A 60,948-nucleotide genomic window follows, 5' to 3' on the forward strand; every position below is an offset into this window, starting at 1 on the left:
GTCGTACATAGTGGCTTGTTGAGCTATAAAACCGTTGCTCATTGTTTGTGTTACACTAATGACACTTTGCTGTTCAAACCGTTCTGATAACGGAGAGATTTCAACATCACTTGATTAGTGTAGAGCATCACCTCTTTCTTCCCACATACATTAATGACTTACGAGAACCCGTGTAAATGCTTCAGTTCCTTTTGAACATAACTGTCTGTTTTGTTTTGTTTTTAGTACGCAAATGTATTTGATATCAGGAGCAGCAGCCATCTGCTACACCAATGTAACATTGCTGACACACCTCTGCTGCCTGTCAGATAAATACCTTGTCTACTCTAAATGTATAATTCTCTAGAAAATATACATTTTCTAGCTGCTGTAATAAATAACCTTTCACTTCGTTGAATCGAAGCCCTTTAATTTAGATTGCTGAGATTCAAAAATCTCAAGTTAGAACAATTTAAATATAATTGTAACCCACATACACTAAATAATGTTGTTAATAATGAACTAAAAAAAAGTCCACTTATGGATGTCAACCAACAAACTAACACTTAACATAGAAAAAAACCTACTACATCTTATTTGGAAGCAAATCTACAAATGCAATTCAGCTTCAGATAGACAATGTAAACATTAGCAATAAAAATGATGGAAAGTTTCTCGGCCTATTCCTAGACAAGAGACTCAACTTCAGTACCCACATACAACACATAACTAAGAAAGTCTCTAAAACAGTTGGTATACTCTCCAAAATCAGATATTATGTACCTAACTCTGCTCTCATCTCTCTATATTATGCACTAATCTATCCCTATCTTAATTATGGTATCTGTGCATGGGGTTCAACTACTGCAAACCACCTCAAGTCCATCATCACCCACCAAAAATCTGCTATCAGAATAATAACAAATTCTGCTTTCAGACAACACTCAGCCCCCTTGTTTAACTCCCTAAACATGCTAAACATAATCTCACTCCACAAATTCTCTTGTGTCAACTACATTTATAAAACTCTGTTCTTAAATGCAACGCTGCTCTGAAACTCTCCCTGGACAGATGTAATAGGACCCATTATCACCACACCAGAAATAAATATCTCTTTGATATCCCCAGAGTCAAACTTAATCTGTGTAAACACTCTATGCAAATAAAGGGACCCAGTCTATGGAACTCACTCCCGATTGAATTGAAAAGCTGTCCAACTTTTGCGTCATTCAAAAACAATACTAAAAAGTACCTAATTTCATCTTCATTATTATTAAGGTATCTGTTTGATTAAGGACCTGCCCGAAACGCTGCGCGTACTAGTGGCTTTACAAGATTGTAAATACTATGCTATGTGTTCTCACAAACCCAATGTACCTTCTTGTATATTAATAAATAAATTAAATAAATAAATAAATAAATATGTGTGTGTGTGTGTGTGTGTGTTACATATAGTAAAAGAAAACGGGAGGCCTTGTGATATTAGAGAAGACGAGGGCGTCCACTCGGAAGATAAGCGACCTTACCATTCATGATGTTGGACAGTTGCATCAACAACAGCAGTTAATTTGTAGAAGAACTGGTGTGATATTATCACCCGAGGATTATTTCGTGCTACAGGAGGTAACCAGGAGGTAGAAACGCTGAGCGGTGCCAAGTTGTCCCTAGAATTTAAATTGTTCTCAGTAAACTTGAGATTTTTGAATCTCAGCAATCTAAATTAAAGGGCTTCGATTCAACGAAGTGAAAGGTTATTTATTACAGCAGCTAGAAAATGTATATTTTCTAGAGAATTATACATTTAGAGTAGACAAGGTATTTATCTGACAGGCAGCAGAGGTGTGTCAGCAATGTTACATTGGTGTAGCAGATGGCTGCTGCTCCTGATATCAAATACATTTGCGTACTAAAAACAAAACAAAACAGACAGTTATGTTCAAAAGGAACTGAAGCATTTACACGGGTTCTCGTAAGTCATTAATGTATGTGGGAAGAAAGAGGTGATGCTCTACACTAATCAAGTGATGTTGAAATCTCTCCGTTATCAGAACGGTTTGAACAGCAAAGTGTCATTATAATTTTAACCGAGTTCAAATGCTGTGGCACCTCCATGGACACAGCAGGATTCAAAACCTGTATGGGCATTAAAATTACAATATCGTTGTGATGTCACACACTTCGTGCACATCACATCAAGCACAACATTTTGATCTCTTATTTTTGTTAGATTAGATTAGGTTAGGTTGGGTTGGGTTTGTTTAAAGAGCAGTGATGACATAGGGGTTCCATACATTTCCCAGGTCTCAGACCCTGCATCATAAATCAGCATCCAACACATTCCCCAGACTCAAATCCTGCAGGTTAGGTAACAGATTCAATGTTCAGAAAATTCAGAATTTGGCCGAGATTCAGATATTTCAAATATATTTATTTTTGCATTTTCATTCAATTATTCTTTAAGATTAATAACATATTCAACTCGGGTTCACATAGACATTCTTTCGTATGCTTTGTGTATTTTTTACCATGTACTAAATTTGGTATGTTGCAAAAGTACAATATTCATGATTTTTTTTTTTTTCATGGCAAATGTATGGTATTTAGCTATTGCTAGGTTAATTAGCATAATCCTAGGCAATGTTATTTCCTCATTGTCTTTGCAAAATTACTTCCATTACATAGGCCTTTTGAACTCGACATTTTGTATTTATTTACAAATTTCCTGTGTCACTTTTATGACCAAATTTATTATATAATTATTGTTGCAAATAATAGATCTCACTTTTGTGAATGTTTGAAACAAAAATGACTAATTTTTTTATTTTTGTTATTTTGGCACTTCATATCATGTCTCAAGGATGAACTCCTGCATTTCTTAAATTGTTATGCAGTACCAAAATGTGGCAAGGCACACCAAGTAACATCAAACTGAAGTCTTTAACACTGCTTCCAAAGAGGCACTAGGATGGTTACCCACTACCCTTTGATCAAGAGATGGGACAATTGGAAGAGAGCTCTTATCTCCAGTAAATTTAAGTCGGCAGAGTTTTGCTAGGTTCCCAGCCATGTTGGTATCTTTAAATGAGCGTGCGAATGCTGCTGCTAAGGAAGCTATCCACACTTGTCCCATCTCCCGTAAAGGTATTCCTTATTCCGACTTTTACTCAGTTATTCATTCCTCCATCCTTGCCCGTTGGCAGGGTTGTTGATCTTCTGTTACTGGTAACAAACTGCGTACTCTTAAGCGTAGTGTGTCCCCGTGGCCTTCCTCTTGCCACCGTAACCGGCGGTGGAAAACAGCTCTGGCAAGGTTATGTATTGGCCATACTGTACTTGCTTAACTCACGGTCACTTAATGGAGCGCCGCTGTGCTCCGTATTGTCCAAATTGCATTGTCCCTCTTACAGTCATGCATATATTTGTTGAATGTCCTGACTTCTAGGACGTGCGTGTGTCTTGCTTTCCGACCGTCCCTCGCGGTCACTTGTCCCTCGGTAGAATTCTTGGTGAATCGGATACTTTTGATATTGTTCACCTTATGTGTTTGTTCTCATATTGGCATCTTTGGTGATATTTTGCGCCCTCTAATTATTCCGCACATTTGATGGTGCTACATAGCCTTCCCGGTTTGGTGCCTTCTTTTGATAATTACCTTACCTTTGAATGAATGAGAAAGATCTGGCTGCTGATTGGCAAGAAGTGGAGCTCTGGAAAGGCCACTTTACAAGGGCAGTTGGATCAAAAGATGTTTTACTTGGGAAGTCCATTTCCAACAATTTTTGTACCACAACCAACATAAATTGAATTTTCACACACTATAATTAGTGTGTGGGTCTAGGTGAGTGGTTACCTGCCTGGCGGGTAGGTGGGCAGGGCAAGTGGGCAGGCAGCCTGTATGGGTGGATGGCAGGCAGATGGGCTTGGTAGTTAGCAGGTTAGTGGGCAGTCAGGTGGGTGGATGGCATGCAGATGGTGGACCTGGTAGTTGGCAGGTGAGTAGGCAGGCAGACCTTTGGCAGTGCAGTGGCCATGATAGAATGGACATAAATTTATTTTTAAAGCATTTGTGAGGTGGAAAAAACTCTATCCCAGGCATTTGGAACCTCCCACATAAAGAGATTAAAAAATTTAATTTATGCTTCAAAAACATAGAGTCAAGGGGACCTAACTGAAATTTAGTACCTGTATATAAATGTATTAAAGGGTATAACAAGGTGTATATTAATAATGTGCTAAATTTATCAACACAACTAGAGCATAAAATAATAGATACATATTGGATGTTTATGTTCAGGAATGACCCAAGTAAATACAGTACTGGTTTGAAGGTAGGATTGTTGATTAATGGAATGGATTGCACAGTAACATAATAGATGTCCTTGGATGATTTCAAGCATTGGTTAGATAAGTATACGAGTTATTATTGGATGTAAAAAGAAGTGGCACTGCATGAGTCAATAGGCATTCTTCAGTTTCCTTTTTCTTGTGCTTTTACATAAGCCTAGAGACCCCCCTGTGCACTACTATTTTGGTATTGTGCATTCAGTGCTACCCACTTTGAGGCTCCGTTGTGTGGGTAGATTGGGATATTTAAGGCATTTATTCCAAGAGAATTAGCTGTTAATAGAATTTTTATAAAGATAGGGATTGTATTTTTGTTTCCTGAACTATTTTCATATGTTTACAGGTTGGAGAAGCTGTGAATTGTTATTTGTTATCTTCACTGCTAAACTGAATATTTGAAAATGATTAAAAGAAATGTTGCTATCAAGGATCAGCTAGACTCGAATCAAGTTATGTCCCTATAATACACTTATCATGGATGGTTATAAGTATGTCCACTGAACGTGTAAAGGACAAATTTAGAAGGGGTATGAAGTGATGTTCATTGAGATTTATATAATGAAGTATACACAAGATGATTTTATAAGGGATGGTGTGAAAATGGAGTGGAATCCGTAGAAGGAAAGTGCTGCTACTTGATAGAAAACAGCCCAAGTCAAATCTTCATCATTGATTGGTACGGGTGCAGCAGTTTTAACAACACCATCAGGGATCGAGGTATGTTTGTTATGTTGATTTAACTAATCTTAAGATTTATCAGTATTTTGAGTTTAATGATGTTTATAGTTATTGTTCTAATTTGTCTGCATCTTGCAGATAATTTTTACTGAAAATTAAGGTACAATTATCAAATTCTATAATGGAAACCTTAAAGTTAAAGTAATGAACTTGATGATGATGTCAAATGTGAATGCTAAATGCGACTAGAATCATCACGGTGGAAGTATTTCAAGTATTTTGTCAATGTGTTCACCTCAGGAACTCTTCTGGAAGGTGACAACTCTAGCAGGAAAGCTTCTTGGCATCCATGTTTAGTATAATCTTTCATCATTTAACATAAATCTTACTTCATGAGATTTATCTCGAGCACAATTTTCCAATTTCCCTCTCCATGATGTTGTTTATATATGCATCACTTTAATTCTTTATACTTTACTTTTGTATATTTTCTGTGCCTCTATCCATCACGATCTCCATATACTGTATTGAAATCTCTTGATTATCTCGTTTCTCTTACGTCTGCCACTCAACATCTTCACACTTTATCCTCAACATCTTCACAATTTATCCTCACTACTTAGGAATATCATGGGAATTCCTTTTATAGTTAATCACAATAGACTTAAATTTTGATCTTTGTTATAATTACTTTCTATATCCAGGATTTTTCTCCCATAGTTGTGTGCTTGATTGATTGGCCATACAGTACTGTTATCTAATACTTTCTTCACATCCACAGTTTTTAAGGAGGCTGACTGCCTCCCAAAGATATAACTTTATTGTTTTTAATGACATTGAGTTTTTTTGTTGATTTTATTAGGAATTGTATACTCCCGCTCAAATAGACTAATTGGGAATATTGACATACTAAGCAATTAAATAGTAGAATTTGGCACCACTGTATTCACTTTATAGTTTGAAAAAAATAAAGCTAAAAACAAACTTAAATATTTTTAGGCCTAGTATAGCACACATATGTACAGTACTACATATTAGGCCTTGAATATTGTGTATTAGGCTTAGGAAGGTTAGGTTAGGTTAGTTTAGGTTGTTTGTCCAAATTTTTTGGGAGAATTCAAAATCCAAATTAGTTTCGGTTGTTTGTCCAGTTTGTCCAAATTCAGTTATTCAGATTTATACTTTCTAATTGTGTTGTACGCTGATATAAGTGGAACCTCGACTTACGAATGCCCCTGCTTATGATTTTGTTTAGTTACGACCCCAGTTTTGTCAGAAAATTCGACTTGACTTATGACCTTTGCCTCGATTTGCAACTTTGTTGATACACGTATGGGTTCCTGGTGGCACGGACAACCCTGCTTCAGTTTACCAGACCGCCCGCTTAGTGACGATCATGCTTGAATTCTTGTGGAACTGAATTGTGTGGAACGGATTAATTCAATTTACATTATTATGGAATAATTTGTTTCAAGTTAGAAATTTTCGAGTTATGGCCTGTCTCTGGAAACAGATTAAATTCGTAAATGGAGGAACCACTGTATGTACTATGGTCCTCATCATTACCATAAGTACGTTCTACCAAGACAGGAGAATGGGCTGGAATTTGGTATCAAGGGCATCCTTAAGTTTCATAACTTTTTTTTTTTTTTTTTTAATTAAAAGTAAAATTTTATCTTAACTACTACAGCTTTACTAATGGTGCTACTAGACACAGTGTGTTTCCTATTTAATGATAGTACAATGTAATTAAAAATAAAAAAAATGGCGGGCCGCTCCAAGCAACAGCCTGGTGGACCAGACTCTCACAAGTCAAGCTTGCCCTCGGGCCGGGCTTGGGGAGTAGAAGAACTCCCAGAACCCCATCAACCAGGTATCAACCAGGTATCAGAAGGCCTTCAGAGTCCACAGGAATGCCAAACTGTAACATTCAGCCTAAATAAATTATGACAGGCACACTTTATAAACACGATCAAGTCTAGTAGGTATTTCTAAAAAAAAAAAAAAAGTAAGTTACATTAAATATGTCTTACATATTACAGTACTGTAATTTTGAGCAACAGCTATATTATATTTTATAATAATAACAATAATAATTGCTCATACGTTTTAACAATACAGTAGTTTAGTGTACGATAACTGGGGCATAACTGGCCGACCCCTCACAGTGTTCAAGAGAGAACTGGATAAGCACCTCCAAAGGATACCTGATCAACCAGGCTGTGACTCATACGTCAGGCTGCGAGCAGCCGCGTCCAACAGCCTGGTTGATCAGTCCGGCAACCAGGAGGCCTGGTCGACGACCGGGCCGCGGGGACGCTAAGCCCCGGAAGCACCTCAAGGTAACCTCAAGGTAAGGTAACGATACCTTTATTCTAGTACTGTACAGTATATTTCATCCATGCCAATCTCATTGAGTTATGGTCCGAGATAATGCCCACTAGTTTGGGTAGGAATTTGACAAAAATGTCTGATGCACCTGATGTTGCCCCACAACATTTTGGAGTAGAAAAGATAGCTTCTGGTCCAACTGGAGTTACAAAGGAATGAGTTCTGCTTGAGCGGGAGTACAGTACAAAATAATATATATATATACTGTGTGTATATATAATTATTTATTAATTTATTTATTTATTTGTGTTAAATAGGTAAGGGGGGGATGGTAGATGATGAGAATATAACCTGCATTATTTGGAACTTACGAGATTCTCTCAGAGGTTTTGTTCTTTTTTCCTAGGTTATTAGTTCCCATTTTAATAATAAATAACATTAATGTTATTTTATTGTGATATATATTTTTGGGAGTGTAAATTTGGCTCGCCTTGAATTTGGAAACAAAATTCAAAGAAATTGATTAACATGGTTTAATGCTCACCAGGTGGAGTAATTTTGAAAAATACTAATAGTCATGTCATTTTCAGTAAATTGCTTGCCTGGATTGTTGCTGTAGAATTTTCTCTAACTCGTATTGACTAGGTTTTTAACTGGAATGTGTTGGTGGCGGTGGCATTTCAGGCTACACATAATATACTGTAATGCCATTCATCTGGTCTGTGTACCTGGTCAAGCCAAGGGGATCAGGTTGATTTTAAAGTACTGTACAGTACAGTAATATTTAAACCTCGTGAATTTTTATGTACATTATCTTAACAAGTTGCACCACAACATTCTCCAGATGCTTGTGTAGCAGGACACAATTTTAAGATTAACATTTGATACATATTACTTACGTTTTGCATGAGAGTCTAAGCTAACCCCTAGTGCTAAGTGTAAATATATTACTATGCAGAAATGTGTTGAAAATGATATAATATTGTTGTGTATCTGATCAAATGAAAGTATACTGTGCAGTATTGTGCTTTGAGAGTTGGGTATTTGTACAAAAAATAAGTTTTATGTTTAGAAAATGAATTATCATGCATCACTGTAACTAATTTTATAAGATTGTTTTTTTTTAATTAATGTATGTATTGTGTAAATAAGCTACATTAAATTTATTTAGAAAAAAACACTTTAGGTTGATAGAGATCTTTTTCGTGATCTCTTCAGCAATACTGTACTTAAACTTCCTTGTACAGTACGGGTACTGTATTATTGAAACACTTCCGTCAGCTATATTCATTTCTGACATTCAATTACAGAGCTGTGTTTACGATAATTATAACATCCAAAAATACTATAAATGAAAAAGCAGGTTAACTGGTGTAGTGTGTAGACTGTAAATATAAGTACATGTGCAAGAAGCAGTGTATGCAGACCAAGTAACAGCCACTTAACTGCTGTGGCAAACTGTTGAACACGCTTGCATTCCAGTTATGTGCTAATAGGTCATCTGCTACATGATGATGCCTTAGTGTCGTACAGTCCAAAATATCTTAAAATTGTTTCATGAATCATCTGGATGCAACTCAAGTACTCAACATTGGTTATTATTATTTATAGACTATACATAAAGATCTTTTCTCAAGACCATTCATTTCCAAACATTTGAATACTCAAATACATATTCTAAGCAGATAAATGGTTTGGAAATAAAATTAGTATTAACTGCTTAATGTATTGCACTGCCTGCAGTATATGACTGCTCATGAATTATATTGTCTAACTTTATAAACATTAATTAGCTAAATATCATTCAGGCAATTTGTTCTATCTACAGTGATATTTCAATCATTCACACATTCACATGTAAATTGAAAAATATTATCTGTAGTGTGGTAGTTAGTGCAGTCAGCTAACTACTCATTGGTCCTGGAATTGATCCCAAGTAGGGTTAGATGCATAGGCACGTATCTTGGAGTTGGTCATCTGTTGTGGGCTGCCATTGGCAGTCATTGATTAGGAGGACTTCATTAACTCTAACTTGTCCTGTCTCTGACAACTGGAAACCAAATTTGATTCTTACTAGAAATATTTGACTTTTTGTTTAATCTTGGTTTTGTCTCGCTCACCTAATATTGGTTATCTATTTTTTTTCCAATTGGTTTCCTATTCACCTGATCGTGTCCATCCAATTTTGTTCATCTATAATCAGTAATACTAATATTGATTTACAGACATTTTCATTCCCTAATCAATGCTCAAACCCTGTAAATAGTTTGTAAATACAATTACAGTAATATAAACATTTGATAGTTTTCTGAGCAATTGACTGAAGAGATTACTGTACCCCAGCAAATATGTACTTAGCCCTGGAAAGCAAATATTGATACTATATTTAATGTTTTAGTTTTTTAAATTTAACTTAAAATATCGATATTATAAAATAAGACACAAGACTTGTAAAGCCCTGCAGAGGTTCTAGTTGTTGGTTTATGGTATATAATTTCTTTACTCTGTGGTATTTTGAACATTTTAAAAGTGTTGTACGTAAATTTATTCTGGTTATTGTTCAATGTTCTATGCAAAAATGATTTTACTTAGCAAATTTTTATTTTAAGATACGCTACTGTACTGTGTTGCATAAAGCATTTACTTGATTAATGAGGAAACAAGCTTATTTCATAAAATTTAATATGTCTCCTGTTATTTTCTTATTTAACCCCATAAGATGCAGCAGTGCACTGGAGTGACGGATTGAGCAATTGATGCAGCTCACTACACTGGCCACAGTCAGCTTAGATGTTATTAGGATATTATGATGAAAATAGCTGAATAAATATATTCATCAAGAGTAACATTCTGTATTCACTATGTTGTCTGCCACACCTGTGCCTTGCTCCATAATTTGGGGTTAAAGCGGATTTTTAGTTTAACGTCTTTCAAGGCAGCTGCTTTATCTAGGTTAGAATGAGTGTAGATAACTTTTACTGTTAATAAAGAATATGAAATATTTGAACTAATGTGATCACCTTAAAGAACTGGGGTTGTTCTCTTTGGAATCTATAAAAGAAAATGATCTCAAAATTTATATATGGAAAAGACTGTACTTGAAAATATATTCTGCACACAAAGTATGAAACAGTTTAGTTTATTGGAGTCAAGAAATGCAGTAGGTGGTGTGGAATTTACCAATTAAAAATGCATTCATGCCATAAATACAATTATTACAACAAATGTAAGATATATTGATGGAGTAAATAAAGTAATTGCCAAGATGGAACTTGACATGATCATGCTGAACCAGATCTTATAATTGCTATTAGGGTTGCATGCTGCAGGTAACGTTACTGAAGCTGATACCACAAGGATTTGTCCTCGGTATAATGCCCTGTATTATTTTTCATTTACAATAATGATCTAAACGTGAGGTTTAATGATACAAATTTTGAAATTCACTGATGATGTGAAACTTGGATGATGAGTTGCTTTAAGAAGAGGCCTACATTGATACCCAGAAAGACCTGAACAAGGTATCAAGATTGGTTGAATTTTGGCAAGTGAATTTCAATGTGGAGAAACTCATAGATATCTATATTGAAAATGGCAACAGAAGAAATACATTGAAGGAAGTAATGGGGGGCGAATGATCTTGAGCTAGAATCGGTGATGATTTCAAGTTACTAAGCCACAGTGCAGCTGCAAGTCAGTGAGAAGATAAAAAGTTCCTTTACATTATTGTAAGAAACTTGAAGATGCAAAAGCATACTCAGATGTTTACTCTTCACTTATTAGATCACACCAAGGGGAAATAGTGTAATTTTGATCAAACTACATTGAAGAAGATAGACTTGTGAGCTTATTAATGAAGTATAACTTAAGCTTGCAATGTTTGATAAGTAAACCATCTTAAGGAAATCTCTTGTCACATTCCTTAAACAATTTTATTAATGAAAAGTGTTTTCACCATCTTGAAGAAATTTTATATTATGGATAGTAGGTATTTTTGTTCCTAAGGAGAGATGATGCTCAGCCAGAAATACAAAAAATAAATTGATTACTATAAGCAGTCAAACAGACGAGTAAATTTGGATTTAGAAATATGATTATTAAACATGATTAAATTGTCGGTGAATGCAGGAAATTTGAGCTCATTTACATTTCTATATAGATTGGGCACTTTTCTTCCAATCAATAAATCTTTTTAAGAGAAGGCAAAATAGAAAATCTCCCTTAATTTGTATTGTAATTTGACATCAGAAAAGCTAGGCTGCAATAGGACAACTCTTTACCCTTAGACTGTGATTATCGTCATATGATTCATGGGGGTCATACAGTTATCATCATATGATGATTAAAACAATTCTTGTCTAACATCTATGATGTAAATAAGGATTTAATAGTTCTCTGTGGATGTAATAGAGTTTACCTTGACCCATGAAAAAATTGTTATCTTTTCATTGTTATGTTACTATGTTAATGTGGTTATCTCAGGAATGTTACTTGGTGAATGCGGTAAATTTGCCTGTCCAAATGTCAGTCTATTGCTTTCAAGTTGAAGTCCTTCAGTACTAACAATCGTGATTATCTTTATTTACTTTTACTATAATCTCTCTCGTGCCCATTATGAGACCCTCTCGTTTGTCATCTAGGTCCTCATTTGTCCATGTGTTGCTTGCTGGTGGGCGGTAGGCATTTACGATTATCAGTTTATCATCCTGATTCCAGACCTGCAATGCCATTATGTCCACTTCTCGAGGGTTTTCGATTATTAACTCTTACCTTCATATGTTCTTTCACTAGCATAGCCTCTCCTCCGCCCTTGTGTGGTAGCATATGATAGGCACTCATAGCAGTCTTTGTGGTACCATTTGGATTAATTGTTGTTTCTGTCAACATGTTTACCTGATTTACCCGAGGGCCACTAACTCTAATGGCCTCGATGAGGATAGGAAGCTGGCAGCTTGTCGAAGGCCCTGCATTTGCCTTGATGATCTTTGCAGGTATATTTTGAAATTCTGCACAGTTTTGGCAGTTATGGCTGTGGCGGGTAGGCGGTTCCATGAGTTAATAACCATGTGGGGTGAAAAAGCATCTCCTGTTCTCAGTCCTACATTGTGGCTTGTTGAGCTTGAAACTGTTGCTCCTTGTTTGTGTTACATCTGACCTTTTGAAGAAAATATCCGGATCAACGTCCTCTAACGTGTTCAGAATTTTAATAATTTCAATGAGATCTGCCCTGTTATGCCGGGTTTGTAGTGTTGTTAGCCTTGTGGCCTTCAATCGTTCTTGATACAATAGATGACTTAGCTCTGGGATGACTTGTTGCCCAGTATTGCATCTTCTCCAGAGCAGCTATGTCCTTCTGAAAATGAGGTCTCCATGTATGGATACTGTAATCTAAGTGATCTAAATGACCAGAGATTTATACAGTTGAACCATTACCTTCTTTTCCTTATTGTCAAAAGTATGCCTGATTATCCCAAGAGTTTGGTTAGCTTTTCTGACTGCTGCACACCCCTGTTGCACAACTTTTATTGAGTGTGCATCTAGTTGTGCTTGCGAGGGTTGAGTTCTGCTCTTTTGGCCCGCCTCTCGACTGTCAATCAACTACTGTATTACTAACTACTAAGTTTTTTCTAAGTTGAGTGGTTGATCTTGACTCCAAGGGCTCTTTCGTCATCAATTTGATGTAATGTAATGCTATTAATATGGTAGTCATGGCATGGGTTGTTATGCCCCACATGCATGGTCTTGCATTTGTCGATAATAAAAAGCATTTGCCAGTTTTCTGACCATTTGTGGAGTTCATGTAAACCTCTTTGTAAGGCATTAATATTGTTATCATTTCCCACTTTACAATAAATCTTTGTATCATCTGGAAATTTGATGATGTGGTTTGTAATATTCTTGTCTATGTCATTGATGTATATGACAAAAAAAGATAGGTCCCAAAATGGACCCATGTGGCACCCCACTTACCACATTTCTCCATTCAGATTCGTTTCCATTTAGCACAACCCAACCCTAGTGTATTCTAATATATGTAGAGTACTTCAATATGTGTAGCGCATATTGGGTCGAAGATACAGTTGAACATCTTGGAATTGATAAAAGTTTTTGTAGGCACCTGACGTAAAATTAAAAATCTCAGTGGAGATCCGCGTTTGTTTCCTGAATTTACCTCAGGGCCACTAATACTCTAGTGGCTTCAATAAGGATAGGAAGCCGGCGGCTTATCAAAGGTTCCCCCATATGCCCTGATGATCTTTACCAGGTGGATTTAACAATTGTACAGAATATATTTCATTTATGGCTTTGGCAGGTAGGTGGTTCCATAGGTTTATAACCCTGTGGATGAAAAAGCATCTCCTGTTCTCAGTCCTACATTGTGGCTTGTTGAGCTTGAATATTTTATTATTTCTCATTAATATTGTAATATTAACTCATCGCTGGTGTAAATATTTTACCAGAAGAGTTGAATAAGACTTGGAATATGTACTGTACATTTACTTTACATTTTACTTTTTCATGTCATTGTGGTATTAAAGTGTGATATGACAAAATAAATACAGTACTGAATGTGGAATAAAAATTATGGAATAAAAAGTAAATTTTATTATGTTTTTATTTTTTTTCATTCTAGTTTTTATTCCATTCTAACTACCACCTGGTAGTTTTATTCCATACCACTCACCTCGTAGAGTTTTATCCCGTACCACTACCTCGTTGAGTTTATTCCAGTCGTCTACCACACTGTATATGAATAAGCATGTAATTCATATACACGACCTAAGGTAAATTAGTTCTGAAATATTTGACAATTACTGTACTATAATTACCAATGGAGGATAACTAGACATTAATTAATTTAGTTTTAACAGATCTTTAATGTATTTACCACATTAAATGAAAAATAGATAAAATAAAACTTAAGTTTTGAGAACTGCCTGGTGTTATAAGTGAAGGATGTGCTACACAGGAAATCTTTATCAGGTGGCAGGTCTCGTGATAATGCTGATGACATTACAAAATTGTGTTTTGTAATGTAAGGTTCATAATTGTATACCAGAAACATGTGAACCTAGCCTTACCTACTTTATTGTTGCTGCATTATATAATATGGCATCACATGTGTTGACGTTGTTATTGTATTAGTTTAGGTGGAGTTGTTGTTGTTTCAAGAGCTCTCCATGACCTAACGATCAGAATGTGATATCAGTAAAATATTTTGTAGGATGCAAGTGTGGCATTGTGTTCTCATCGCTTTGATAGAACTGGAAACTTTATTGAAAAATCTGAAATTAGTTTACATTATCATGGAAAATATGTGGAAAACTGAACGTTATTATAGATTGAAAACATTTATGCAAGTGATGAGTTTTAAGTGACAATAATGGTTACTGTACATCATTTTTATTATGCATAAACTAAGAAATAATTATTATAATTTTTGTCTGCAAGATGCAATAAGATTGTAGAACATGTGACATTGATTTTCTGTTTAGAATAACTAAAAGGCTCTGTATCAGTTGATGAGCATAAGGCTTAAGTTATACAGCGCACTCTGTAATTTGTTTTTTATTACTTCATGATGAGTGATGAAACTACAGTACTAAAGACACAGGGACCTTACTTCAGAGGCTTGTGATGTTTCTTGTTCTCAGTACTACAAATAGTACTCCTGAGTACTTCGGTGGAATATAAAGAATGAGGGAAATGTCAGCAACAGTACTTTCTTTCTTTGGAAAAAAATTAGATTTTTGTGTTAGAAGGACCATTTCTGTGAATTAAACTTTTATATAGAATGTTAGTACTATACTGTACTGTAAGAGCTCAAGAATCCAAATTCCAGTAATCCTTTGGGTAACCTGAATAAATACGAGTAAAAGTTTTTGACTGCTCAACTTGAATAAAAAAAATTGGGTTACTGTACCAAGATTTCTTGTGAATGAAGAAGTTCAATTTTGTTATTTTTGTACTTTCCAGATAAAAATTCAGCTACCTTGAATGTCCTGATAACTTGAATGGGGTGGGCCCTGTATAATTTGGATTATCGAGCAGAAACAGTATTGGAGTTTTTGACAAATTTATATATCAGTTAATTGTATTCTATGTAAAATATAGCATTTCAAAAGCATAGGTAGTAGCATCATTCACAAGGGCATTACAATCATTATTTTGAATTGTAGTTATGGCAATGTTCTATAACTATGCTTGGGTTGGAATAACCAGTATGTCATCCTGCTTGACTGTTATGATAACTAACAATATTCCGAGACTATAACTCTTACCTTAGGGAGCAACTAAACAAGATAGATAAGAAATGGCTAAGAACTTTAAATATAAGAAGAAAAAAGAATGTGATAGAGCATAACATGTAATTTAATTAATTACTGTATATAACATATAATTCCTCTAGTATAAGAAGTAAAGAATCAATGGCATAATAAAAAGAAAATTATTATTATGGAAATAGAATGAGTAAAAAATGGTGAACAAAAACCATGACATGGTGAGAGAAAAGGGGTGAATGATAGTAGAGAATGTATGGCGTGTAGAATGTCACTTAAAGATAAGGATAGTATCTTTTACAAGAAGATAAAAAGGACATTGACTGGTAAATAGGAATGAAGGTATCAATAGGAGGAAAAATTAGCATGAAACTATACAACAGTTGAATGTATGTGGATTGTATGCTTGGTAAGTGGGCAATATTTGAGTGTTGAAGATGTTGGACAAACCCGTTAGTGTTCCACTTTACTACAACAATAGGAGGAGCTGTTAGTTCAGATCTAGATAAACAAACATGTAGGATATCCCTAGCAAAATGTATCATAACAGTATGAAACTATACAAAAATTCCTTGTAAGGGAGAAAGGAAACATTAAGGTAGATACATTATTAATTGTTACATTGATATGCATATTATGTGATATATACAACAGTAGAATTTCATTATTTATAAATGTTATATTATTATGTATTATTACATGTTTGCTGCTTACTGCTGGCCTCATCATTATTTTTTTTATTTTTTTAAGCTGTATTCCTATTTAAAGATTTTTAGGAATTTTATTTACTAACATCAGTGTGCGGTTGCAAGTAGCATACCCATCACGGCACATGATGGGTCACTGTGGCATGCTTAGACATTTTAGAACTGTAGGCATATTTACCAGTAATAGTACTGTAATAAATTGTACTGTAGACTCAATGGATTCCTGCTTGAATGGAATGATTAGTCTCAGAACTCCTCGGTTCAGGCTGTCTGATTACCGCTGAGCACTGCCCCTTTTGTCCACAATCGGTATGTCTTTATTAGGGCTAATAATATAGTAGTATTCGTATAAAGAGTATTTGGATGCCAGCAAATGCTTCGGGAAAAATATACTTAATAAATAAAATACGTAATTAATTTTTTTAATTTTTGTGAATGTAAGTTCTCTAGATTTATCTTAATTATCACGTTTAGAATCCTTTTGTGCTTCAAAAATGCTTCAAAATCCATTCATCTGCTTGTTCATTGGACTAGGTTCCATTAGAGTTGGGATCCACTATTATTCTTCGTGCTGTAGATATTGTTGCTTGTCTGCAATGTGAAGGTTGAATCAAATTTACCTCCAAGTAAATTTTAATATAGATTTTAGATTGGACAGATCTTGTACAATGAAAACAAATATTTTTTTAACATTTCTGGACATAAAAAGTTTAATAAATAATAATGGATGATGAACAGATCTGCTAAGCTGAAGATAACACAAAATGGGCTGATATAAACTTAAAATTTTATGCATTGGTAATAGTAAAGGGAATTATTATGTGAGCCTGTTTAGTCAGAAATAGTTTTAAATGATTTACTGGGGTATACAGTATATTGGCATATTATTGTACTGTATCTGTCTTCTGTCCATATCTGTCTTCAGTGTCATCATTTTTTAATTACATTACAGTAATGAATAAAAGGCATACAGTATATTTAAACAAATATTGATTGCAATGTATGCATTGACTGTTTTAGAGGGTTGCTGGAGTTCAGTGAACTTTGTGATTACTGTACAGTACTTATAAAACTGCATACAGACTATGTAAAATTTTGTACTGTTTGTACAATGGTGGTTCCTTGTACGTGATAATTATTGTTTTGTTCTACGCAAAGATGAGGAAGACAAGTTTACACGAGGCTTTCAGTAGGGAAGAGTACTTGCCTGGAGAAAGGTCTGTACGGAGACACACTGTCAGTGTCCCCAGCCGTATTGATGGTAAGTTGGTGTGATATATAAGCTGGTGTAATGCTTTTTGTAGAATAGTAAAGCTCTTGAAAGAATCTAAATGCTCTAATGTAAATACAAAAAATTCTTCGGTTTACTTCTTGGTGTTGGTGTGTGTGTATGCGCGCGTGTGTATGTATGTATGTATAGAGTAAATTTGTGTGTGAGTATGTGTATATTTGTGTGTACAACCTTCAAGTGAATTGCTGTATTTGGGACCCATAGGCACAAAGAAGAAAGAAAGAAAGGCAGTCCCTGTGGTGTAGTGGTTAAGACATTCGCCTGGTGTTTCGCAAGCGCTTTGTCCTGGGTTCGTATCCTGGCCGGGGGGTGAGGATTTACTGGGTGCAAATCCTTAACTGTAGCCTCTGTTTAATTCAACAGTAAAATGGGCATTTAGTTGTAAAATGATTTTTCGTGGGGTCCCATTCCAGGGAACATAGGATTAAGGACTTGCTTGAAATGCTACACGTACTAGTGACTATACAAGAATGTAAGAACTCTTGTATATATAAATAAATAAATAAATAAAATAAATAAAATAAAATATAGATAAGCACCATTTAAAAGCACATTAAAGGTTCTCATTGACTGTATGAGAATATTGGTTCTACCACTCCAGTTATATTTGATTTAACTCTTTATATAGTGAAGTACTGTATAGTCAGAAATCAAAATGAAAAGGTAAAGGTTGTGATTTTTATTTTTCAATTTTTTTTACAAGATTCTTGAATGTGGGGTTGGAATTGACCAGGAAGCTGGCAGCCCTTTGGTTTTTAGTTGTTTCAGTGAGCTTTGAACTACGATCATTGAAAAAACCTAGAGCTTTTGCCCCAGATTCCAAGGATATGTGATCCTATTGATAAAAAGGGCCATTTTGGTGCATTCCAATTTAAAGGGGGATCCCTGACTTACAGGCATCCAATCTTACAAATGCAATCTTAATTGTATGATTTAATAAACATTGTTTGACTTTCGTACTCGAATATGTGAAAGTTGTAGATCAATATGTGTTGAAATGAAGTCGAGAAAAAATAACCCCCAAAAAACACAAAATATAGGGAAAATTCTAATAATTATAATGATTTAGGGGATATATTTAAGGTATACTTTATATAAGTGAAAAAGCCCTAATATGGTCCCTAATCATCAAAACAACCTAAAGAGACAAAGAAAATAGAGTTTGAAATCAGAGAAAAAATCGGCCAAAAAAAATTAAAAGTCCCAAGTTTAGCGAGTTGTAACCGATTTATTTGTTGACCAATTTCATTCTATCTTAACATAGTTAGGGAAACATGTGCACTCTCCAAGATGTGAAGGTTAAAACAAAATCAGATAATAAACAAAGGAAAAAAACTAAAATCTTAAAAAAAGTTTTCTCTAAAAATTTTTTTGTGGGGACATTGATGAAAGTAACATATATTAACATTTTACAATGTATTTATATGATATATAACAAAATAGAGCATGATAACATAGTTACTCATTATTATTTGTGTTATTATGTATTACTCAGCAATGATATAAAGGCACCAGCTGCATATCCACTTTGTGGACACTTCTTACTACTATTCTTCTTTGAGCGTCGGACAGGTGCTTGCATCTCTTTATTATTGCATTATCCTTCAGTTCCAGTTAATAGGAGCTGTTCTCCTTATCAACAAAACGTTCTTATCTGTTAAAAATTTGTCTAAAATAATTTTCTGAAAATATTTTGATGAAAGTTTCATGACACTGAAGCCAATAAGTTGGAGATTTGTTTAACATTTTTAAGTAATTTTTACATAATTTGAATATTTTTCGCTTCTGGGCCCCCAATATGCGTGGTAATGTGCCCGGTTTAAGGGTTAAAGTATACAATAGTACCGTACTGAAACACTGTAAACAGAGTACATATATATACACTATACATAGAAACATTATCCTTGTTAGTTAATAATGTACTCGGTCTTAGTTTTTGTGAATTATGTGCTCATAAATCAAGTTAATTTTCACACATACTAGAGTAAATACATAAAAACAAGTGATTAATGATCAAAGAAACACCCAAGGTGAACACTGAAGTCGTGTCTCTCATTCCTCAGTGCTAGCAAAGTTTGCATTGGGTGTTAACAAATGCCATCAAAGATTGCCATCACCCAATCTTTCACAGCTTGTGCAATCAGTAAAAAGATACACATCTATATTTTTCAGTTGTTCTTGCATTTTGCATGCAAATTAATAATTCTATATGGAAAAAATATCTTTTTATTTTTAAATTTTTTGTGCATTTATGGGATGACCATATTTCAATAGATGCACATTGAGGATTAACCATTGCCTTAGCTTAGGGAAGAATATGAGGATACTTAAAGGCTGCTAACTCCTTATCTAGAGCCGTGACAAATTTGTTGCATAAGGACCAATTTAATGTGCAGTGATGGCATCAGCACCTTCCAGAGGTCCATTAGTCGCTCCCACTCGACTTTGTTCCTCGTCACAGAGGATATCAGTAAAAAAGATGCCTGTGGTGGCGCGTATGTATTATACTTGCTCTCCCAAAGGCAAAGATAGCATTAAAACTTGGTAATGCTGCCATTAAGACCCATCAGGAATGCCACCATTTTGAAGACTGATGACCTCCCAGCCTTACTCGTTATACTTAAGGTGTCCCAGCAAGGTCCTGATGATGTTGTAATCCTCCTTGAGGAGCATTTAGTGGGCCAGAGGAAGAGACAGGTACTTGTTCCCATCATGGAGCAGCACAGCTTTGAAGCTCTTGGATTCACTGTCTAAGAGGAGGCAACACTCATTCAGGTTACAGGCAATTCCGATTACCATAAACAGGCACTAAAACAAAATTTATAAGGAATAAGAGACATTTTATAAACTTGGAAAAATAAGCTACTGTATTGGGAAAAATTTATCCAGGAAAAATATATAATTTGCTACACAGAGTTATAGGCTGATAAGAAGAGGATGGGATGGTGATACATCAGTGCCAAGGAAGAGTTACCCATGAAACAAGCTGGAGATCGTCAAACATACTGCATGCTTTCCAGTAGCTGGTGTATGAATATACTGTATATAATCTATTTTGTATACCTGAAACTCGTCTTTGAATCTACTATCTAATTGCCACTTACGTCAAGATACGTACGATGATCCTCATTGTTACTATAAATACTGCTTAAACTGGAGGATGGGCTGGAATATTAAATCTAGTATTGAGAGAACATCCCCTTCCCTCATTCTCGTTGCCTGCTTAATATGTTGAAACATAATGTCTCCAGGATGACATTTACAAAGCTGCCTGTCCAAATGTCCTCAGTTCTTGCCTTGTAGGCCTTCCAAACTATTGCTTTCAAGTTGAAGTCCCTTAGTACCAACAATCGTGATTGCCTTTCTCTGCTCTTACTATAATGCAAAATATTATCATGACCATTATGAGGCTCTCGTGTTTGTTATCTAGTTCCTCCTTTGTACATATGTTGCTTGCTGGTGGGCTGTAGGCATTTACAACTATCAGTTTATCATCCAGATTCCAAACCTGCAGTGTCATTATGTCATCTGTTTTAATTAGTATTAGTACTGGGAACAAAAGCACCAAGTTTTCATCATGGATGGCATAAACTCCTACATTCACTGCTTGGTATTTATACAATTATTTAATATTTATAACTTCAGTACTTGCCTTAAGCTTTACTGTGGATGATTTGTTTTCTAAATAACATGCTATTTATGACCTCCCAGAAATAACTGGGATCCATAAATCTCAGAAATATTATGGCCCTGATCAACGTTGAACGTCTCTAGCTTGGGCTGTGTATTTTGCTGGCTGAGCACTCAAGTACAGTATTGAGAGATGGGACTAGGCTGCCACAATTGCCTTGTGGTCAATTTGTTTAGTGCACAAAACAGGCTACACTGTAGATATTCTGTTTATTTCCCCTTTTCTGTACATTTTACATCCAAATTAGTCATTCTATAAGGGCAAAATATTTTATTTATTTATTTACTGGTATTTATTTATTTTTTCTTCAAGGCAGACATGTATCTAAATTGATTGCATTTTGTTAGGGGTTAGGCATGTTTGATCTTCAACACTTGGTATCCTGCTTCAGCTGACTTCTGCCTCTGGTGGTGGACCTCTGGTTTGGCTGGCTTCAGGTTGCTTGGCATCTCATTCTCAGCTGTTTCGATCTGCAGGCCCCAGATGGTGTATCCTCTAGGGATACTCCCTTTGGGCATGTGATGGAGGCTATGGTGGGTCTAATGTCTCTTTTAATGTCTTCGTCTCTCTCTCTCTGGAATGGGTCTAGGGATTTGGCCTTTTGTGGGGTTCATGGCTTTCCAGGTTGATGCCCTGTCTGTTCCGTCTGGAGACCTGTCTCTGATGATAATGCAGGCTCTCATTCTGGTTCTTCCTCCTCTGCAGTGGGAAAAGATTATAGGGTTCTTGAGATTCCAGAGGAGTGTCTGTGTGATTGCAGTTTCTCCTCTTTGGAGTTTTAGTTCCTGGTTCTGAGAGTTTGTTGTTTCCCATCTTCCCTGAATCCCCCTCTCCTTCCATAAACATACATGTACATGTGTTTTCTTATCCCTAGTCCTGTTCTGAGCTTGATACCACCTCTGCGGCTGCTGTGGGTGAGTTTCTAGGTCCCAGTTCATGGCCTGGAGTTCACTCCTTTCCTCTTCAGCTTCACCGCTTTCCACTAAATTCCCACGAGTGTGACCTGACTGGAGTTGCTTTGGCACCTGCTATGATGCCGGGACTGTATGTTTCACTACTCAAGATGATTCAAACTACTACTAGACTATATAAATTCACAAATTTATAGTAATAAGTACAGTACTGTACTCAGTACAATAGTTAGGAACTCTGATAATTACTTGGGCAACACAGCAACGACACAGTACTGTACATGCAGGAGAGAAAGAGAATGTAGTAGATGGTGAAAGTGATAAATAAGAGATGCATATGTTTGAGCAAGTGATGATAGTCATTAAGTATTGGGGAATACAGTATGTGCAATGCATTTGCAGTGATTTTCTGCACAAGGTAATGTGTTGAGAATATTTTCATCAAACTGCCTGCATTTAATTTGCATCAGATGGCTGTTTAATTAATGCAGATTTGGTGTTTTTGTTTACTGTAAATTGAAAGAAGAAACAACCCTTTAAATTTTATAGCAATTTAATGCAATGCCTATTTTTCTTATAGATGTTACCCTTAATTTGTTTATGAATGTACTCTGTTGTGAATCACTCATATATATTTCCTAATTGAAAGACCTACTTGCTGCTTATGTCAGTGTTTCAGTGGTGTAGGATTTTTTCGGTAGTTTTAAATTTACCCCACAAAACCCAAAACGTTATCACATCACCTAATTGATCAAATCAGTAAAACCCCTTTAAAAAATCAATAGAGAAATACAGTAGAAATCAAACTAGTGCTACATTTATTAAAAGAAGTACAAGTACAGTATTAGGAATGGAACTTTGACACAAAATTAAAAAGGAAAAGCGACCTTGAATACAGATTTGTATAACTGAAACCATAATTTGGAGCTTCAGTAATCAGCAGTGTGAAGCATTTACAAAAGAATGTGAGGGTGTAATAGCATGAGACAGACCAGGCATTGGGTGGATTGATGAAAGCAAATTGTTTGAATATTTGATATTTGGAATTATAGTAATTATACATGTAATCTTATTTAAGTAAAGTATTCAGTAGTGTTGAAGCTGTTTCATGTGCACAATCATTTACAATTCATTGGTTTTTCATATTTGAATTTTGGATTTTTTTTTTTAATATATTAGTTTTGGGTTCGTATTTTATATGTAAGAACGTTACAAATTTTTTTGCTGTCACTGGCCTGTGAATGTAGATTACATGATCGGTTTATTATATAGTATTTTATTTTGTATTTTTTTAAAGTTAAAAAAAATATGAATTTTGGAAATCATATATACTGTAAGATTATCTATATACAAATAGAGATGCTAAACATGGCAGATATAGTTTAGTGGTATGTCAATGGAAGGGTTAGGTTTGGAAATTATATATATAAAAAAAAAGGTTTAATATAGGTATTTTAGCAGGTATAGACACTAGTGGATGTCCAAAATTATTCGCAAAAAAAAAAAAAAAAATGTACTTCAAGTGAGTGAATGTCCTCTTGTTTTGTAATGACAGACGTTTGCAAGAGATTTTGTTACATTCAATATATGATGTATTCAGATTTATCTGGACAGACTGTTTAGGAAATGGTGGTGGTAATGTCTTCACCGCATCTTTTATCGAGGAGAGATATGCTATCATTAAGTTTTATGTGTGATGACTGACTTTGTTCTATTTGTTATTTCCTGGTAATGTCTATTTCACAGCAGTGTTGGTATATACTTCTTGTAATTTTATAAGCAAAGCAGATACTGTATTCAAAAGCATAATTTTTTCAGGATTCTGTCAAAGTTTACTTGATCTATTACAATATGAATCATATATATGATGTGTGATATATATTATTAAGATACACAGATATACATTATACATACATTAAGATACACAGCCTGCACGGACTAGCTAAATATCAAGCGTGGAAAATTTGGATTTTTATATATACAATAATTATAGGCCTCACCACAGAGGCCCATGCAATATTATGCAATTATACACCATTATATTAAGCAATTCATATTGCATAAATATGTATATTTATGTGGTATTACGAAGTATTTAAGGTGATGACCATCAAGAAGATAATTGCCTGTTCCAATGAATTGATATCATAACAAATCCAGAATTATTGTGCAATGTCTTCCCCAAATAAAATACAAATTCGAGCAGTCTCGGATAATAAAAGACGTTGTGCATTAGTAGAGAACCTTAATCATTTAAGAAGAATGCTCTAATACTACAACCATACATCTATGCATACTCTTGAGCATGTGATTTCCTCGACTCTGCATCCCGTAATGTTAATTAATACAGTTACAGCATCTTGTAAATGAAGCATAAATTGGGATACATAACGTTGGAAGACGTAGCATTTGATGTTGTTCCCTCCTTGATACTAGCACAGCTCCAGTGAATTATTACTCTTTTTAAACCTACCTCGTATCACATGATTGGCAGATGCATGGAGTTAAATTGGATCATGAATTTGATGTTTATTTAAGACCCTTATATGAAATTATATTTTTTTTTACTATCTTTAGTCACTAGACTACCTTATTAGGCTAGATTTCACTTTTTGTTTGTATGTATTGTTGTTTGTTTCTTTCTAATTTGGAAATAAAAAAAAGTTGGCCTCACGTTGTCCATGGAAGTCCTGCAGTGTAGAAAATGTTAGGGTTACCCTTTCTTCCTCACTAATTATTTTTATATATAAAAATACACACAGTATATATATCTATCTATATATCTCATAAGTAAGGAACCTTGGGACAAAATTATGAAACCAGCTTTTATTTGTTATTATATTATTTGTTCATGTTATTGACAGGATATGTACAGTATGTCCATTATTATGGATGTTACACAAAATCAAATTGGGTATCTGGAAAGAAATGCCGTAACAATGAACAGACAGTTTTAGTTTTTGAACAGGAAGGTGATGTATAACCAATTTACTGTTTGATAGGGGCCACAGATATCCTATAGGACATCTTATCTCTCTCTTCTCAAAGCTGCGGTGTTGTTGTATCAGTAGGGCTGCTGCTTCTCCTTCCTGTTTATTATCCTGGTATCGTCTTGGTAATATTACATTCTCTATTGTGTCAGTTTTGTCTCTGTAACTGTGATATGAGGATGCAGTTCTGCCAGTCATTCTTGCAGCTCTACCCCCCCTCTGTTTGTAATCCTGTCTGCATTTGTGTACCAAATTTATACTACTCGGTCTATTGGGCTGCTTAGTTTCTTCCTGGGGCATAGATCTCTATGTGAGTTAATCCCATTCTGATGGTGGCATTTGAGAGTAATAATTTAGTCACAAATTTTCATTTCCTTGGTCTATTTCCTTGCCAGAGTGATTAGGCCCACTATTTTACTGTGCCAGATTGTCCTCCTGCCCTTGTGTCACATCTTGTTACCCCTTTCCCACCCCAATCTTTTCCCAATTCCATTCTCCGTTCTTCTTGCCATTTTTCTGCACTTTTCCTCCCTATTTTGCTTAGCATCCTCTCTTTGTTCTTCACTCATGTCCCAGTCAATAGCACCTGGTTGTATCTTCCCTAATCCCTCAATCTTCTATTGTCTGCCAGCATACATTTTACTGGATATCTTCCTTGGAAGGTAACCTTTGCTGGTCTTTGTAGTCTATTATGGACCCTCCCTATATTCTACACAAATTATATATTTCTTGGCTTGTCCTACTTGCCTGCACTTTATCCTAGTCTCCATCTCTTCTCTCCTGCCATGTGGCTCCCTCGGGTTCTGTCACGTTGTTTATAATAATTGACCGTTCCCTATATTTTTTTTTTTTTTTCAATTCACTACCTTCTTTGAAAGGTCAGTCTCTATTACAATTATAACACTTCTGCTGTTTCTTTAATTGCATCCTTCGCATTTTTACCTGCCTCTACTACTACTACCGTAATCCTTTCCTTAAAGCTGTTAACATGCTTCCCTGCATAGGTTCTCTGATTTCAATTTCTTCATTTCCCTCCTCATCCTCATCCTTTGTCTCCACTACCTCTATCTCTTTATAGCTCAACTAATGTCCTCTTGATGGTCTCCATAGGGCCTTCATTTCTTTTACTCTCCTTATTCCTCATGATCTTTTTTCTCCATCTCGGTTTGCATTATAAGGTCCTTTGTTGCCTGGTTTACTTCCCTCCCTCTCACTAGTCCTTCCCATCTTGCCCTTCTTTATTCTTTCTATTTATCTCCAGTTTACCCATTATCTGTGAATAGGAGAAAGTAGTGTAAAGCCAAAACAATTGGAAGCTTCAAAACACTATAGGACAAAGATTATTAGGAGGATGGAACAAGCATCTCTCTCTGCCTGTAACTACATTTAGGTAATTACACTTAGGTAATGACATGTTAGACGCTTAAAAATATTTGTGAATACGATGGGATAGCATGAGTATAACTGCATTTCTGTACCTATAAACAGGTTTTCAGAATGTATGTATGTGGGTGTATTTGTGTATGTCTATATATGTATGTTTGTCCAGTGTTTATGGTATGGATGTATGCCTTCCAAACATGTATATTTTCAGGGAACTGTGGGTTTAACTCTTATAGTACTTTATTCCTGATTTATAAAACTATTCAACCAATTTTTTTAATCATTGTTAGTATTATTTTAATGTTGGTATATTGAGTAGTTGTGATAATGTAATATTATGTAGACTTTGAGTGATCATTATTATGTGCTAGCAGGCTTTATTTGTGTAAGTTTATATTACCCTCTTTCACTAGTAGAGGTAATAATTATTGCGAGATATCCTCATTTATTGCATTTTTTTTTTTACATTTATATAGCTTTCTTACACTTAATGTAATTTGAGTGTTAGTATCAGAACTTCAAATGATTTATAAATCTTAAGAAATAAGAGCTACGGATTAATTAACAACAGCCTACTAGTTCAGCATGATAGTGAAATGTTAATTGTAATTCCATTTTCCATAATTAGGTGGTGCAGGTGATTTTGTCAGTGTTTCCATGGGGAGGCCACGGCCCCTGCCCTTCCCACCGTACACCATGCAGGGGTTGGGGATGGAGTTCGGTGGCCTTGGGGCCCACCACGGTACTCCATCAACAGTGAAAGTGGATTTTCTCATGCCTAACAGCATCATCATTCAACATAATGTCAGCACTAGTGCTTCCCTTGAGGAAATTAAAGAGGTAAAACCTCTAATGAGGTTTTTTGGTTTTTTTGCTCTTTGTACTGTACTCTTAATTATTTGTTTGACTCGGTCTTAAATATAACATGATCAGGGTTTTATGCAAACTCAGTATTGTATATTATATGAATACAGTACTGTATATTATAAATATATTGAACACTAGTCTAGTTATTGTAATTCTTGTATTTATAAGTTTAATATTAAATTCAATTTGCTTATTTCACATTTAATGATTGTAAGAATAAATTGGAGGGATTCGATCCCTGGACCTGGGTACTGTACTCCCAAGCTGTGCACCTTATCTCTGGACCACGACATGGTAAAAGTTGTACATCCTGTGAAGTCCACTGAATTCCCAGCTTGTCTGGAGGCCCCTACTGAAGCCAGTCCAGGTTTTACATATAACTCCCTCATGCACTCTGATATAGGTAATGGAGTCGCCCGACCACATGCTCCAGCTGGAGATACACAAGGAAATCACTCTACTGTGATATATCAGTGAGGCAAGGTGGGCGGCTTGGGAGTACCCAGGTCGAGGGTTCGAATCCCCTCATTGCTCCAATTGCTTTCCTTGTTGATATGTCACGTTAGTGTGGTTTCCTCGTGTGTTAGTGAACACGTTACTTTAAAGAGTCAGTGAATGTGTGTCATCCAGAGATTAAGCCTGCAGGAAATATAACTTGGCTGTGTGTAATGGACATTATGTTACTGCATTTATTAGATGCCAAGTGTTGCATTTACATCAGCTGAGAATTAATTTTCAGGGACTCCTGACATTAATGTTACAGCTGTTTAGCAGGATCCAGAAGCCCTAAAGCAAACATACGGTAATTGAGTTTTACACTAATCCTGTAAGTGCTACATAACATAGCCTTCCCAGTTTGGTGCCTTCTTTTGGTAATTACTTACTTACTAATCCTATAAACTTGTTAATAAATGCAGTAAAAATTATTATATTATTTACTGTAGATTTATATAGATATACACAAATTGCTATAGTTGGATGAAGAGGTGCCAAGGCTGAACCATCCACTTTCTTATGTATCTTTCTCATCTTTCTCTCCATCTGTTTCATGTCTCATCTCTCTCTCCATCTCTCCAATTTACAAACAGTGAGATGTAAACAAAAAAAATACGGCATGGTTATTAACTGCAGAACAAAAGTACAATTCATAAACATTTGTTTGCGGCAATTCATAAGGCCTTTTAGGCCCTAATCACCTTGGTTGTCTGATGTACCAGCAGACTCTAGATCATACGAGTGTTAATAGTACCAAGTGCTCTAGTAGCAAAGATGACATCCTGTTTACTAATTACTCATCTATCAATCTTATCATTTATTGACACTGGAAGTTTGCTTTAGTAATGGAGGCATTATCTAATTCCTTTTACATTTGCCTCTAAATAACTTTGCAATTTGACATCTTTATTTATTTACAGGAGCTATGGGAGCGTGCCAGCGAGTATCCTCTCTTTGGGACACTCCATGAGCTTTCGTCGTACCACTTTGCGTGTATCAGTCAGCGAGCTGAAACGGTAGAGTTGATGGATGAAACCAAGTGTTTGCAAGAGATCAATCCCTTTATGTGTATTTTAAAAGTGGTTGAAAGGAAGGGCAATGAAACTGAAAAATTACTCAATCTCCAAATTGGCCAGTTAATTGGTAAAGGTAGGTAGAATTAAAATGTTTATTATTTCTATATTGTAATGCAAAGTGTTATTTATGACAGTCTGTTAAACCTAAATTTTTTATTACTTGATGTATAACGGTCAATTCTGTGCTGTCCCATCAATACATACCTCTCTCCTCTCATTCCCGTCGTTCCTAAATTAGTAGGGCAGCAGGAGAAGGAGGGGGCTCACTCTTTTTGTCTGTAGGGTTGTTACCTGGTGGTAGCTAGGGGGGGAGGGGAATGATAAATCGGTCTTCAGAAGTTCAGAATGAAAAAAAAAAATGGGGGGGGGGAGGGGCAGCTTTTGTTTCTGTAGCTTAAATCTATGACCCCTTGTTCATCAAGTTGCAGGTTTCTAGAATTCTTTATCAATTTTGTTGAGTCCCATTACTATTTTGTATGTAGTAATCATATCGCCTTTTTTTTTCTTTTATCTTCTTGCTTTGGCATATTTAACACCTCAAGTCTCTCCTCATAGCTCTTGCCTTTCAGTTTCAGTAGCCATTTTGTTGTCCAAGGGTTAAAGAACACAATAAAGTAGTTGTCATAAATGCAAGATAAATGACAGGTTGGATATCAAGAACCTTTTGAACAAGTGTTGCAAGTTGTTTTTGTTTTTTTTTTTTGAGATATATACAAGAGTTGTTACATTCTTGTACAGCCACTAGTACGCGTAGCGGTTTCGGACAGGTCCCTGGAATACGATCCCCTGCCGCGAAGAATCGTTTTACGTGGTTAATGATACTTATAAGATATTGTTCTCTCTCAGGTGGAATGTCATTGCACAGTAACAGCCCTATTCAAAACTGGAAAAATTGCTGACCCAGAAAAAAATGCAAAGAGCTTTTACTGCAGAATCCACTCAATAAAACTTTTAAATTATTGGGATTACTTAAAACGTTTAAATCTGTATTCCCTACAGTGGAAGAGATATGTAATAATTTATGCTTGGAAAATATCAGGGACTCATTCCAAATCTGCACATGGAAATAATATCACATGCGACCAGGAGGTATGGCATGAAGTGTAAAATAGATCTGTTGAAAAGCAGAGGTGCAGTAGGTGTGCTAAGAGAGAAGTCTATCAACATCAAGAGCTTAAGACGTTTCAACACTTTTCCTCTAAACATTAGGGACATAACTAGCAAAAAAAATTGATAACCACATCCAAAAGATACCTGATTAACCAAGCTGTTATTCATATGTCGAGTCGTGAGTAGCTGTATCTAACAGCTTGGTTGGCCCAACCACCATCCAAGAGGCTCAGTCAGAGACCGGGCAACAGGGACATTGATCCTCAGAACCACTGCAAGGTAACCATGGGGTAAGTTGCATTATATAACAAGAATGAGTTACGAAGCCTACCACACTACCACGGTCATCCACAACAGCAGCAACCCAGCATTTCTTACAGCTAAATATAGTGCTCATGAATTGTCATACTCTATACAAACAAACAGATTCACTTATTTCTTACAAACTGCTTCCATGCAGACTTCTTCCTTACCATTTCTCATGCATATTACACTTTCACTTTCTCTCGCATTCGATAACTGTGTTCACTCCCCTTCTTCTCTGCCTTGTTCTACCCCCTACCCTCAATTTCACTCAAACTGCACAGTTCACCAGTCTACCACCTAAATATTCTGTTCACCAGTCATAACTCAAATATACTGTACTGTACATCAGTCTGACTCAAATACAGTACACTGTTCACTACTTTATCATTCAGATACACACTTCACCAGTCTATCATCATCTATGTTTTCAACATGCCCAAACCATCTCATAATTTTGTTAATAATGTACTGTAATAAAATTTCAGAGCTCCAGAAATTTGATGCACTTAAAAATCCCGAGGTGAATGAATTTCGGTGGAAGATGAAGGCAGTGTGTGACGAAGTTGTATCTGCAAGAAATAAATTAACCTGGTCTGAACAAGTAAGTTGAGTTTGTAGCATTTTATTATGTATAGGAATATAAGAAAAGTGAAAACTATAGAAGGCTTATTTTCCTTTACAGTGTATGTATTTTTCCCATACTTATTTACCCAAATATAGTTACAGGATGAGAGCTACGCTTGTGGTGTCCCGCTCCATGCTGTGTTTTGATTTCATCACCATACCCCAGCAGAACTGCTTATTAGTATGTTATGGTGCATATAAATGTTGATAGTGATATATAACATGCATATATAGCATAATAACAGGAACACAGTTTGATTGATCTTAGAATATATGTGTCACCATATATGAGCTCCATATTTTTTTAGAATCACGAAGTTACACACATTTAACTTTATACATTCCATATATTACACATTATTGAATAATATTACTGCAAAAAACAAGATATAAAATCATTCACAGAGACTGAAAGAATTATGTAAAAATGTATTTTAGGCAGGCCCTGCCACACTCAGCTCTCGGCCACTAGGCTGACCTTGGGTTCTTGTTCTGTGTATATACACACTCGACACACAATCTTTGTGGTTCATTTTGGTGCACAACCATGTAGATAGTTATATACAACATGTGTATATAGTGTACTAACGGCAAAAACACTGTTTGATTGAACGTAGTATATAATATACATGTCACACATATGTGCCCCATAATTTTAGCATAGCGATATTCCACACATTGAACTATATGAATTCCACAAATTACATACTTTTGAATAATATTACAACAAAAAACTAGAGAAGAAACAAATGAGAGAGATCAAAATAATCGTGAAAAATTATATTCGCTGGAAAAGCCACCCCACGGGGTGGCGGGGTCTATTGTCCCGAAGCGCTTCATCACTCAGCGCCCATAATTTGCTCAACTTCTCAGCTCCATCACAGGTGAAGTATGTCACATACAATATTTTAACAATATAAAAAGATAAAATAATTTTTGTCAAAGAAATTATTTTCGGCGCATCACGGGAATGTCATAATTTTAAGGTCTCGCATCACGGTGAATAAAAACAATATTTACCTACCGGTAGTTCTTTTTAATCAAAATATATTCAGATTGTATCCATATATTTATCTATTTTGCATTCATTGTTCTGTGTTCTATTTTGTGTTGATATATGTAATATGTGTATTACATTGATATCTTCCGTCTTGCACCTTTTCATCCATTTATATACTGTACAGTTCTACATTTATGTTTCTCCTTATTCTTCACCTTTCTTGAGAATATAAATCGAGCTTAATATTTTTTGTTAGGATAGTTCCTAATGCCAGGGATTTGTCATCCTTCTCTATAAACTTTAAAGGGAATCATCATTTTTATATTTTGTATTTTAAACCAGTATGGTGACAGGATGTCAGAATTGGCATAATTTGGATTGCATGTTGATGTCTATAAAGACAGTATATTAGGTAAAATAATATTTACAAATGTTGTCGTATATCAATACTGTACTGTATGTGACATTAAATTTTTGTATTTGTCTTTGTTATAGGTGCAGTATCAGTATCCAGCACGTATTGCTACAAACACCGATCTGCCTAGATATATCACGGACAGATTACACGATGAGCAACTTTTGTTGTCAGTCCAGTTTGATACATCTATGGAGGTAATTAGGTTATGCAAGATGAACTTTGTCTAAATTTCCATTTAGCTGTGTAAAATAGAACTATTTAAAATTCAGTCAATAATTTGTAATTTCCACTATAAGAAGAGTATAGTAATTGAAAAGTCAAGAGTATTCATAGTATTAACCATCTGCTAAGATACTCCTGAGATACTGTATGTTTAATTCAGCTAGGAATGTTGTGACCTGGAGTGGGCTCTGGGAGTTCTTCTCTCCAAGCCCAGCCTGGGACTTCTTCTCTCCAAGCCCAGCCTGGGACTTGGGGCCTGGGACTGGGTTCAGGCTTGTCTTGCGATAAATTGATCTAAAAGTCTGTCATTTGGAGCAGCCCACAGGACTTCTTATCCATTATAATCTGGTGGTGCAACATTTCCTCGAGGAACTTGTTAAGTTAGTTTCTGAACGTGTCTACTTTTTGTTCCAGCAATTATTTTTTATATTTATGATGATATTGATGAGTCGAAGATCTCTGATATTCATGGTGTTTTCTGATTGTGCCAATGAGGCCTGGTTGAGGACCGGGCCGCGGGGACGCTAAGCCCCGAAATCATTGCAAGGTATGTCACCTCTTCTCTTCACTGGGTCTGTTTTGCATCTCCTACCATATCTTTTGGTATATTTGGTTGATATTTATGGTGTACATTTGGGACCTAGTTTTCCAGGTAGTTTTGCACATTCATCAGTTATGAAGATGAGAGTAAACATTTTCATGGGCTGCAGCAGGCATTGCAGCACATTTAGATGTCATAATGCAAGAAAGTAATTCAAAATGTTTGCTAAACATAATAAAACCAGTATGAATGTAATGCAAAACTTCATTAAAGCACACTAAAAGCTAGCACCAACTTTAAGAATGCCTAACCAAGCTCAAGGTCGTGAAGTTTTGCTTAATTTTCTTACCCTGTGGACATTGTATTTCACAAATATTGAAGTCAGAAATAGTGAGGGTTCATTTTATAGGTTTGATATATAAAGAACTCTTATGCATCCTTTGATTCTGTTCATAAGTTGATCGAGTATGACGAGGGCACGGAACAACGTGAGGTGGCCATGGATTGCTTGCATGAAATTTTCACACACGCTGACAGAGAAGCAACATTTAATATAGACCTAAATTTTCAACAACATTTGGAGTTTTTGTAGGTATCTGAATATTGATTGGTTCCATACAAGGTCTACAAAATCTAAGAGAACAGGATAAGAACAATCCACCAACTTCGAAAGCAGATACGACAGTCATCGGAAACTGAAAAGTGGGTTCCAAGAGATAATCCTCCTTGCCTGTGTAATTCTGGTGTGTTACATCCAAAACCTTGTGCTGGCGATGAGTTGGAAGTGAAGTCAGACCTGAATGTCCCACCACCTGCAACTAACATTAATATACAGTAGTGTACAGTCACAAAACTATCATCTGGCCGTCACATCAAGAACATAGTCAAAGAAGACTATGCTACTCTGGCCAATGTCAGGATTAACTGCGATATATATGTGAGTACATTTACTTCTAATATGATGATGCTTTCATTGATACTGTATCTCAATGTTTAAGAATCTTCTGATTTTTTTTTCAGGTTCAGCCGACATTTACTTTTCGAGTTCAGCCTGATATTAGAACAAGAGAGTTTTTGAATATGGGCCTTGCAAAATTAGCAATTACTTTTGTAATGGATGAACCTCCGGAAAATTATGTATTAAAGGTGAGATGCATAGAAGGTAAGATTAGTAAGATTTTGATGACTGTAACCTCTTACAAAATAAACTTAGTTTAGGCACATGTTTATTCTAAGTGTGTCAAATAATAGATCAAATAATAGTTTTACTCTACTGGTGTTATTTCATTGTGTAGATTCAGGTTAAGCTTCGTGCAGATTTGGCTAATCTGTGTTCTCCAAAAATGTTTTGGTTTGCTGTTTTAGGGCAGTATCAATCTCATGTTTTGTATTAATCTTTGAATGGATTTACTAAAAGCTTTTGATTATTGGACTCTACAAGATGATCTATTTGGATTGTAGTTTTCTTGCACTTTCCTTATTTTTAAAATTCATCTCACTGTATGTCTTATTTTTGTCCTGGGGGAGTTAACTGATAGCAGTCCCTGAAGCCACCCCACCAGGGAACCTGACTTTTTATGAACATTTTTCTAATGACCTTTTCAAACATTTTATTGTGTCTACTTGCAAATGAGACAAGCCTAAAGCTAAGAGATTACTCTTTTTCACTATCACCTGATTTATAAAGGGACACAATATTTGCTATCTTCCATTATCAGCTTAGTTTTCCTTAGGAGTGAAATATTGAGTTTTGGATTACTAATAAACTCTTGCATTCATTCTAATTCTCTTCATCTCCAACAACACACATTCTCTTCAGATTATCCACTACTACTGCTCAACTTTATATACAGAATTAAGTGTAGAATAATCACTCTTTTTTTTATATCATAGTTTTCTTTTATGGATTAATTGTTATCAGCCATTACTCATTCTTATTAGTAACCCAACCCACACACATGTGAACAGAAAGTTTTGACTTTATAGGCGTTCACGATGAACCAAAATGTCGTCATTTACATTTATTTTTTGTGTGGTGGTTGGGGTACTAATTTTCAGCCACATTGTTACTTATTATCACCATTATGCTTATTATCTTCAATTATCATAATTATATATATTACTTGTTGAAGGTTCCGGGGGATCAGTGTCCCTGCAGCCCGGTCTCTGACCAGGCCTCCTGCCTGGTTAGTATTGAATAAACTGAATATATTGTACTGAAGTTATATATTTTTCTGCAAGTACTGACTCAAATACTTGTTATATTTTAAGACGCCAGGCAGAGAAGAATATTTAATTGCCGATGTGCCGCTCTCCCAATATATGTATATTCGCGAACATGTGTGCCAAGATGAGTTCTCATCAATACCTCTAGTCATTGTTCATCGAGGAACTATTCAAGGTAAGAGACCATTTCTGTAGCTATCTCTCTCCTATTATACTAAAGTTTGTTGCATAGTTTAAAGTAGTTCAGTATGAACCTTGTAGATCAGAGAAACTTGTTCTAGATATAAACCCTTTCTCATGAATGTGAGAATAGGGATAATGATGGAAAAAAGCAGTGTCAAAATTTTAGTTCAACTACACATACAAGGAGCCCTCAACTAACAAACTCAACGTGCCCATGAGAACTATTCGCAAGTAATTTATTCAGTCCTCAGAACCATCTTTAATATACTGTACTGTAGAGGTTTAATTATATATATAGAATTTACGTTCCCGAGCCCCCAAAATTTGCATAATTACTGAAGTTTATGTGAAAAATAAACAAAGACTTGTAATATTTACCTTGAATTCTGGAATTAGCCTGCTTATTGGTCATAATACTGATTGATGACCTATAACATTAATGACACATGCAAGATAAGGTAGTAGGTGATGCTGGGGTTGAACTTGAATGTACTGTAGAAGTTGCACTGGTTTGAGAGTTGGCTACAATCAACTTGAAAAATACTGTTAAGTTATGGTGGCTTGATATAATTCTACAGGTTCTGGATCAGGCTTTTTTTCTGTAGAAATTTGTTGGTGAATCTTGAAAAACTAAATGAATTTTCTCTTTAAAATTTCTGTGCAACGTATTTTGCTAAATACCACAAAAGTCTGGAATATTTTTGCTTGAATTTCTTTGGAGCTGCGAGCTCGCTATTCCAAAATTACCAAACCCTCATCAATCTTCTTAAAATCTTCTGCCATTTTCAATCCTCAGGAGTGGTTTTGGTTGGGTTGGTGGCTCATCTTCTACCTTTGCAGCTGCTTCATCTTCGACCTCTTCTCACTCGAATGCCATAAAGGTAGTCATTGAAGAGACCTTTGAATGAAAGCCCAAGTTTCTACGTTCTCTTCATCAAGATAACGATCAGATTCAATTTCTATATTGGATGCACACTGCTATTTGTCACCTTCATTTATTCAGCAAACCTCCTTTAAATCATTTACAAATGAAGAGGAGTGTTTTCTGCACATTATTCATGCTCATCTTTTTAACTTCATCCCATGACTTAACAGATTCATAAATGTTATAGCTTCTCCAAAAACCTTGAGGGTAATGAGTTTTAATCTGATAACTTACAGGCTTTAGGACTTGGTTTGAAATTCTGTGGGTATTATAATCTATACTTTGAGTCTACCTAGAGATGGTTCTGAGGATCACTATCTAACCATCCTGTACTGAGACATTCGCCAGTGGCATCATTCTTTTGACATCCATATGGCCAGTTCAGCTTCTGTTTCCAGTCCTCTCCTGTTGCCCACATCCAGAGCTTTTTCAGAAGCTGCATCTCTTTCAGGAGGTCAACAGCCAGTAATTTTAGGATGGTTAGCAGCTCTCTGTGTATCGTTTGTGTATGGACTTTTTGAGTCTTCTGACGTTTGATATCACATTTATGTCACTCTTTGTTACAGCAGTATGTGATGGTATATTAGAGTACTTGCCAACTACCTATAAAGGATACAAGAATTTCCTTATATTTTGATGACTCGGTTGCACATCCATCTTATAATGATGATGTCTTGTGGTCCCTACTTCAATGTAAATTGACTGTCCTTGATTGTAGACATCCTCTAACCATCAGCACCTTCTGGTGCTGTCCCTAAAATCATGGCACTTTTCAAGAGGGCAGATGTTTACTGGAGGCCTCAAATACCAGTTTGGAACACCGTGTACCAGTGGGATTTTCATGTTACAAAGTATCTAAAACATCTTGCGGTGACCTGCATAATATGGGTTGAACATCTTAAGATGGTATGCACATTCTAAGGGTTAAACACATTCACTCACCAAATATTCCTGTCACTGTATGATTACAAAAACACTTACATGAATAATGCAAATGCGTATTATAGCAATTGTTGAAATTAATCTCTATAATATGTGATCTTTACATTGATTTTATCTGCCTTGTAGGATTCTGCAGATTTTTAAAGGGAAATAATAATATTTTTACTAATTAGGGGTTCTTTTGTCCACAGTTGATATTGAAAATATATATGAAAGAATTGAAGATTTTGGAGTGAAGCATTTACGGAGCTCTTTCTCAGGGATGACACTAAGTAAAAAGAAAAATGTAAAGTTTGTCTCATCTTGGACAGTTGAAGATGAATTTAACTTTCGAATTGGAAACATCTCAAATGTGAACCTTTTCACTGATGACCAGGTTGTGGTAAGTTGGTTTTTGTTAAACTTCTGCTGCTGTTATTAGTTCATTTCATAGCTAGTACAGCCTTCAGTGCTGAGCCTGCAAATTTTCCATAACATATGGTATCAATAGATGCCACTTGCATACTCTAGTGCTCATGAAAGTAGCGTTACTATACGTAACGCTATACATTCAGTAAGTAAATCTTTAATGTAATTTGTAAATTTAAGAAAATTTAAAGCTAAATTTAAACACACAATCCTTAGTGTTAGATATTTATCAATTATCTTAGTCTTAAGAGTATAAAGCAGAGTAACATCTTTGTTACACTAGACATAAGTATTCCCATTGATTTCATATTAATCTTTTAATAACAATCCTGTACCTGTGGTATTGAAGTGTAGGTTGATGTTCAGGCATCAAGGTTTTTCCATAATATTGGCATATTCCAAACTAACGACTGATTAACATAGAGCTGAATGTTATGTTAGTGCTGTAACTCGGGAGTTACTGGCATAAAACAGTTCGTTGTATTATGCACTCCCCTCCCCTAAATAGATGCAATAAATAGTATCATAATTGGAGGATGGCCTGTACTATAGATTATACTGAAATGACCCTGTATAGCACTGATTTAGTGTTCTAACTTCTGGGACCAAACCCCTGTGTAATACATGTTATGGTTGTATCACAATCTGAAGCATTTCTAAAGTGTGAAAATGTTAAGACATACTGTAGGTAGAATTATGCATTTATAATCCTGCTGAAAATATAGAAAAAGTTATGTTTAAAAGTTTTGTGTACAAATATAGATAGATAAATGAAAAATATATATTTATAATATTTTATTTATGTTTTTGCAGGTGGTGATTGAAGGTGGCCTTTATCATGGTAGTCGGGCACTTTGTGAGACAAAAACCACACAAGAAATTAACATAAGTGATGGGACAGGTATCGTGGATGAAGATCTTACCTTCGCCATAGCTGTGTGCAACATTCCTAGGAACACGCGTCTCTGTCTAGCCATCTATGAAGCGAGCCGTAGTGCTAAAGCAACTAAAGCAAGATCTTCAATTGGCACTAAACAAGTATGTAAATTACTAAAAAGAATATATATGTAGTGTACAATCACACAGTAGCCATACCTGTAAGGAAGTTCTCGTTCCCTGTACGGGGTGGTTGGCAGGTGGAATGTGCATTGAAGGAAGAGGTTGTTGAAGCCAATTCCTTACACAATTTTAAGAAAATAATATGATGAAAACATTTATGTTGAGAGAGATAATTAGTGCATCAGGTATAAACAGCAAGGAGTTAGGGCATACAGAGCTAGACCTCACTATAGTCAGGTAAGGTAGGTAACAGGTAAGCAGCTTTTACACAATGGATTCATTATTATTATTATTATTATTATTATTATTATTATTATTATTATTATTATTATTATTATTATTATCAGTGATAAAATCACTGAGGCATTAGAAGATAAACAGAATGCAGGTGTGGTATTCACGGGCTTCGCAAAAGCATTTTATAACTGTGACTATGGAGTGATAGCCCACAAAATGAGGTCAATAGGCATACCATAATTTATATAAATTGTCATCCACAACATACGCTAATGCTATTATTAATAATAATGAATGCATTATGATTTTTTCAGGAATTGTACAAGAACCCTCTGGCTTGGGTGAACACAGCTGTTTTTGACTACAGGAATCAATTAAAGACAGGAGCAATGTCTTTGTATGCTTGGAAGATTTGTGAGGATCAAACAGGAGACGTTATGCCCAACCCACTGGGTACTTTGGTCAGCAACCCTAATCATGATCAAGCAGTCACCCTTACCATCACTTTCCCACGTTTCAATTCTGCCTCAAATATTATGTTCCCAGTCTAAGGATAAGATTATCTCGACTGCTAAGGAAAACCCACAGTGTGATGAGGTAGGGCCCTATGTGGATTTACATTGACATTCCTCCCAAAATAATTGTTTATCAGATTGTTTCAAAATAGTTTTGCTGCATTACCCGCTCTTCATTGTTATTTGTTCTTTCCATATTTCATGTATTTTGGTATCACTATGGTTTTGCCATGTTAATTTTGTTTGAGGTTTTCAAGTGATATCTTAAGAATGATCTTGTGTATTGGCTGTTTTTTAATCAATACTGTATATAGAAAAAAGCAGTTTTTTTATTGTATTAAAACACCTCTTTCTGGTAGAGTCCTCATGACTCCCGTGTAGTTATATCACTAAGATTGCTTTAACCTACAATCCACACCATTTGCACGAGTTCATTTGGTCTACGCCAGAACAAGGAAAGCCGTCACACAAAGTGCAGAGAGCAAATGACATTCTACCATTTCAAAGCATCCAGGAAGTCAGCGAAGCTTTACAGGCAACTGCTGGGTTCACAAGACCCCAAAGCCATGAATCTGCTAAACAACTCCCCAAACAATTCAATGCAAGCAAAAGAAAACACTCAAAACTAGCTAGAACTTGTCAGTATTCAATGGGTTCTAGCTAGAACCCATGCTGCCATCAGACAGCCCAGAGCTCGGTTCAATGTCGGCTATCAGAGCAGTTCTGGAGCAGATAAAACACCACAACGAACCGAGAACTACTGAAGGGAGGGAGACAAGGATCCACTTGGGCTTTTATCAGAGAGGCATTTCATTATGTTCAATGCTGGCTTCTGGATAAGCCCCATGATGGCTACTTGTAGCTAAATAAATACGTAGAGAGAAAAATAGAGGGACTTAACAGAGACGATAACTTGATAATTGCATACAAACTGAAACTGAAGATGGTGGAAAGACAGCTAGAAGGGAAATGAGTGCCAAGACTTTTCCTGCTACTTCCTGGAAGACAAACACAGGTAAGAAACCAATAACCTAGCCCCCTGTGGGCCAAAAAAATGTAAATATTCCTGCATTAGAATGTCCAGACATGAAGAGATGCAGAGAAAGCCAATCCAGCAAGGCTATATAGCTGGGCAGATTCTCTGAAAAAGGAGAAGCTGAAAAAATACCAGGCTACACATCAGACTCCCAAGTGTCACATATGTGCAGCAAAGGCAACAATATTCAATAGATAACATGTGACCATCATCTCGTTAGACTGCCAAAAACCCAAAGCTCGGATATTATTAATGGACATATTAGCAAAGAATACTAGCCCAAACAGAATACCTTTGCACAACCCTTGCACATAGGAGCAAGGACTGACTGACTAAATTGAACTATAGTACCTTCTGGATGATCTGGAAGAGTTGGGCCTTGAATAAGGGATTTAAGACATTGGGGTTAATAAACAGAGTAAAATATCTACCCTGGGTTGTGCGAAGTGGTGGAGAAATAACATCACACAGAAGTGACAGAACAAATATTATGGTGCACCTCCTGCCAGATCTATCAAGCATTAATGACCAAAACATCCTTCTAAAAGGTGGAAGTGGAAGTTGCTTTGTTAGCCAAAAATCCTGAAGAAGGCAGAACACAAAGGTAACGAATTCCAGGATCAAAAGAACAGAAATCGTGCTTCCGTGCAAGGCATGAAGCTCACAAGCATGACCACTGGAAGCCAAGGCCACAAAAAGGCAGCCTTAAACCTTAGACAATAGCATTCATTAACATGCAGTACAGTATGCACAAGAGTTTATCCAAGATCAATGAAGCTTGTATTAATTCATGTTTCTTAAATTAAAACCTTTGAGAATTTTGATAGAGCCCTGCTTTTTAATCCTTATAATTGCCAAGATTTGACACTTTTATGACAATTATTACCTAATGAAAAGATAAACCTTGATATTATACATTTAGGTTATTAATTAAAAGATTTTAGAACATGTGCATTATTGCACCCAAAAATATTTGAGCGAAAAGTAACTAAGTTTGAAACTATTTTGTTTGTTTTTAGTCACCTCACCTATATTCATTTATGCTTTCCCTTGAATCCTATAAAGAAAAAAAATCAAACTTTTCAACAATCTTTTAGAATATATAAATAATAATCAAGAGTAATTAACATGTAATCAATTTGACTAAATTTACTTGAAGCGAAGTTGAGTCTAGAGCCAAAAATGGCTAAATTCATTGTATACAAAATTCGCACACTGTGTTTGCAGGTTTAATGTATTTTACAGCTTCTAAATGTTCATTATATTTAATTATTGAGAAAAACGTAAGAATGATTATTAATTTATTTTTTATACAGTCATGTAATATAATCATTTTTTGCACAGGGCACTCCAACCCCAAGTGCAATGGAGGAGATTCGTCAAATAGCAGATCGAGACCCTCTGACAGAGCTTCATGAGCAGGAACGCAAATTGTTGTGGTCTTTAAGAAATGTCTGCCTTAAAGAACTCCCTCACCTTCTCCCAAAATTGTTGCAGTGTGTAGAGTGGGATAATAAATCTGAAGTAAGGAGCTGTCTAATTTATTTATTGATCATTGTTTTCTGAAAACAAAAATAAAATGGCAGGGTTACAAACATACATCATGTGTCTTCATGTTCATGACCCTGTTTCCTACTTCCATTGGGTAGAGAGGCATCACCCTGGAGAAAAAAGTGATAATATAGTGACGGAAAATTATAAATATTAAGAGGGAAATATCATGCATCTATTTATTGCATCATTCACGCTACCAGTACTGTATATATCATCATAGACAAACGAGCATCCCCCACAATCCAGCAGTCATCCAGAGAAGTGCTTGACACAGATAGTGTCCACTTTTGGCTGCTTATCCATGGGCTCTAGCTCAGTTCTCACCTCTATACTTATTTGACTTTGCATTTCATTGTGTCAGAACATACTAATTTACTTCAAAGATTTTCTCCAACTGAGTTAGGCCACACTTTGAATTTTCCTAAGACCAGTTGGCTACCATACAATACATCTTATTTTCCAATGGACTATTGGCTGCCTTCTTTTATCCAGTTCTGTATTGGATACATTTATTATTCCCAATAGAGGGAATTAGGGAATTAACCAATTCTCTAATTAGAGAACATTGTATCCAATGTTCCCTCAAATTAGAAGGGAACAGGTGAAGCCTCCACAATTATTATTACATCAAACTTCAAGTTTTCCATGCCTGGTTCACACTGCTTAGCCTTCTATGAAGGACTTCTTGTTCTATATATTAGGTTTCAGTCTTCCTGACCACACAAGCAGTTGCAAAGATACCTGTCACAATTGTGATTAAAGTCATTTGAGCCTGGCGGGTGATATGACGTCTAAACGTATCAAAGTTTTGGCCATTGGAGCATCCACGGGATCGTATGTCAGAAATCTCTGGACAGGATTATGAAATATACTGGGATTGGAGACCAAAGAATACTTCCCTTGGCATCCTTAATGTGATCTACTTTTAATTTTAAAAGCTGCAGTCTCCACAGGCTCACAATGGAAGACTAAAATTGTTTATGATGTTTGATTTATTAGGAATACTGTACATTTGAATAATAATTTATCATCCGGTTTTCATTACAAGTGCATCTTAATCTTCAAACATTTTAGGTAGCAGAAATGATATCACTATTGGAAGTGTGGCCCAAGTTATCTCCAGATCGAGCCCTGGAACTTCTAGATTATGCATATGCTGAACCAGCTGTCAGGAGTTATGCCATAGAGTGCCTAGTCCGTATCAGGTAAGTTATGTACCAATATGGTTTAATCAATCTTCTGTGTTGATACCTACAATAAGTAAGAGTATCCCTGCATTTGAAAGATCAGCTAATGCATTTTTGCTGGCCTATAATTTTAATGTAGTCTTTAAAAAAAATTATGTAATATGCAAGTGACATAACTCAAGTGCTGGACCTTGGCCACCAGTTGTATATTAAACAAAACTACAAGTGAGAACTGCTAGCGGTGAGGCTTTACTGTACGGTATACCATAACTGTTTAGTGATTGAGTACACCTGAGTAACCTTGTTTATAGGGGGTATGGAGGGACGTAGGGGCTGTGTTTGCACCGTGTATTAAATAGGCTGTGAGGGGGGGAAGCGGGAACTATCAGGAGAAAGCTCCAAGCTATTACAACTATATAGCACTTGTAAGGGGTCAGGATAAGGATTTGGGATGGGGGGGGGGGAGAGGAATGGTGCCCAACCACTTGGACAGTCAGGGATTGAACGCCGACCTTTATTAATTTTATTTTGGTATACTGGCTTTCGTTTGATAATTACTTTCTTAATATAATGATTTTCTTTTGCTAATTTATTTCTTAAAATTGTATAGTGGCAATTTTATGCATATGTACATGCATAATGTCCGAAACACTGTGTGCGTTAGTGGCTTTGAACGAATGTAAAAAAAAAAATTATGTAATCTCACCAACCCATTGTACATTCTTGCAAATAAATTATTATTATTAATATTATTATTATAATTATTATTATATTATTATTATTTTTATCCAGTATATATGTGTTCATTATACAGTGCAGTATACAAGTACACTTCACGCGTAGCTGTCTTGTATGTATGAACTTGTATTTATTTAAACAATAATGTGTGATAATGTGCTCCTTTTGTATTATTAATAAGCCACATATTTTCAACAGTGATGATGACCTGCTGTTATACTTGCTCCAGTTGGTTCAGGCCCTTAAGCACGAAAATTATCTCTACTGTCACCTGGTCGAGTTTCTTCTCAACCGTGCCCTCAGGAATATGAGAATTGGCCATTTCTTCTTTTGGCATCTCAGGTAATTTAATGAGTCTTGTGCATAAACATCAGGCTTTGAACAGGTAAAGCACCTCTATAAACATGTATTTTTGGTTGCTCCATAACGCATAGTTAGGATTCTCGAACACAGGCAGGATGATACATAGGCACCGCTGCATAGATCTTGTCAGAAGTCCCCACTGGGTCATATATAAAGCACTAGGGAGGCACTGTAGAAAAGTTCAAATTAGGTTCAACCCTTGGACAGCAGCTATGAAAAAAAAATTGTCATTTTGCCCATGCGCCAAAAATGTACAAATTCCAAACAAATAATTTGTACCAGATCCCTGGAATCTTGGATTTCTGTTGAGTACCATGTGCCCTCTAGAGAGTACCTCAGTTCACCAGGCGTGAGTGCTGCTTTTGCTTGTGTATGTACCCCTGTGCCCTAGTTGTGTGCCATAATAGCCTGGACTCTTGCTCTCTATAGTTCTGGGTAGGTGCTTCAGCTCATGTCCACATGGGTCTCGTGTCTATCACACATTAAAGTTGTGGGCATGACTCTTGTTAATGTTGCCTCTATTGCATGGCTCCTTGGTAGTTTTAGGCCTAGTAGATTGGAATTCGTAACCCGTATATGACAACTTTCACCATGTGATATATCATTTTCATCCATATGACTGATTTTCATTTTAAGTGATGAACTTTGTTTAGTAAATTTTGAATATTGGCCCTTATCTCCTTAAATACAGTACAATACTAGTTTTATAAATGAAGCATAGGGCCTGTGAAGAATAATTCTTGCCAAAAAATACTACAAAGACCCTTAGAGATGTTTGTATATGGTTCCTGTGTTGGTGTGAGTTCCTGACTGTGCATGATCCTATACAAGAACACAATGTGTTCTCATTCTTAAGGTAACCGAATGATTCTGCTCGGAGCTTTAATTTATTTTTATTACAGTATTTAATATTAAAATGCATTCATCAGTTATAAACTTTCTGTGAACTTGTCTTATGTGATGAGAAAATCACAAAAGTTTGGGGATAAATAGTGAAAATGGTTAAAAATATTGATAGATCAGAATTCTTGAAAGTTCAGAACAGTTTATTCTATCATGATTTCTCTGTTCAGTACAGTATATTGCTTCTCTGAAATATTATAAATCTTGTTTTATGTATTAATGTAGATTACTTATCATCTATATTTTTCTTTTAAAAGGTCAGAAATGCATGTGCCCTCTGTTTCAATTCGTTTTGGGCTTATCTTGGAAGCCTATTGCCGCGGATCTGTAGAGCATATGAAGATTCTTCTTCGACAGTTGGATGCTCTCGGTAAATTCAAAGGTAAGTGTTCAATCACATAATTATATAATTAAGCAACATTTAGGTACGCATATTGCTGTATCTTAATATACTCTCCTTCATACAGTCTTTATCTGAAATATATTTAATCAATACATTGCTTTATAAATACAAAAGGCAGCTGTAATGATAAAGCAACTTAATAATTGCAGTTGTAAAAAGGTAACGAACACTGCATTCATATTATATAGGGGCAGAACATTTAATAGTACAATGTGCATGTAGTCCCCCTTAAACAGAAGTGATTCTTAACTGATACCCTTTTGCCATTACTTTTCACAATTACTATTCATAGCAAACATTAATAAGTTTCAGAGAGGGTTTTCTTTAGTAGCAAAGTGCTGACATACCAACACAAACCATTGCTTGAAGGAAATAAATTAAATTGAGGAAAACAACCTTAGCTCTAATTTGCATCCATGTTTGGGGCTGGCTTAGTCCCTTGATAAGGTGCTGAATTTTCTTTCTTTTCCTTAGTTATGGGTATGTCTTTCTTTTGTGGATGAATCCTTCAAGACTTACTCTTGGCAAGTCTTTGGTGATAGGTAATCAGTTAAGTGAATTCCATACAACTTCATCATCTGGGGGTTATTTATTTTACTCATAGAGACACTTTTGTGTGTCTTATTCTAAACCCTTTATCTTTGGCCAAGAACTTTTCAGGATCTTTGATGCAACATATTCAGTGATCTGTAGTTTTTCTGCACCATTATTTCCTGGCTTCTTAGCGCTCTATGCAAATTTTCTCATTTTGAATCCTTGAGGCTGGTATCTCCTAGTTACTTCACAGATTGTTTGATTAAGCTGAGGCAGCCAGATATATCCTAAGAACACCCTTCTGCAGTATCCTGTGCTGACATCATAACTCAGAAAGGAGAGTTGTGAAAAATCACCCGAATGTTTACCTCCAGATACATATTTTAGGGTTCCCCACCTTTACTGCCAGGGTTTCATCTTTGGCAGGCTCTTCTTTTAACCCCAGGCAGGGTTGGTACTGAGGTGTGTAGCTGTTGTTCCTTTTTTTTTCTAGAGAGCAATTTACGGGATACCTCAGAAATCTAGCTTGTGTTTATGATACATGCTTCTCTGAGCAATACACTCAACACTTCCCTCTTAACCTTCCTTGGTTTCTCTGTGCTTCAACTTCTGGTGCAGGATGAAATGAGGTGGTAGGGTGGGTGGACAGTGTTGTTGTGTAACAATGTCTTTTGGTGGAAATAGGTAGTTAATAAACTAGTAGTGTTAAGTTGTTTATCAGGGTGCAGTTTGACAATGTGTAGTCAGCTTGGGCCTGGAGTAGGCTCTTAGTTATGGAGCGCACTTTTCTGTCAATGTTGCAGGTTGAATAGTCTCTCCAGTTTTCCCCATCACCAGTATGTTCTGACAGGGACAATTTGAAAAGTTTCCTGCTGAGCTAGTGTGTAATATTGTCTTGTCCCAACAAGTCCGGGGACAAGAGAGCTTTGTCTTAGTGAGTGACTGACTATACTGCTCAGAAATAGTGTTTCATAAACTTCTCAGCTAAATTATTAACTTATTTCTTCAAATTTACATATATTGCTCCTTTTTGAGTATATTTACTATAAATATAAGTTCTTAATATGGAACCTTTTTGTTTATATCTTTCAGAGGTGAGAGACATAGTGAATGATAATCGTGCTGTGAGAGATAGAGCCGAGAAGCTCATGAAGGACTTCATGAAAAAACCACATGCCAGAGCGGCCTTGTCTCATTTTCTCAACCCAATTGATCCTATGTATAGGATTAGCACCATTAAGTAAGTGTTTTTATGGTTCTTTTAATACTGTTCATTACATTTTAGTTTCTCTGTTTTCCTTCCAATGCCACTGCCCATTGCATTGTTTCCTGCCAGGACATCACCTAAGGTATCACAAACATTCCTTAGTACATTCACATTCATTTAGTAAACATTCCATTAGCAACATTCAACATTGTTCTACTAACAAGTAGAACATTCCTTAGTAAACATCACCTCACCAGTTGATTGACAGTTGAGAGGTGGGACCAAAGAGCCAAAGCTCAACCCCCACAAGCACAATTAGGTGAGTACTAAAGGGTTTGATGAATACCAGATGATCAAATTTTAAACTGATAACCCAATATATTTTTTGCTAGTCAGTGTTTTGTGATTTAGGTTAATTCCTGTAGATCATGTGTAAAGCAAAGCCTGCACAACTCAATCTGAAGCGTACATGGGAAAATAGTGTTATATTTCAGCTCTTGCTGGTTCACAGTGTTTCCAATCAGTATATGAGGCCTCCAGTAAATGTTAGCCATCTTGAAAAGTGACTTAGGATTTTGGGGATATTGTTCCTATGCTGAGGACATGGCTTTTAGCAGTACAAATAAGGTCAGTTTCAATACAGAAAGTCAAAAACCTTGTTCTGGATACTATTTTTATATGTGCATACAGGTAATGCCTAGTATAACCATTGCATAATGCAAGGGATTGACAGCAATGTATGTATGTACTGTATAAGAGAGGAACATACAAAGAGAAAAAATGCCATCTCCACAGAAATACTTTCTACTCATGCCCAATCTGTTTAAAATTTACATAATGTTTCTTTAAGTCATTGCATAAAATTGACGTGTGGTTTATTAGGAAAGAGCCAAGATGGTTCAAATGTCATTTGAAAATATATTTGTGTAAAATGTTATGCAAACACTGTTATGAACAACATTTATAATTATAGTACAAGGTATATTATAAATGCTAATTTATATATTTTAGGTCAGATGAATGTAAACACAAGGACAGTAAAATGGCACCCTTGTGGCTTGTGTTCGAAAATGGAGATTCTTATGGCAAAAACATATATCTTCTTTACAAATATGGGGACGATCTGCGACAGGACATGCTCACTCTGCAGATGATCCGGGTTATGGATAAAATTTGGAAGGATAATGGAATGGACCTTAGGTAAGTCAACAGCAAGCATTAATTTGCTTAGCTAAACACTTTGCTTGCCCAACCACTTGGGCTGGACGATAGAGCGAGGGTCTCACTTCATGCAGGTCAGCGTTCAATCCCCGACCGTCCAAGTGGTTGGGCACCATAAACCCTGCCCCCTCACCCGTCTCATCCAAAATCTGTAGCCTGATCCCTTCCAAGTGCTATATACCTTGGCACTTTCTCCTGATAGTTTACTTTTTCTTAGCTAACTGAGGGACAAAATATCATCATTGGATAACCATCTAATGTTGAAATGGTGCAGGTGATATTGTGATATTAGTAACCACCATTTGTTAAGTAAGGCTGTATGTACAATAGCAAGATATTTTTACTGTCACACAAATTTGTATAAAGGTAGACAACATTTATAACATTTATCTTCTGCCTTTAACTTTTTATTAAACTAAAAATCACAGAAAATTGATTTATTATGTATTTATCATATTGAACATGGCATATGATAGAGCAATCACTGGCAAACATTTTCAAATCCAAGTCATGACTATATGACAGTTGGTGAGCGCAAACATTACATAATAACCAGGATTTACACACAACATCAGTCGTGATATAAATATTCACAAAAAATTTATTTATTATGAATTCTTCATTTTGACTACAGCATATAATAGGTGATCATTTGTAAACGAGCATTATTGAAACGAAACAAATGAAATGAATTTCATTTCATTTATTTCAGTTATGACCTAATCATAATTCTACCACCTCACAGAATGAATCCCTATGGATGTATGTCGACTGACAATCGAGAAGGCATCATTCAAGTTGTATTGAATGCTGAAACTATTGCCAACATTCAAAGACAGAAAGGCATGTTCTCGGCAACTTGTGCATTTAGAAAAGGATCTCTCTTAGGTAAGGAGTCTTCATTTAATGTTAGCCCTATTTTGTTTGTTATTAAGAGCACTGACTACAATTACAGTAAACTATGAAAATAAAACAGTAAACTTACAGTAAGCTCTTGTGAACCTTTGAGAAATGTTATTCATTTTATTGCTAAATACCTTACTTGGAAAACGTATTTCTAAAGGCCTTAATCTGAGGGTTATTTACCAAACACTTGCATATATTTTGTCACTGCTGTACAGATGGCTTTTGATTTTCATGGGCAACAAATTTTGCACGTGTATATAAAAATTTAGCATGAAACTGGTTACCCGCACAACTCCAAATCTACTTAATGCAATAGTGCATACATTGTGGCCAGCCTTAGTTAAACATTGTCAAGTTAAATTGAATTGAAAATTGAAATGAATTTAAATTAAATTAAACATATGAAGTCAAATTATCTGGCTGGTAAGGTGTGGAAACATGACCTTGATCTTCCTGCCTACCCTAGCTTATCAATACTATATTAACGTGCACTGTTAATATATCTGAAGGAGTCACCTCTTGGTGCAGCCTGTCCTCTTGAGTTACCACAACTGGACAAAATGATGTACTAAAACAGCAATATCTAACCTAACCAAAAGACCCCCACACACACACATAGAAAATGTGAATGTTTGTGAGCCACTATGTACACAATATTTTGTTCATTGGGATTTTAACGTCAAAATGTGATGCATTATTCGAAGTGGACAGACTGCTCATTGTGTGTCTGATCTTGAAATCTGTTTCAGCATGTTTTTACAAGTGGTTTCCCTCTGGTTGATACCTGGTTGATGGGGTTCTGGGAGTTCTTCTACTCCCCAAGCCCGGCCCGAGGCCAGGCTCGACTTGTGAGAGTTTGGTCCACCAGGCTGTTGCTTGGAGCGGCCCGCAGGCCCACATACCCACCACAGCCCGGTTGGTCCGGCACTCCTTGGAGGAATAAATCTAGTTTCCTCTTGAAAATGTCCACGGTTGTTCCGGCAATATTTCTTATGCTTGCTGGGAGGACGTTGAACAACCGCGGACCTCTGATGTTTATACAGTGTTCTCTGATTGTGCCTATGGCACCTCTGCTCTTCATTGGTTCTATTCTACACTAAATCTGGCACTAAATGAAATGACAATTGGCCACCAGTGACTCTGGGGCAATTAAGGGCTTTCTCAGGTTACATTACCTTACCTTGAGGTGTTTTCGGCGCTTAGCGTTCCCACGGCCTGGTCGTTGACCAGGCCTCCTCGTTGCTGGACTGGTCAACCAGGCTGTTAGATGCAGCTGCTCGCAGCCTGACGTATGAATCACAGCCTGGTTGATCAGGTATCCTTTGGAGGTACTTATCGAGTTCTCTCTTGAACACTGTGAGGGGTTGGCCAGTTATGCTCCTTATGTGTAGTGGAAGTGTGTTGAACAGTCTCGGGCCTCTGATGTTGATAGAGCTCCCTCTCAGAGTACCTGTTGCACCTCTGCTTTTCAATGGGGGTATTCTGCACATCCTGCCATGCCTTCTGGTCTCATGTGATGTTATTTCTGTGTGCAGGTTTTGGACCACTGCCTCTACTATTCTCCAAAGGTGGTCAAACTTCTTTTGATTTCGATCTGTTCGATCTGTGCATTACCCAAAAAAATTTCCTGAGGTTTTCAATATGATTATTCACAAATTGGCCTCCCCAGTCCCTATTTTAGCCCCTCATTCCTATATATGAACCAATTCTGGAGTTCCTACATTACAGTGCTTGAAATGCACTTTTTCAAGTGTTTGTCAAGGAAATGTCCTTCAATAATGTATTCACCTAGTTGTGTTTGCGGGGGTTGAACTTTGCTCTTTCAGCCCGCCTCTCAACTGTCAATCAACTGTTTTACTAACTACTGCCCCCCCCCCTACCCCCACACACATAAAAAAAAACACCTCCCCACCCCCACCCACCCCAGGAAGCAGCCCATGGCAGCTGATTAACTCCCAGGTACCTATTTACTGCTAGGTAACAGGGGCATTCAGGGTGGAAGAAACTTTGCCCATTTGTTTCTGCCTGGTGCGGGAATCGAACCCATGCCACAGAATTATGAGTCCTGTGCGCTATCCACCAGGCTACTAGGCCCCTATAGCCTGTGTTGAGGTGCTGCAGTGGCCATGCATCTACACCCTTTCCTGACACCCTTTGAAGTCTTAGTGAATAATATAGGGTTGTTGACTTATGCTTAATAAGCTTAGAGTTATTGATCCAGCTTTCTGCACTACAGTATTTAAGGTTCACCAGGACTACTGAAATGCACATAGCTACCTGGATGGGTTCTGGGAGTTGTTCTATCTCCCAACCCTAGCTCCGGGGCCAGGCTTGACTTGTGAGAGCTTGGTCCAACAGGCTGTTGCTTGGAATGGCCCACAGGCCCACATATCCACCACAGCCTACTGCACGTCTGATACGCTACTGCTGTGTGATTTCCACACCACAGAACCTCTTCATGAAATAGTTCTGTGTTTTTAACCCTTACAAGCTCCAATCACTATCTGGGATTACCTACTGTGCTCGAATCACCAAATGCTACTTTTTTTTTTTTTACATTAGTCTTGTGAACTATTATTTCTTTGTCATGCACACCACAATGTAAGACTTTTAATTAGCTGAGCCATTTAAGGGTTTAGGCAGTTAAAATATCTGGAAATGATTCTAATTTGGGCCCCTCCATCTTAACTAAAGAAGGCCTGAAAGATACTATATAAAGATATTATGTGGCATAGTATTTCAGGGAATGAGTAAGTCTATAGCAGTTAATCTATTTTTGTATACTCGAAAATATTTCATGAAATGTTTTAAAGTAATTTGATTTCATAGATATAATATTTGGTATACATATTGTATAAAAAAAATTATGTTATGTGGTTGCTTGTGCAAGTCATTTATGATCACAAACCTAAAATAAAGCACCCTACTTAAAATAAAATAATTGATAAAAGAATTGAACTGTATGTAATAAATTCTTTAAAGTTTTACGCAATTGTTATCCATAATTTTCACAGCCTGGTTGAAGGATCACAACCCTACTGATGCTTTGCTTAACAAAGCAATTCATGAATTTACACTCTCTTGTGCTGGATACTGTGTTGCTACTTATGTATTGGGTATTGCTGACCGTCACTCGGACAATATCATGGTAATGAAGAGCGGGCAACTCTTCCATATTGATTTCGGACATATCCTTGGTCACTTCAAGGAGAAATTTGGCATCAGGCGAGAACGTCAACCATTTGTTCTTACGCATGACTTTATCAACGTCATTACCAAAGGAAGACAGACGCGCTCTGAAGAATTTGAACAGTTTAAAGGCTATTGTGAGAAGGTGAGCAAGAAACTTATATTTTTGTTTTAATAATTTAATAATAATGTTTTATACAAAATCATCATTATTATTACACAGAGTAATCATACTAATGTGACTGCATCAGTGAGAAAAGCTGTAGGAGCCGTGATGAGGGGTCGAACTTATGTGATGGGTCATCTAGAGCATGTGCGTGGGAACATCCACTGCATAGGTTTGCACCCTCATTACGGCTCATATGGATTTTCTCATCATCATCATCATCATTACATCTTTACCATGTTCACCTTATCATACGCTATGTATCCTCAAGTATAAACAAGCTCCATCGCACTCCAGAAAATTATCCACAGCAGCACCACATCACTTCTGGTGATTAGGTCAGGTTAGGTAGTTATGAGGAGAAAACACTAAGCCAGTATGACTATAAAGCACTTGGCAGTGATATGAAGACAAAGAATCTGAGATTTGACACCGGGAAGGAATGGTGCTCAACCACCTGGACCATCAGGTATTCAGTACCAACATGCAATAAGCGAGGCCTTTCTCTCTCTACTAACCCATTAAAGTTTTTAGGACACGTGTACTGTGCTCTTTGTAGCTGTTGATACTCAGCCATGTGTCCCACTCTATTATCTGTGCTGTTCACACACAGTCACCACTTCTTCACATGCTATTTTATCTCCCTATCCTTCCTCTCACATTTTTGTCATCGAGGCTCTTAACTTGATAAAGTTCAAGGTTCATTTAAACTTAATCGATCAAAGATCAATATCACAAATACAGATAATGTGAAATTCATACCAAGCTTTCTTAATTGTTGGCATACTGTATTGTGTGTCATGTGTGTTATATCATTTTTGACATGACAGTGTATATCAACCTGTCTTGTTGTTGTTGTATTGGGGTCCTTCATTTTTCTTCATACATTGTTAAAGCTTACACCACAGGATGGGAGAATTTGTTCAGTTATATTGTGCTCATCTAGCATACTATATTGACCTGTTCTTCTAATAAATGTATACTGTATCATTGAAATATCTATAAATGCTTAGTAACATTAATTCTTTCTATTCTTTTCAGGCATTTTTAATTCTGCGGAAATATGGCTCCTTCATTATCTCTCTCTTTGCAATGATGATATCTACAGGACTCCCAGAACTTCAGAGTGAAAAGGATCTCAATTATTTAAAGGAAACTTTGGTAAGTAAGCTATTAAGTGTTATAAATGCAGTACAGTAGTTATATTTACTTTTTCACTCACCCAAATTCACATACACTGCTGCCACTATCCACCAGGAGCTCCAGGAACTTCCTTCCCTAAGTGACTGTGAACTCTGAACATGGAGGTTTAAATAAACTCCCAGATTAATGACGATCATGGTAGCCAAAGCCTAAGGGATCCTAGATTGTAAAAAATACAGTTCATTATAAAAGTTCATATAAAATACAGTTTATAGATATGAAAAGATTACAAAAAATTAAAAACTACATAGCAGAATATGGCATATAATCAACAGAGGTTTCTAATGTCAAGTGACATTCTCTAGAATGGGTGGGGCTTTGGAATAAAATAGTGCACCTTAAATCATCTCTAGGCAATTAGAGCATTTAAGCAATTGGAGCTGTGTAAGGATTAATTAAGCAAAGACTTCAAAAAAGGAAGACCATTTGAACATAGCAGATGAACATTACAAAGGGAATATAGGAGTGAAAAGCAAAAACTAAACAGATCTTTGATCAAGTGACTAGAAAATAAGGAAGCAATTTAAAATGTATTTAAAAAAGCCACTAATAAAAACAAGATGAACATAAAGTGTAATTGGTTGTGGAGATACAGTATTACATAACACTGTATATACATAAAAGATTCTGGAAGATCAATGTCACAAATATGCACAGCAAAATTAACTGAAATGAAAGATATGGTTGGAAATACAGGCTAGACCCAGTGAAGGGTAGAGCTGTCCTATCACACTCAAAGAACATTGTATGAACGTCAGAGACCCATGGCTCTTCAACTTCCTTAGATGAAATATAAAGCTTTGCTGAACATAAGTGGAGAGTTTTGAAGTGGCATTTGTATAAGTTCCTACAGGAAGAGCCAACCCAACCAGGCTGTATTAGATATGTGGGCCAGTGAGCCACTCCAAGAAACAACCTTTCGAATCCCAAAGCTTCAGGCTGGGCTTTGGGAGTAGACGAGCTCTTGAAACTGAGAATTGTGTTGAGGATAAAGATGGGCACAATAGAACAACAGAACGTGGGTAAAACTGTACATGTAGTGGAAGGCTTAACATCATAAGAAAATATCTCTTGACAAGATAAAAATTGTTTAGGCAGTAGAAGGCAAAAATCATCCTCAAAGGGGAACTGAATGTGACACAAGTGATGAGAAATGCTAGAAAAATACAAGTTATGAGGAAGGTTAAATTGTCAGTATACTTTGACCTTTCCAGAAATTTAAAGGCACTAACAAATACATTCAGTACACATACAAAAACACATACATGCAAACACAGATACATACAGCCACATACTTATTCAGACACACACATACAAACAGATACATTCAGATTCATACATACACTTAAAGATACTAATACAAAGATATATAAAACACAATAGCATAGTACCTGGTGTTGTTCAGGTGTAATATAGTCATGATGGCTTAGTACCCTCTCCTAATAATTACCTTACCTTACCTATCAGTGTAACCATTTTTATTGCACATTACGATGTTTACAGTGGTGAAAATATGTATACACAACATATGATCATTAGTGTAACCAGCTTCACTACTGTACACACTGTCTTGGTCATCATGTAGAAAATATGTTGGGTGAACAAATCCACAAGGGCCGTGATGAGGGTTCAAACTTACACCTGGGATGATCCCAGACGCTGCCTAGGCCACGACATGGTAATCTTCCCATGTAGATTTGTTCATTTGGTGCCTCACACTATTGTGATTTCTGTGTGTGTATGTTGGGTGAATGTTGACCAAACCACACACTAGAAAGTGAAGGGACGACGACATTTCGGTCTGTCCTGGACCATTTACAATCGACTTGAGAATGGTCCAAGATGGACTGAAACGTCGTAGTCCCTTCACTTTCTAGTGTGGAGTTTGGTCAACATATTTCTGCCATGTTATTGTGACTCCTCATCTGTTGGGTGAATGTTAGTGAAGATGTGAGTGTTATTTACCTAGTTTGAAACAATTAAATCTTTCAAACACACACACTTAAACATATGACCCCTGACCCTCCACCTCTGCCCACCTGTCACCCTGTAAAATTTGGTGAGGTTATTTCCATCCTTGGACAGACATCTGTACTGTATTATAATAATGGCTTGGTATCTCCCTCATTGTATTAAATTTTACATTATCTTTTGGAACTCATTACAATGGGCATCAGTGCAAGTTTATGCTGAAAGGTTACATTATGGCAACTTTGTCGTTTTATATATTTTGTTTTACAGAAACTGGACTTGTCGGATGATGAAGCTCGGGATCACTTCCGCTCCAAGTTTGACGAGGCGTTGTCCAATGCTTGGAAAACCTCTATAAATTGGGCATTCCATTCAGTGGCAAAAAATAATCGTTGAACATGGCGTATGTCTAGTTCTTTATTTGTTAATTATATTTGTTTACAAATTTTACTTATTAGCTTGTTGAACTTATCCAGCGAATAAAAAAATTGCTCTATTTTAAGGAGTGGACTATTATTGTTAATAAAATTGTGGTGGAAACATATTTTCATAGTAGATTCAGTACATGGCTGGAATATCCATAACTATCATAAGCATAAATGTAAAATTTGTTATTGATCAAATTTCATTGTTGTATGTAAAAAAATCGGCATTGAATGTACTGAAATGCCTCTTCTTTTTTCCGACTGAGCTCCGCTGAAGCTCTCTCACTAAAATGGTTCCCCACTATTGGTTCACATCAGTTGTAGGAGTCTTGTTTGGCCTCCTGGAGACCAGAATTCAAAACCTGGCCTCCAGGAGGCCAGTGAAGGACAGTGACACGGGAGCACACTACAGGTTGGACCAACCATATCAGTGACAAAACTGACAATTAGAGCAAGCTGTGGGCCAAGGCTCTGGGGAATCTGGTGGCAGCTATTGGTACTAATGGGTTCAAGCTAGTTTTGAGTGAACCACCTGTTTAGTCTGGTTCATTTCTGGAGTTGCTTAGCCATTTCAATACTTCATTTTCTATGAACCTTGCAGTTGTATATAACGCTCCTCTGACTTTCTGAATGCTTTCCCAACGAGGGTGACGATAATACTGTAATCCCCTGCACCTTTGTGATAGGGCCAGGTTCTGGCTTTAGTTTCCAGTCAGCTAAACAGGGCTCCTGCAACTGATGTGACGTAATAGTGGTGAGCTAACTCAGTGAGACAGCTTTAGGGAGCAACCGAGGGGCTCTTCCCAGAAAGGTACATAAAATATGTTATTGATGCAGCTGTAGTTGACCGTCTGTTGATAGGTCAATCTACTTGGATTCATCAGTACAGCAGAGGCCTCGCTTCTTGCAGGTCAGTGTTCGATCCATGATGGTTCAGAGTTGTTGAACACCATTCCTTCCCATGTCATCTATTTGTTCCCATATCCCTTCCAAGTGCTATATAGCCATAAGGGCTTAACATTTTCCCCTCATCATTACTTAACCTTATCTGTTGGTAAATTAAATTTTGTGGAATGTATAAAAATTGCATGGTGTATCATTATAATCAAGTGTAAAAAATGGTAATGAGAATTGGATTTGTGTAAAGATCCAAAATGTTTTTGGATCCAGTTTTTAAATCTGGAAATTTTTTGGCATATTGTCACTTAAAGAAATATATTTTCAAATGATTTATATGTTATAGAGTCTGCAGACATTTATTAAATGTTATGAATCTAAACTAAGATAGTAGAATTAAATAGCTCATTTTATGTACAAAGTTTCTCATCATATTTTATTCTCATTATTAGCTTTCAAACTATGTAGTTCAATATCACTTTAGAAATTTGTTCATAATGTTTTGTCATTTGCTTCCTGTGTAGAAAAACAATACTCTTATCAATGCAGTTTGTTTTAACTGACAATTCTTGTTCTTTGCAGTAGGAAAGTATGCTTATATCATTGTCGTCATTTGTCCACATGTAAATAGGTATTGTACAAGTCACCGCCATCACCTTTTACCTTTTGAGTTAATCATTCTGTTGTAACTAGATTCATGAGCACATTCATATGCTGCCTGAGAGTGTGGTTGGGCCTCATTTAAACACAAAACCCATTTATGATTCACAATTTTATTTAAATTAAGCAATGTCAGTCAGTTTATTGAACTTTACGAATAATTATTTGTATATTCCCAGGTACAATGTTTTTTGTGTCATAGTGTTTGGTGGTGTTGTTATAAGATGAATGTAGTTCAGTATTTGTGATGTTTGTTCCAGCTCATCATGTTGCCATTTTACTAATTGTAGCCATTACGTTGCCTGTAGAAGCCTGTAGAAGAATTATTCTGTAAAGATCCTCTGGAAAAATGTGTCAGGGAGTTGTTGGGTCCCTGGTGTAATTTATTCTGGTAAATTATGTTTGTACTCTTAAAATTACATACAAATTTGTTATATTTTTGTTGCTACCTAGGTCAAATTTACACTTGATTACAGTATATAGCAACAGGAGATTGCCATGTAGCTTCATTTGGTATATTTTCAATTCATATGTATATTGTGTTATGTATTGCTGGTGTATGTCTAGTTCTTTGTGAAGTTTAAGTTTGGATTTCTGTTCAACTTAACATACAGTACACGATTACTAGATTTAATTTCTTATGGTAATTTGGCTGTGCTCATCTCACATTGTATACAGTTTTCACATTTCTCATTCCCACTAATTCATGGAAAAGAATGAAATTGCCCAAAACTAAACCACAGATTTATAGAAAAGCTTATAAAAATATTATTTTTATCCAATTTGGTGTGAGTATTTGTAATTGATCAGGTCTTTAGTTGTTTAAGGAACATTACTTTTCAACAAGCCAAATGGGGGTCAAGAAGTTGATAAAGTTAAATTGTTGTCAGAGATGTATATTAGCAGTTTTCTTTGACAAAATGCACTTTATAGTTGCATGCATTAAGGGTATGTTACAGAAACATCTTGTTTAAATGTTTATCCTAAAATAAAGATCATTCAGCTAGAGTTTTGTCCATTTTCTGAGGTACTTAGCATAGTAGTTTAAGTAAATAAAATTTGTATTACTTGGACGATAGAAGTGTGTGGTTAATATTGCTTGCCTCACCATACAATTTACTTGTCATTAACTTTCGGTGAAACGTACTTGGCATCATTCCTCTGCTAACTACCAGTGCACACTCATTTCCTTATAAATTTTTGTCCTCTTTGCATTAGACATCTCCACACATTGAACCAAGATTTGGCTAGATATGTTGAACATTTATCATATGTTAATTATTCACATTTTTAATTAGTAAAAATTTTGTTGTCTTATTTGGAAAAAGATATTAAATGATAACACAATTGAGTCTTTAAATGTATGTATGTTTTTTTGTTGGTTCCAATATACTGTATTTTGTTTGTCTCTAAACTCAACAAGCTTTACAGAGCACATCAGTGTTATGTTGAAAGGTTCTATAAACAGAATCATTCAAAATTTGATGTAGCTCAAAGGTTATATAAAGCTGATTCAGAGTATTTCGTAATTTGTTGCAAGAATTAGAACGGTGCTGTTTTGTGGTCTTCCTTTTGTACTAGAATTGTACTACAGGTTTGCATTTGCTTCAAATCCACATACATACAAATGTTTAATATTCTGTAATTATGTAAAAATGTTAGATATTCCAGCCCTGTACCATGGCAACAACTTATCATACACAGTTAAAGGGAGTGAATCTGAACCACTTTATTGTGACAAATGTGGTGCTAGTCACTTGGGCTCTCTTGGTTTGTAATCAAGTCAGCCTTCCACAATTATTTTGTATAAAAGCCAGACATTGGTGTCTATTGTGATAGCTCTATTTACGAGGTGTTGCAATATTAGTACTCTACTGGAACATTAATAATGTATGCGACTGCTACTAGGTGAACAACTGGTATCTTATTTCAATTAGTTGTTATTATGACTAAAGGAATTGTAGGGCAATCTCTTGGGGTTTTCAAACCATGTTCATGCCTTGCCGATAAATTAAGACTGCTTCATGCAGTCCGTCAAAGAAATTGCTGAAATAATTGTTATCCTTTTATTTTCTTCCTGTTAATGTAATAAAGATTACATTTATTCATATTCCTTAAACAATAATAATAATTATTGTATTGCAGAGTATTATTAGTAAATATTATTTGGCTACTTCACAATACAGAGTATTATTAGAGTTGCATGTATTATTTTCTTTTAAATGCACCTGTTTAATCATGGTTTTTTGAACTAGTAAAAGTATACTGCAAGTAATTATCAAAAAAAGGCACCAAGCCAGGAAGACTGAAGCACCATCAAAGTTGCAGGACATTCAAAAGGGGCTAAATATAGCCAACCCCCCCCCCCCCCCCTCACTTTCCAGCTCATTGTTGACATGAGGAGGTTTGGTGGGTATCTGTCGGAGTGCGATTCTCCATGGGACAGCATTTTCTTTGTCCTTTTGAAGCCTTTTATTCCTGCAGCTGTCTACGAATTTTGCTGGGGTACTTTTTCCTTGTCCTCAAGTTTAATTTTTTCCTCTTCATCTTTTCTCCTTTCTGGTTATTCCCTCCTAGCAATATGGTTCGGTTCTTGAATATTCTTTCCATTGTCTTATGTTTTGATGCTGGGCGAGTCGAGGTG

The 60,948-nt window shown here is 36.1% G+C and overlaps 1 protein-coding gene across 1 annotated transcript; it reads left to right on the forward strand.

Annotated features, from left to right (window-relative positions):
- Positions 1-14,458: 14,458 nt before the first annotated feature.
- On the forward strand, positions 14,459-60,502 carry LOC123764778 (phosphatidylinositol 3-kinase 92E). Its single transcript, XM_045752899.2, is given in 22 exon segments — positions 14,459-14,532; positions 17,274-17,582; positions 27,216-27,427; positions 28,870-29,098; positions 30,927-31,042; positions 32,561-32,677; positions 34,267-34,392; positions 35,518-35,647; positions 37,714-37,904; positions 38,744-38,968; positions 39,541-39,771; positions 39,773-39,823; positions 42,122-42,301; positions 43,406-43,536; positions 44,455-44,598; positions 45,780-45,904; positions 47,552-47,699; positions 48,678-48,866; positions 49,633-49,775; positions 52,808-53,127; positions 54,190-54,309; positions 56,593-60,502. Coding segments are annotated over 21 exon segments (3,357 nt in total). The 5' UTR covers positions 14,459-14,532; positions 17,274-17,479; the 3' UTR covers positions 56,719-60,502.
- The last annotated feature ends 446 nt before the right edge of the window (positions 60,503-60,948 follow it).

This window comes from Procambarus clarkii, chromosome 48 (genome assembly GCF_040958095.1).
Source record: "Procambarus clarkii isolate CNS0578487 chromosome 48, FALCON_Pclarkii_2.0, whole genome shotgun sequence".
Lineage (NCBI taxonomy): Eukaryota > Metazoa > Arthropoda > Malacostraca > Decapoda > Cambaridae > Procambarus > Procambarus clarkii.